The sequence below is a fragment of the Ptychodera flava genome, chromosome 7 (genome assembly GCF_041260155.1).
Source record: "Ptychodera flava strain L36383 chromosome 7, AS_Pfla_20210202, whole genome shotgun sequence".
Lineage (NCBI taxonomy): Eukaryota > Metazoa > Hemichordata > Enteropneusta > Ptychoderidae > Ptychodera > Ptychodera flava.
This window is the reverse complement of record NC_091934.1, coordinates 18509991-18578311: the sequence shown is the minus strand read 5'-3', so window position 1 is coordinate 18578311 and position 68321 is coordinate 18509991. Positions and strand designations below refer to the sequence as shown.

Below are 68321 nucleotides of genomic sequence, written 5' to 3'. Positions count from 1 at the left end.
TTTATCCCAGTGGAACATTTATGGAAGCTACGGATGGGTGCATGCGCCTGTGAGTATACAATGTACTCGTTTGTCGTTTGATGTCATCATGGTCATCACTTAAGTTATTCCCAAATAATGTTTCTCAGCAAATTTTACCATGGTGCCATTAAGATACACGTATGTTAGAAGTATAATATGCGTATTGGAAACTTGAATAAGTGAAGAGCAAATGGCATATGTTTATTTAGCCCTACGTACAGGTCTGTGTGTTCCCGGCGTTATACGGCCTCCACCACAGCCGTGCAACGGTCTATGTATATAACTGGGGGCTCTGCGGACCGGATCCAGACCGCAACGAAAAAAACGATACGTTCTTTTTGGCCGAAATTCTGCTCTATCGGGGCAAACTCCTTTCCCTGCCTACCTTTACCTCCTAACCGACCCAAGAAGAGATGCGATTAACTTCTCCTAACTTCCAAAACCGCTCGTTTTCTGAAACATAACGTACTCGACCGTTTTTTTTTTGTTGCGGTCCGACGTTCGGATCCGGACCGCAGAGACCGGTACCCCTTGCAACGGTCGACAATGGGTTTCCGGAAGAGCCTAAGCGAATTATGGCTGATTGTTCACCCTAATGCAGCGAAACTTGCCAGTGTTTTGCTATTTTACGTTTGAGAACGATAAAGCACAATTCACAGTGGCAAACACGAGAAAAAAATTAAAAACCTGCTTTGAATCGATCAGTCCCCGACCTTTTTAGCTTTAACTGTATCACAGAGACCCAGTTACATAAAGACCTCTTAGTCAACTATCATTTCATGCTCGTAAAATACTTGAATATCGTAAACAGGTTGCTTGTGTATGGAAATCACCATGTTCCGGTAAGTTCAGGCATGCATGCCGCCGGGCATTACATCATAAAACCTTGGTATCCTTTATGCAAGCCGTTGCGTTCACCATGAAAGAAAGAGCGCTCTTCTTTCACTTAAACAACCAATCTTACTTATTGCGATCGTTCGTCTGAGACTTACATTACACACACGTCAAGAAATCGTATAAACGGCTTGCCTGTTTTTAGATGCTATTTCCATCCCTCCTACAGAACGATTTCGTAACCGTGATTGGCCGAACCACTCATTTTGCGCTAAAGAGGAAAAAACCAAATAACTTTATCGTTTTAAGTGCCTCACTCTGTTTGTTTTAAATAAGTTTACGTTTCAAATTGTCTCCCCAGCTAAATTATGTTGACATGCAATGTCGTGGAAATTGCTAAACAATATCGGATCGCACATACGGCGTGCAATATTTTTTGGCAAATGAATGTGACTGGGATTTAAAAATCAATGATATTACATTATTACACGCGTACTTGGCTATGTTGAAGAAAATGAACATCGTGTATTTCTTCACGATTTTATGAATAGTCCAACTGAACAATAAATCGTACTTCATGAACAGAAAATCAGTAATTGAAAAAACCCCAGCAAGGGTTAATGTAACTTTAACGTGTTATTCTTCATAGAAATGACTCGGTAGGTAATGGTACACACGAATTGAAAACAAAAGACCCAGTCAGCGGCTCAGTAGCATTTTGAAACCTTTGCTCGTTATGTATCAGTGATTATAGACAAAGATGCGCATGCGATTTTTCACCTCGCAGCACTTCATGTCATCATGCCAATGATATCTGTTCTGACTCAATACCGCTTGAGGGCGCTCTTCAACCTCGTTCTTTGGTCTTATTACATGTTTCCACAATATTTTCACAGTCATTATTGTGCGGTTTGTTTGTTTGTTTCCACATTTCATTCCACCCAAGCACTGATGAAGCAGACAGCGCATCTTTGGTACATCGTGCTATATTATCACCCTATTATAATATTGCTTTCATCGAGCTACCACTCTCTTACATGTAGTTTATCTTACACTGAAGAGCATGAAGCTAAGGCTTAAAAAAACAGCAACAAAATAAAACAAAAAACAGGAGATTCTGAACACTACGACTTCCTTAGAGGCGAAAGTAGGGATGGCGATACTCAGTTTCGCCTCGCAACAATTGACACATTTGTTTCGCTTTTTTACATATGTCTTTCCATTCAGTCGCCTTTGAAATGTAAAGATCAAAGGTCACTGTGGACTATACATCTATCCTCCCTTTACCCAAATGTGGTTGATCACATATCCTATTTCAAGTGTCCTTACTCGAGGCACATTGTGTGATCGTGTCCCCGTTTTACGTCTTGCCCAGGTAGCTTGTCGACCGTACTCTATGGTTGCAACGTAGATGATATACAGCCTTTACAAAACAGACCTTAAGATTTACACCCAACATAAATTTGAATTCTGTTTACCCAACTTCTGTAACTTGGCTAAGATGGTTTGCCCTTTACGTGATCGTCCGGCAACACTTAAGTGAATTGTTTTCCGGAGGATTAAGTAGACGCGAAAAAAGTGTAACAGACTACATCGGTGTCCCGTCTGGGACCTCTAGCTGTGTTCTGCACCTGTAACCTTAAAGCGGTTAGGGGTTACCGAACTTCTCCCAATGACATTAGTGAGCAATGTGACCCGCAGCCCGGTGGTGACACTCTCAGAGAGCATGGGGCATCCATGCTCGTTCCACAAAATTTCAAGATACTCCTAATCTGGGATTTTTCAACAAAAAAGAAATATAGGAGAAAATACGATCAAAATATACCCAGGGCCCTAACTTACAAAATCCAGGAGAGGGAGACGTAATATTAGAGTCAGGTCAATGCTGAATTATGATATTGATTTCACATATATTAACACATCAGAGTCTAAAAGAAACTGTTAACTTTGGAACAGGAGTGTCAAACTCATAAAATTCATTAGATTTCGAATCACAGTTTTAAACCAGATAAAAGCATAGGGACGCACAATGAAACTTTTGGTGAAGTTTGAGTGTCTGATAGGTATTTCCTGGGATATTTCAAACCTTTCTTAGGCCAGGTTTTTGGAAAAGTACCCCTTTTTCTCGATTTCACGGACCCGTGATAGTGAATAAAAACACTCCCTTCTCCGTGATTTTGGGAACACGCATGGATATACCCATTTCCCCCGACAGTGACGCCACGGGACCCGCAGTCGATGTCAGACCACTAATCTTTGCTTTTTGGCCAACTTATCGTACCTTTGTAGGCGCCTCTTCTAAAGTGCCTGTCAATGCCTGTCAATGCGGTCTCATTAACGCCAACTCTTTTCCATTTTGATATTCAAAAGCTTTACCAAAGTTTTACGTGAGTCAGGCGCACCCGAAAAGATTCATTCTCACTCGAATTAAAAGTAGATGAATTCGTTTAGGCTTTGCGCCTTGTTCAGTTGCTGAATTGCTTCTTGGTAAACCTATATTTCCTGGTGCTAACAGTTGAATTCCCTCAAAAGAGGGATAAAACTGCAGGAACTTTGAGTACAGTATAGGTTGTCTCCGAAACGTCTGTGTGTGTTTTTATTCTCTGCGATTTGCAAGTGTTTTATTTCCCGCTGGTCGGTCAGAATTGTACTGTATTTGTTTTAACTAGTTGCAGTTTTTATGCTCTGCCTTTTAACAAGTATTTTATCTCCCGCTGGTCGCCCATGTTTTACCGAATTCCCCTTTTGTCGATTACTATTATGTCGACGAAGGCATTAGACGAATTGCAACATGGAAAACACACAGGGAGAAGATTGATCCTCTATCATCTATGATTCAACAAACGAAGGCAAAGAGTGATTTTAGGCAGATGATATCATTCTATGGCACTCACCGACCTACAAAGTCGTCTGATGGGCTGAGCGATGTAGGTCAGTGTTCAGGGTACACGCGGGGTCGTACCCTCATTAAGCCTTAATCAGCACTGGGCAAGGATCACCTTTTGATGACACTTAAACTGCAGGAGGTACGTTAAAATCGGAGCAAAGTACCGGTTGATGATGATCCAGCACCATCAAACATCGTTAAAATTTTCTTTCCTCATGTTTCACAGTGAATTTTGATTGTGCAGTACACCTCGCCTTGCATCATCCATATTTCTAGGTCTCCAAAATATGCCACTTTGAATTGCTAAGGACACAAATGCAACTCAATGCGTTCAGTGATGCAGGGGTCGCCAAGTGGTACAGGGAACGGGGGGGGTGGGGGTGGGGCGGATCTAAAACCATGCTTTAAACAATACCTGAACCTTATTTATATTAAAAGCTATTAAATAACGGGGTATTAATTTGGCAGCCATATTTAATTGATGTAAATTGTCAAAGTGCCTTTCAAAATAACAAACAGCCAAAAGTATTTCTTCATTCCCAAGAAATATATTAAAACTTTAAACTCACCGTAATAGCTTATTTATTACGTGGTATATGGCCGAAAATATATTTTGTATTAATGTTGGCCGCCATATTGAACTTATGTAAATTAACAAAGTGCTTGTGTAAAACACTGTACCTCCAAAGTTTCTGTCGATGCCAAGAAATTTTCTTTGAACTTTAAAATCTCTGAAATACTTTGTTTAATAAATGGTATATGACGGAAAATGGATTTTTAGGAATGTTAGCTGCCATGTTGGAAATATGCAAATTAACGTACTGCCTTTACACAACATTATATCTCCAACATTATCCCCCGTGCAAAATATGTAGTGTCAGACCTTGAAGTCACTGAAATAGCTTGTTTAGACATATTTCCCCAAGGTAGATTCGAGTAAACTTTTGATATGTTGTTCTGGGTACCTCTCCAAAATGCATTCTGAAGAAAAAAATTCTGTTGCAATTTGTGGTGGGTCTATCCCTATTTTGACTGGACTATAAGACAAGAAATAAAGACATACACTTTTATCAGAGCATAGAGTACTGACTTCAGAGAATGAAAACGCACGTATAATCACCTTTATTTCCCAATAATATTTTGTTCACTGAAACACGACTTTCTGACAGGTCGGAAATTTTGGAAGATCAAAGACCTCTGTGCTGTGTATAAAAACGCACAACCTCTTTGCAATTTTCCAATATAAGTTGACTTTCCTGGATTTTGCCCCCCCCCCCCCCCAGCCATAACTACAATTGAATGCTCCCTAAAACCAATGTACCATACCATCAAAGGTGATGGACTGTCAGACATCTATCATTAACATTAAGTGTTTCATTGAATTTTATGAAGTAGCATGATTTTGATATCTTTTAATATTTCAATTCCTGAATTTGGATCTTGTTACGGAGCTGATCGAGTCATTCTTCCGAGATCTTCTCAATATCTCACAAAAGGGTTCATACGCCTAGCGGTCATTGGGACTGGAAAAGCCAAATGCTTTATATCGTTTCAATCACTGCCATCGCAATTACGCATTCCTCTGCCGTCTAGACAAGACACACACACCTGATCGACGGCGACATTAAGTCTACAGTATAATAGGATTTTTATCTGAGTTATCATCTATTGATTTCTGGTCGTCTTTTGAAAATCAGCTTGGCTTTGCCGTGGTGCATGTACAGTGGATCTTCTCGCAGCATATAACAAGGACACAGGCTTCAAAGCGTTTTCGATTTCAATTTCAGTGAATTCTACCGCAGCTATGCTTATGACCCTATATGTAGGATATTGAGAAAGTACTGGAAGAACGGTTTGCCTCCATAACTATCTCTCTGTCAGATCTGGTATGAATGGTGGACAGAAATATAATTTTTTCGAAGGTGTGTGCTAGTTTCTGTTGAAAGTGTTTACTGTCAGAAGGGCAATTGCATACGTCATGAATCTTTTGCTTCAACGATGAGCATCAAAATATAGAATGTATGAAAGTGGCCAGTGTCATTGCGTCAAAGCGCCTAACAATAGACCCCAATCTATTGCCTTACGCAGTACAAAACTGGCCTTGTGGTGCGCTTACAGCAAAGCCTTCCTCTGCAACTTCACGAACACTATCTTAATCACCGCTCATCTGAAATCGCGCAGCGAGCAGTTATCTTCAAAACATGCAAATTATTCACATTATTATCATGGGCTGCTATTCTTAAAAAAAATTACCACATAAAAACTTGTTTGTAGCATTTCTTGAAGATAACTTCTCTACTAGAAATACATTGGCATCGATATACTTTTAACATGATGGTGATGATGATGATGATGATGATGATGATGATGATGATGATGATGCCACTACTTTTAAGTATTAATGATAAAACGGATTAGAAGATAAAGTAGTAGATGGAAACGGTCAAAAAAGAAGAGCTGTCTATTAACATACAAAAGTTCGACTCCCTGGATTTTGTAAACTTTGAGTAGAGAACAATAGGTCAATGAACCTTTACGGAGACCTTTTCATGGATTGGAAAATATATATTTTGTTTAACGTCCAAGTTTGGAACGTGAAAAACAGGCTCTATTCACAATTTCAGCTAAAGAAAACCGTTTTTGCTGGCTGTTGCATACGTTTATAGAACCTTTGACCGCCCAAACCACTTTGGTCTAAAATGGAACGAAATCACGATCAGCTTGTGCCAAATGTGGACATTATACGTCAAATGTGTTATTTATTTCTCGGTCGATGGTGGTAAATTTGAACGTGTGCACGGTCCCAGGGGCGAAACCATGAACTATACCATGGTCGACCTATATTACCGCAAAAACCGAGCCCGTGAACTATGGCTGTAATTAACCCAGAAGCCACCGCTTCGACATGACGATGGAAGGATGATTGGGCAGGCTTCACAGCTTCTGTGCGGTGTGCTGTGAGCGACCATATTACACTTCGGCAAACCATTTGAAGCGAGTTATAACCGCTCGATACGCCCACGTGCCAGTTTCCTGTCCAAATACCGAATCGACCACGAGGTCACCAACTTTGCCCGACACCCTTGTTTTCCTTGTTTACTTACGTCGCCCTTCAGGCCCTTGCTAAGGCGGTTTTTCTGTGATTTGATTTGTGGTTGTGCTTTTTTGTCTGTATAGCGTAGTATGAGGTTATCGCATTCACGTGAAGGCGATTGAACGGCGTGTTTTAGCTCGTCCGCAGCGTTCAGAGTACGGGAACATAAAATTTATCAAGTCGATTTATTAAGCATCTTCTGATCAGTGAGCCCCAGGTAAGGTACAGTTGTTGTTTGCGATGACTAACTAAGCGGACAGCTTTCAGTTCATTCTCTCGAGTCACAGCTATAAGGTAGAATATGCTTCGGGAACAAATATTTGGACCCTTAAAGTTTTACAGCACTTTTCTTGAAGTGAGTGAAGTTTTAACCGAGTTCATTTTGTGAAAATTGAAATTCAATTTTTCTCCATAGAATTAACACAAGGTGGTGGTTATTTTGAATTTGAAATATCGTTAAATGTTAGGTCGTTTGTTTGTCTAGTATCAAACCTCAAACTACGACCCCTTATTTTGACAGTATTCTTTATTTTGTAAAAGTATGATTCCTCAAGGAAAGGCTTTGGCTTAGTGGCGTGTATGCTTCGCAAACATCTAGCCTCGAGCTTTTGCTGCTTTCCGACTTCTAGTTTTTGCGGCCACGATGCGCTCCCCAGATGAAAATGTAAACCTAATCTAGAAAAAACTGCATTTTTTGCAAGCTTCGACAATAATATGGTAAAAAAAGAAAAGAAAAAAACTCGGGAAGCTTCTTCTAATCGCTACGGTTTTTAACTTATTCGGACTCTAAAAATGTCACAATCTTCTTTTTGTCTAGCTCTTGTGAGAGCTCATTTGAAGCTTATGGAGCGTAAAGTTTTCACTGGCTCACAATCTTGAATTTTATTTTCTTCCATTGAGATAACAGACGAATGGCGGTCATTTTAAATTTCAAATATCGGTAAAATTGGGTAATTTGTTTCTCTAGTACCGACATTTGCACGGCGACCGCCGATTTTTGTTCTCGATTTTGAAAGTGAATAATTGAAAGTTTGCTTGAGGAAAGCTTGAGCAAAAGTTTAAGTATTTCATTTTCGAGGTTGGAGCTACTTTAACGGGTCTATCTTTCAATACAGTGGCTGCCTCGACACTTCTCAGCTTGTATTTCTTACCGGGGCACCACTGATAAAACCAACAGATCTACCGATGACGAAACATCATTGCGCATTATGTCTTCGGACCTGTGCAAAGAGAATAAAGAAAGACCTTCCCAAAGTCTGCTACCACTCAAACATATAAGGCATTTCAACAACGGTATTATTTTTGAAAAAAATAGCCAAACGGCATTAGCTGACCCAAAAAATAGGTCAAATGAGTAGTATGGTTAGAAATCAGGTCACAATGAGATGATAAAATGCTACAAAAAGTTTATGCCGAGCCTTCCTATTGACACGTTTTTAAACATTTTAAAGGCTTTTTTGACTCATTTTGCCCTGTTATGAAGAAGACCCGCTCCGAAAAGCTGCCGCTGGATTTCTCGCTATAGCATGATAAATTTCAATATATGTCAAGCTTCACAAATAGTTTTGCTGTGCACAGACGTAGAGGGGTGATCTGTCTGTCTGTCTCTATGCATGCATGTATGTCAAAGTATGTATGTATGTATGTATGGTGTGTGTAAGGTGTAATTTTTATTTCAGTATAGAAGGGCATAGGCCCTTAGATACATCAAAGTAAGTACAATACTCGCCATGCTTGGTTGCAAAAACAGACAAGCAAAAAGTTATTTATGCACTCAAGAGTTTTTCTCTTTTGTGAAAAGCAAAATAAATGAATCTACTGAGTTGATTTAACAAATATTCCTGTTTTGAATTCATAAGAATGTAAAACTTATATCTAACAGGCGGGTCAAAAAATATTTTGGAATAAACTTTTTTCTCAGCTCATTGTATACTGGACATTCTAAACACAAATGATACTCATCTTCCACCAGGCCAGAATTACATACAAGGCAAGTTCTCTCAGATCTCGATGGTTTTGTTCTATCCCATCTACATTTTTCTATGTGGAGGGAATGGCTTGACAGTTTAAAGCGACACATTGCAACTCTGAATATCTTTCCCTTCATCACATGCAAGTAGTCTTCAACGTTGACAGTACACTTAAAATTACAAAATGTATCTAATTTACTCAATAAGCCAACGCCAGCCATTAAAGATTGCAAATTAACATCTCGACTTCTTTGTTTGAAAATACGCATAAAAGCATTTACATTTTGAACTCCTTGGTTGATCCAGACGTCAGCAAAACCAAGTTTACAGAGCATTTGTTTCACTTCCAAGGCCCAACATGAAACATTTTTTTCAGCTCTTATATCATACTGAGTTTTATAACAAACCCCAAAATACTATCAGTTTCCATGTATAAAAGCTTAAACCAGTATTTAATAATCTTAATCTGTATGTATGTATGTATGTATGTATGTATGTATGTATGTATGTATGTATGTATGTATGTATGTATGTATGTATGTATGTATGTATGCATGCATGCATGCATGCATGCATGCATGCATGCATGCATGCATGCATGCATGTATGTATGTATGTATGTATGTATGTATGTATGTATGTATGTATGTATGTATGTATATGTGTGCGTGTATGTGTGTGTATGTCTGTCTGTAAATATGTATGTATGTATGTATGTATGTATGTATGTATGTATGTATGTATGTATGTATGTATGTATGCATGCATGCATGCATGCATGCATGCATGCATGCATGCATGCATGTATGTATGTATGTATGTATGTATGTATGTATGTATGTATGTATGTATGTATGTATGTATGTATGTATGTATGTATGTATATGTGTGTGTGTATGTGTGTATGTATGTATGTATGTCTGTATGTATGTATGTATGTATGTATGTATGTATGTATGTATGTATGTATGTATGTATGTATGTATGTATGTATGTGTGTATGTGTGTGTATGTCTGTATGTATGTCTGTCTGTCTGTCTGTCTGTCTGTCTGTCTGTCTGTATGTATGTATGTATGTATGTATGTATGTATGTATGTATGTATGTATGTATGTATGTATGTATGTATGTATGTATGTATGTATGTATGCATGCATGTATGTTTGTATGTATGTATGTATGTATGTATGTATGTATGTATGTATGTATGTATGTATGTATGTATGTATGTATGTATGTATGTATGTATGTATGTATGTATGTATGTATGTATGTATGTATGCATGCATGAATGAATGCTTACATAATTAAATTCACTGATTATTAAAAATACAGCTGACAGCGCGGGGTATACCAGTTTGTTATAATTCTCATGACAAGCTTTATTCTGACCAAGATCGAATTTAACTTGACCTTCTGAGTCACTGTTTGCGCAAAAACATTGCAAAATATATCACATTGCAAATAACAAAATATATTCTTCGCATACAGTTGTTTGTAAACTGTACCATGTCAGAGAGCGCGCGTTATGAACTGTTAAACCACATTAGGGCTGAGGGACTGGTTAGACGATACTGATCCAATGATTGGCATTTATTCTAGCCTCCATGGCTGGCAACGCTTCCCGTTTGAACTCTCGTCAGAAGTGAGGTTGGAACTAAGATTTCAGAGGAAATTCATAATCTCTCTCTCTCTCTCTCTCTCTCTCTCCATCTCTCTCTCTCTCTCTCTTCTCCTCTCTCTCTTCTCTCTCTCTCTCTCTCTCCTCTCATATTATACAGATGTCCTCGTGGGAAATTATAGTACCCAATGCTGAAAGCAGAGCGTTATAAACACAAACACAAAATGCACAAAACTTTGCCATTGAAGTAATTGATGTTATTGTATTATCACAAACAATGGCAATGCGACAAAAGAGATACTGCTGCAGCTTGCAAATCTTATTTGACAGTCCTTATCGCAGACTATATAAAGTTATATAAACAAAGTATGTCGCACGTTCCGGGGAAAGGCCTGCCTGCATACATTTATTTTACATGGCATATTTACGTCAAACTATTCTTAGAAATCTGTCACCTGTCCTGGAGATAACGACCCTTAAACTGGATCGGAGACACCGATCACTACTTTGGAGAGAAGAAACGAAGAGAAGAAACGATAGTCAAATTTGTCAAGATGTCCTTTCTTGTTTTCTTTCTCTTCGCGCATATATAGGACATGTGAATTAAGCTTAATTCGAAGAATTTAAATCATAATTCACGTAAAGTATTGACCCTGACATGCAGTGTCGTGTCTCTTGCATGATTTTGGAATTCAACGAGAAAATATATTTCGCGCCCACAATAAAAATCTTCCAAACACATGGAAATGGCTGCTGAGGCTTTAATATGTACAGTTGTCGTCTTATAAAGTTCCAGCTTGTTAGGAAATTACATCTATCCGACACTTGAACATCAAAAATGGCTACCACCCCTGTGTTAACTTAGGGGAGAAAGTACGTTTTCGATTTTCCCAAAGATAAGCCGACGAAACTATAATTTCTTCAGGAGCTTTAAAATGATCCCCCTCCCCGAAATCAGTGGAACAAAAATCGTTGTAAATGTTAAAGAGGTCGAATATCTGTCTCCGAGGCCTTAGTGTGCAATATTCACACAAAGAATCAATCGGCTCAGCGTGACTCAGCTACCAGACGAGTGAGTGTTCGCACTTGAATAACTAACCTGTCACAAAGATCATGGCACAGGACACGCAAGTATACTCTGCTTCAACCTTTAACTGTCATACTATTTCTTTAATAATTAGTGAATGTTGAAAATTATCTTCGGCGTCATCAGCAATGTGAAAGACCTCAAGGGCGGTTTTGGCCGATGTTTGACAACAATATTATCGACACATCTTGAAAACTCATGAAGCTGTAGACGGCAATACCCGAAAGATTATGTCTCCATGGGTATCGACACACACATGCGTATGTATATATTTTGACATACTTTTTCTGTGTAGCTGAGCACAACTTTTCAAGGATTACACACTTATTTCTATTTTCAGATATGTGTGTATTTCTTAAACAGCAGCAAAGATCTAAATTTTTCACCTTTTTAGCACAAATTCACAAATTTTGCTCTCAATGTCTGTCTTTCCATTTTGAAAATCCTTCCCCATTCACATATTCGCCAATATAACCGAGTATTTGGCCAATTGGACAGCAACCGCATCTCGTTCAAGGTAAATCATGTGTGCTGAAACCCGTATGACGTCATCAATGATTAATTCTGTTGTCAACTGTTGGACTGATACCATATAGAGCCCGTTTGAAGCTTCAGTAGTTGAAACTTCTGTTTTCTGTCAAGAATCTTGTTCTGTCACAATTTGCAAAATACAGTGCGTGTCCAAAAGGCAATAATTCAACTTGGCGGCATTTGAATTCTGTTGAAGATTGCGATCCATTTATCATCAATAGAATTAAACGTACACATAAAAGGACTGTTTTAGTGGTTGTGGTCATTGAAGGTCATACCGGATGACATACCAGTGTGCGTATAAGAAGATCAATGTAAGGTCGACTCGGATGATCAGAATCAGGACCAACAAGTTCAATGCATGTCGACTAGTCTGACATGCCGCGGGACAAAGTCTCTCTTTCAGGGATAGTTACTTGTCGATGTGGGTTTTTTTTTTACTTTTTAAGAGGTCACTTTTGCAAATTGGTGTCTTCGCACGCACTGAGAGTGCGCACTTTCACGGCAATAATGCAGTTATCATTCTTAAAATCAAAGAACTGTGACACTCACTGACATGGAGCAAAGTATTGGTCTGAAAACAAACAAACAAACAGCATTTGTCAAGTCATAAAACATATTCATATTTCATTGCATTATTCGAAATAATATTGTCTCAGCCCAGAAAAAACATTGTTCCCCTGATTTTGACAGTATGACAACACAGGTGCATGGCTAGCGCTTTTTAAGCTGCAGTAAAAATTCGAGATAATCAAATGCTTTGAAAGTCTGCCTACTGCTGCTACATATTACTAGTGTAAGAATTTAACACTAAATATTCTCTATGAAACCCGAAATCCCATGACAAGGAAGGTGTAACAAAATATTGTTTACCATTTTTGTTCTACAGAAAGATAAATTGCCTCATTCTTCTCCCGGACGATTTTGGAAATGCAAAGTATTAATCTTCCGAACGCAGTGCATTATGGGTACGATGTTAGTGTTGTTACGTGCAGAGAAAACGAACAAAAGGGTGAACTCAGCAGTTAACGTTTAAACAAAATTTATTACGAAAATAAAACTAATTGCTAAGTTAGGGATAGGATACAAGCTTTAAAGTGTACAGACTACTTATCTCAGCTGGGACGGCAAAGCTCCAGTCTCAGAGTTGTAACAGTCAGTCGGATGAATGAACAGTCCTTTGGCTTGCAGGCTTGAATTTGCACAAAGTCCACAGTATAAATCCAGCGTTGGCAGTGAAGGTCTTGAAAAGTCTTGAGAATGACTACTGCTGGAGTTTAGTAACACACAAGAGACACGATCCAAAAGTCTGACTGGAAGCTGAGCACGTCCCTTTTATAAAGGCATATAAGAACAATCTAGAACTTTTATTGACATGCTAATTACTGTTCTAAAATTATCTCTCTTACACAACTAATCAACTTTCCAGAACATTCCAAACATGACTAATTGAATTCAAGGTTGTGAGGTCATCAAGGGCAGTGACCTTGGGAATGTTCTAGACTAATTGAACTCAGGTCATGATGAGTGTGGGGGAAATGACCTACATAACACACCCCCTCTTCAAAAAAAAAATTTTTCAAAGAAAAATCTTTCTTTTACAAATGTAATCTTGAAAAGGATTTAAGTACTCAAAATTTTTTTTTTACTCTAAAGTAAAATTTCTTGAAAGTGAACAACAATAAACTCTAAATACGAGAGAGACAGTCTGCAATTAAATTGTCTCTGCCTTTGATATGTCTAATGTCAAGATTAAACTCCTGTAACATTAAACTCCATCTTAGCAATCTCTGATTTTTGCCTTTAAATTTCTGCAGAAAAACAAGAGGGTTGTGATCAATATAAACCACTATTGGCTGATTTGAAGAAGTAACATAAACTTCAAAATGCTGTAAAGCTAATATCAAAGATAAACACTCTTTTTCAATTGTAGAGTAGTTCTCTGGGATTTGTTAAATTTGCGTGAAAAATAGCAAACAGGATGATCTATACCATGACTATCCTCTTGCAATAAACAGCACCAGCAGCCGTATCACTAGCGTCCACAGCTAATTTGAATGGCAAAGTGAAATCTGGTGCAGACAACACTGGAGCACTTTGCAGTATGGCTTTAAGTGTATCAAATGCCTGTTGGCATTGCTCTGACCAAACGAACTTTACTTTCTTTTTAAGTAAGTTAGTCAAAGGCTCAGTAATTGTGGAGAAATTTGGACAGAATTTTCTGTAGTAACCAGCCATACCGAGAAAGCGCATCAGTTGTCGTTTGCAGTTTGGTATGGGAAAACTTGAAATGGCACTGATTTTGGCATCAACAGGTTTTACCTCACCCTGTCCTACAGTATGTCCGAGGTAAGTTACCCTCGCCCAACCAAACTCAGATTTGGCAAGGTTGACAGTCAACATTGCTTTGCTCAGTCTCTCAAAGAACTTCCGCATGAGCTTGATGTGTTCCTCCCAGGTGTCACTATACAGGACGACGTCGTCAACGTAAGCTGCACATCCGTCTAGCCCGGATATGACGTCGTTGATCATCCGTTGGAACGTTGCCGGAGAGTTCTTCATTCCGAATGGCATCACCTTGTACTGGAACAATCCGTCTGGTGTAACAAAGGCGGATATTTCACGAGCACGATCCGTCAGAGGGACTTGCCAAAATCCCTTCAGTAGGTCAAATTTTGTCACATACTTGGCTTTTCCCACTCGGTCGATGCAGTCATCAATCCTCGGGATTGGGAAAGTGTCTGTCTTTGTTAAAGTGTTGACCTTCCTAAAGTCGTGCACATACGATAACTGTGATCTGATTTGGGAACAAGTATGCACGGCGAACTCCAGTTACTTTTACTGGGTTCAATAAAGTCATTGTCCAGCAGGTATTTGACTTCTTCCTGGAGATATTTCGCTTTTGTTGGATTCAGTCTGTATGGATGTTGTTTTACAGGCTTACTGTCCCCAACATCAACGTCGTGATAGATGACGTTTGTCCTCGTTGGAACATCTTGAAATACGTGTTTATATTCGTGGAGCAGTTCTTTCACCTGTTGTTGTTGTTCTGGCTGGAGGTGTGCCAACTTTGTAGACTCCAGCTTCTCCAGGATTTCTGAGTTCTGAAGCTTGACCGAGCCCAGCTTTGAGTTTAGAGTATTTTCACTCAAGTCAGTTTCAGTATCACTATCTTCATAATGGTTTGAACTGACTGCACTGACAGGCTGAGTATAGTAGGATTATCCCTATCCAAATATGGCTTAAGCATATTTATGTGACATAGCTGTTTTTGTTTTCGCCTGTCAGGTGTTATTATGATGTAATTTAAATCACTCAATTTCTTATCAATTAGGTATGGCCCAAAGTAACGAGCATGGAGTGGTTTGCCAGGAACTGGAAGTAGAACAAGAACTTTTTGACCTGGTTCAAACTTCCGTTTTGAGGTGTTTTTATCATATTTGGTTTTCATTGACTGCTGAGATGACTCAAGATTTTCTCTGGCTAATTCACATGCTTTAGAGAGTTTTGTACGAAAATCTGAGACATATTGCAAAATATTCAGACAATCATCATCGTCTGATAGGAATTTCTCTTTAACGAGCTTAAGTGGGCCACGGACTGTATGTCCAAATACAAGCTCAAATGGGCTAAAACCAAGAGACTCCTGAATTGACTCTCTAACAGCAAAGAGCAAAAATGAATTCCTTCATCCCACTGCTTCTCTGTGTCAAAACAGTAGGTCCTAATCATGTTTTTCAAAGTTTGATGAAATCGCTCAAGAGCACCCTGACTTTCTGGATGATAGGCGGATGACCTGTACTGTTTAATGCCTAGCTGATCCATTACTTGTTGAAAAATACCAGACATAAAGTTGGAGCCTTGATCGGACTGGACACATTTAGGGAGGCCAAATAAAGTGAAAAATTTGACTAAAGCTTTCACTATAGTCTTTGTCTTTATATTTCTCAGTGGTATGGCTTCTGGGAACCGAGTTGATGTACACATTATTGTCAGCATGTACTCATTTCCTGATCTTGTTTTTGGTAGGGGCCCAACACAGTCTATTAGTATCCTACTAAATGGTTCTTGAAATGCAGGAATTGGCTGTAAAGGGGCCTTTGGAATGGTCTGATTTTGCTTTCCTACCATTTGACACGTGTGACAAGTTTTACAGAAATGTGCTACATCCTGCCTGAGATTAGGCCAATAAAAGTGACTGAGAATTTTATGATAAGTTTTCCTGACTCCTAAATGACCAGCCCAGGGAGTTTCATGGGCCAGGCGCAATATTTCAGCACGGTAGGGCTTTGGAACCACAATTTGATGTTTTATAGCCCAATCGTCATCAACCAAAACATCTGGAGGTCTCCATTTACGCATGAGAATACCAGATTTTGTATAATAGGAAACAGAGCTATCTGAAGTTTTACCTTCATCATCTACCCTGTCAAACAAAGACAAAATATCTGGGTCTTTGTGTTGTTCTGCAATGAGATTTGATCTAGAAAATGTCTGACTTTGGTCAGCAGTTTTACTGGAAGTTGCAAATCCACGAGGGATAACGGAATGATCCGTGTCAAACACCTGACTGAGAAAGGTGTCATTTAAGTCAACATCTGTGACATTATTTTTGAGAGTATTTTGATTCTCGGAAGTTTTCTTTGACATGGCTCGAGTAATAGCACATGAAGGAAATAAATCGGGTATCTCTTGTTCAATTGGCTCTGGATCCTGATCTAAAGTAGGATTATCAGTCACAAGTGGATTAGTAATGACCTTGTCCCCAGCAAGGTCGTTTCCAAGAAGAAGGTGAATCCCTTCAAAAGGCAAAAAAGGCCTAATACCTAAAGCCACAGGTCCAGAAACAAAGTCCGAAGACAAATAGACATTATGGAGAGGAACAGGAATGTAGTCATTACAATCTACCCCCTTAATAAGAACTTTAGAACCTGAAAATGACTTTTCAGAAAACGGCAGGGTATCTGCCAACAAAAGAGACTGGGAAGCCCCGGTATCTCTTAAATTTTGACAGGGGTAGCGGAAGAGAAATCACTAGAAAGTGATATAAAACCATTATGAATAAATGGCTCGAAAATACCCATAATGCTATCTTGAGAAGAATTGACCTTGACCTCATTAATTGGGGATGAGAGGGATTTAACCTCAGAAAATGTGTTGCACACATTATTAGACTCTAATTGAGTTGATGAAGAAATAAAGCCGGTTGGCTTAGATCCACTTTGACCACTTTGACCTTCACGTTTTCTTTTCAATTTGAAACACTCTGACATTAAATGGCCGTCTTTCTTACAATAATTACAAGAAAGTGTACCAAACTGTTTGTCAGAAGGAGATTGAGACTTGGGATCTGATGATGTGGGAGTGTTACTTGAACTCTGTGAACTGTTGTCATTTGATTTTCTACTCTCCTTTGAAAAATTCTTGGATGAAAAGGAGGAGTTAAATTTACCTGCATTGTTTCTGTATGAAAAGGACTGGGATGGTTTGCTGAGAAAGGAAGATTTGTGGGTCAATGAATAATCATCGGCCAAACGTGCAGCAACCTCCAATGTATCTGCCTTTTGTTCATTGATAAACGTCTTGATGTCACTCCGGATGCACCTTTTAAATTCCTCAATCAAAACAAGTTGTCGTAATTTGTCATAATTCTGACTGACCTTTTCAGAAGAACACCAGCGATCAAACAGTTGTTCTTTGTTCGAGCAAATTCAACATAAGTTTGGTCTTTCGCCTTCTCACAATCCCTAAATTTCTGACGGTACGCTTCAGGCACCAACTCATAACCCTTGAGAATTAATTCCTTCACAGAATCATAATTTGAAGCCTGCTCTACTGACAACTGAATGTAAATTTCTCTGGCTTTACCCACCAAAGCACTCTGCAAAAGCATAGACCAGGACTCCTTAGGCCAATTCAGACTCTGAGCAATTTTCTCAAAATGGAGAAAATATTTGTCAACATCCTTTTCTTGGAAAGGGGGAACTAACCTGAAATGCTTAGTGATGTCAAACTTGTCCGAAGGGAAGAATTTTCCTGACTGTCCAAGCTCTAAACGTTTTATTTCTACCTGTAATCGCTGTTCTTCTAATCGCAATTCTTTTTCTCTCTGTCTTTCTTCCATTTCTAATCTTTCCTGCCTTTCTTTTTCTTTCTGTCTTTCTTCATTTGCAATTCTTTTTCTTTCATTTCCTTTTCTAATTCCAATTTCTTAAGCTCCAAATCTGCCTGTCTCTCTTTTTCCATTTGTAATTCTTTTTCTCTCATTTGTAATTCTAGTTTCTTGATCTCCAAATTTGTCTGCATTTCTAATTCTAATTTTCTGAGTTCAGAGGTGGACTTGGGCTCATAATCTTTCAGGGTGGATTCCTCAAATTGGCCTAAATCAACTAGATGTTTGGCAATACGGTACTGTATTTCCCTCTTGCGCATAGATCTTTTAACTTCTACTTTAAGGAAATTTGCCAGTGCTATGAGGTTGTCTTTTCTGAGGGAATTAAATGTGTCCTGATCAAGGTCATCCATAAATTCGTCTGGTTTAAATTCCGCCATGATTGGATTTGGCTGAGTTCACAGTGTACAGTAGTTTTGAAAAGGCTGGCAAAATGTTGTCAAACGGCTCAAATATTCGTATCCCGGACAAGCCCCCAATTTGTTACGTGCAGAGAAACGAACAAAAGGGTGAACTCAGCAGTTAACGTTTAAACAAATTTATTACGAAAATAAAACTAATTGCTAAGTTAGGGATAGATACAAGCTTTAAAGTGTACAGACTACTTATCTCAGCTGGGACGGCAAAGCTCCAGTCTCAGAGTTGTAACAGTCGTCGGATGAATGAACAGTCCTTTGGCTTGCAGGCTTGAATTTGCACAAAGTCCACAGTATAAATCCAGCGTTGGCAGTGAAGGTCTTGAAAGTCTTGAGAATGACTACTGCTGGAGTTTAGTAACACACAAGAGACACGATCCCAAAAGTCTGACTGGAAGCTGAGCACGTCCCTTTTATAAAGGCATATAAGAACAATCTAGAACTTTTATTGACATGCTAATTACTGTTCTAAAATTATCTCTCTTACACAACTAATCAACTTTCCAGAACATTCCAAACATGACTAATTGAATTCAAGGTTGTGAGGTCATCAAGGGCAGTGACCTTGGGAATGTTCTAGACTAATTGAACTCAGGTCATGATGAGTGTGGGGGAAATGACCTACATAACAGTGTTTACAATGAATTCTGTTCAGTGATTTAATTTAGTTCAAGTTGTGAACAATGACAATAACAATAACGTTATGCACCACTGATGCAGGCTCTGTTGCACCATGCGTTCCAAAATGATTTGGGGAGTAAAATAGAAAATTGTACTCTGCATTGCAAAACAAACCAACGGAGATACTGCTGAAATCAGATGCAGCTAACGGAGGGAAATTTCGCAACGCCAATGCATTGACGATAGATATTCAAAGTTGCGATGAAGGAAAAAGGGAAACTAGAGAATAGTAGGGGCGATAGTTTCGAGGGATGATGCTACGTCTGCCTGGCTTTAACTTACAGCGCTCAGTGCGGCACAGTGGCAGAAGCTGGGCCTTCGCCAACAACAAGCGCACTCCTTATGCCGGTCTGTGCACGTGCCGCCGAGTGATAAGACTGCTAGACCAAAATGTAATGACCCTGCACTGGAGAGAGGTCAGTGTCACCAATGGCCAGATAAAAACATTTGCTAACACGGTCTTTCGACTAAAAATATAACAACTTAACACCCGCGTGAGACATTTGGGAGACCTGTCGATTGCCGCCTTTGCACACACGATTTAGAAAATACACAAAAAAGGCCAAAGTTTTTCTTTCATATGTATTCATATGCGTTGCAATACGTAACATTACGCCTGTACAGACAATCGATTTGCGTCAGTGTCTGTAGTGCAAATATTTCAGTTCAAAGAGATATGAAAATGTCCTCGTATGAGTATATTTCACGATGTGACCATTATTTTTATCCTTTGCGCTGCACAAAATCGCCTTCTAATTTTTTTCGCTTTGTTGGCCACTTGACATTTACCAACTGTCGATTTTCGGACTGGACGTCTGACAAGAGTGTACTTAGCAGCACATTACAAACATCAAATTCCTATGAACTTGCCCGTTACCGTGCATTTGAGTTAACGGTCGATGTCGATAAGTACTTCCCAGATGTTGCCGATCGAGTTAGCTTTGATTGGAAAAGGATTTATCGCGCCTGAGTCACAACAGCTTGTCGTTCTTGTTGGCAAAAGGTCGAGGCAGGTCGCCAAGGGTGTGTGCGGTGTGTCAGGGACACAGAAATTACCAACAAATACAGCTTGCTGCGTTAAATATGCTCACGTGCGGAACATCCGTCACAGCTTCACCAAAAAGATGTTGTGTGATCAAATCTTAGCTCAATATATTCAGACCCTGGTCAAAAAAATAAAAAAACCTTCGTGAAGTTAATGTACGTAAGAATAATATACCTTCGGCACTCAGTCAGTCATGATTGTAAACAGTGTACATGCTTTATCGACAGTGTGGGGACAATTTCTCTAGAGGGTTGCTGACGAATATATTCAAAATTCGATAATCTAAATCGAAAGTCTTTAAAACGGGTTCTCTAAAGCTCGTTGATGTATCGCTCTTGACGGATGAGCTACCGTTTCCAATGTACAACTGGAGTCGTGCTTTAAAACTTGCCTACGATGCATGCAATACACTAATCGCGTGATGTCGCTGCACCTTTCTCGTAGTCACGTGGGACAACACAAAAAATCACCCGACGTTCTGCTTCCGAAGCTATGGTTGTGACCGGTCTATCAAAAAGGGGCACGGCTCCCGTGTGTCAATGCGAGGGCAAAATATGCAAAGACGAGATAAAGTAGGCGAAGGCGATATCTACTTTGTCAGTTGGGACATTGCTCTGCCCGCAAGCACACCTTGCCAACGACATCTCAGCGTCTTCCGTGGGACACCAGACAGCGCCAAGCCAAGATGAAAGGTAAGTGACAACGGCGCGGTCAAGGTGAAGGAAAAGCTATCGCTGGGACCCTTTAAAGCTGGAAAAGTGCTACAACTGTGTGTTTATCCCATTGATCACATGAAAAACCAATTTTGTCGAAAACGTTAGAGAGAGAACGCTTTTGCATTCGTTATAGGACAAATTGTAAGTCGATCAGTTGTCATCGTCGCAGTGCAGGTTGTTTTAGCTCGTCCTTAACGTCGCCAAAATGCTGTTTTACTGCCTCAATGTGTGGAAAACAACATTCACCAGTAGAGTTAAAACAAACATGAATAGGAGTTATCTTTGGACACTTTATGCTCGATGTAAAAAGCAACTTGCTAGCTGTATTGTTGTTCTCGCAACGATAAAAGAGATTTATAGGAAAAGTCATGTTAAGTAATTACTGCTAATATCCATCGATCCCAATGCAAACAGGTTCTATTGTGCGCTGAACACAGCTGGCATAAACGAAGTTATAAAGTGTAAAGAACGAAAACATCGCAAGTACAATAAAATCAACAACAGATGCCAATGTACAGTATAAGCAGGCAAACGCAACAGAAGAACGTATTTAAATGCGTGCCTACGTGTCTAACTTAAGTTTCGGAGTCGCCATGCAATTCGTATTACCTGGACAAATGCCACACAAAAATTCAAGAGGGTAGCGTACAAGTAATTTATAACGTAGAGAAGTGCACCGTACCTAGAATGACAAAGCGTTAAAGTGGTCTTGTTGACCGTAATGCCACTCTTTACGAACACGCTACTAATCATTACGTCAGCACGAATCCTTCAAATTATAAGTACTGGCGTACCGGCACAGTTATCAGCAGAACTTGAAACAAATTCAAGTTACTTTCAACACATATAGTGTACTTAGCGTAGCAATACCGACGCGGTGATACAGTTCTCAACAAAAATGATGCCAGTTGCAATCATAACTTAGGACACACAGACGGACCTTGGTCACCGAGTAGCTCGCTTGTCTGATACCGCTACTGTTAATATTTCAGACGGGATGAAAATCCTGGATATGTCTGGACGATGTCGAGACTCGGTTTAAGTAGGATCAAAGAGAGAAACCCATTAAATAAAACTTCAACCAAAGACCCCGTTACTTTTCATCCGGTCAGGTTGCTCGTGCATATCTTTCCCCATGGCCACTGTGAGGGCGTGCTACATGATGAGCCACAGCTCCCGTAAGTGAGGATAGGCGAAAAGTTCAGGAACTGTTTATTTAAATCGGTCGGAAAGTGGCAGTCGTTTTTTCTTGTTTGATTGAATTTCTCAAACTGTCCCAAGTTGTGAACAACGGACATGCAAAAATGTAGTCCCCCATGACGGAAACGAGCATTTTTACGCGTACCTGCGCCGTCTAAAATTATCTTTTGAAGGCGCCGTGCATCTTCAATTACCTTGATATGCGCACCACAATAGTTCAAGAAGCTGGCAAACACTTAATTTACGGCACAGAAGTGCTGACCAATGTACTTCCAGAGACAATTGATTAAAACTACTCTTTACGAGCTTGTAAATTATCTTTCATGTTGGCAGTTTAACAACTTGGTCGTACTAGAACTGGCACAGGTATCAACACAACTTGCAAAACACTCACGTTCTAGAAACCCTGAAGACGCCCACATGTATGTTATGCATGTCAAGTCAATGGAAGAGTTGAAATGGCGGAAACATCTCAACACAACTGATAAAAATCCCTGGTTTAACCATAGCTTAGGATGTACAAGGGTACCGGACATACCAAACATTGTCGGCTTTATACTGTCATAGTGCCAGACGGAACACGAGGAAAATTGTTGTTCTACAATTGGCTCGGGCCAGACATGGTTACGTTTTAAAGACCAAGGCACTTTAATGACCCTGGTTACATTGTTCACATGTCAGGTGTCTTTTACTATTCAGAAGCCATAAAAACTGGAAATTTTTAAACAATGGTCAGACACAGTCTGAGTTTCAAAATACGGTTAGAATAGCCATACTTTTACCGAAAACCCATTAACATTTCATCCGGTCAGCGGTGGCACGTCTTTACCGTAGCAAAAATGAGGGCGTGCTTCAGTTGAAGTAAATGCTGTCGGATAAGAATAGTTTAGACCCTTTATTCAACCCAACTTAGAGTAGTAATTTTTTTCTTTGATCAAGTTTCTTAAATTATCCCTCCCCCTCCGTTCTCAAAGTTCATGCAAAAGTGAATCCAGTGACAAGGAGAGCATTCGCGAATGTTTTTACAGCTTTTTCCCTTTTCATGGCGTACTTGCACCCACTTTATCTTTTGAAGACGCTGTGCATTTTCAATGACTACTACCTGGATAACTGCAACACAATACAGTTCAAGAGGCTGACGAACTCGTAATTTACAGTATAGTCTGGAGTTAGTTGACACCGTAGCACCATAGATTATCAATTAGTACGGGACACCGTAGCACCATAGATTATCAATTAGTACGGGACACCGTAGCACCATAGATTATCAATTATACGGGACACCGTAGCACCATAGATTATCAATTAGTACGGTCTCTGTTAGCGCGTACCTTGCAAGTTAACAACACTGGCGTACTGGCACAGTTTAGATTCCTTAAAATTTAATCAAAGACTTCAAAAAATTCATCCGGTTAGCAGTCTTTCGCATGGCTAATGTGAGGGCGTGCTATGAAAAGAGTATAATTTGATGGGGGCCGGCTATCATAATCGAAGTCGGATGTGTCTTTTTACGGTTTTGTATTCGAGTTTCTGAAACGGGTCCCTCCCAAGTTTGCTACACCGAAGCGAAAGTGACCAAATCCCCGGTGGTATCAGCATTCGAAAGACGATCCCAAAATATCAGTACAAAGACAGAGGCAGCAAAAATGAACAGACATCTATAGCTATGACATGCATAAGCTTAGCTATGTGAATATCTGTAACCATTCAGTCAGATTCAGCCTAATGTGGCTATATTCGTCATCCACATTGGCCAATTTCAATTCAACAAAAACGGTTTGACTGTCATTATTGTTCTCACAACCATTGTTCCAGCCACGCAAAAAGACGATTAATCGTAGAAACCTGTGGAGCATCCCTTCTTCAGAGTCAATTTGCTGCTCCAGGCGTTGTGTTATGTGTGCTCCAATTGTGTTGCAACTTGCGCTTTTTCCCTTTTGAAATTACAAATCGATTTCGTATTCCTGAAAATATTTGTCCAGCTCAAATATGCGTACTGGCGTAAATGTTTGCTCTGTTTTAAGAGATCACGCCTATCTTAGGAATGTGATTTTTGCGTGCTGGCATGCCCCCTCAGTTCCAGTCAGCACTTCTCTCTTTGTTTGTTTGTTTGTTTGTTTGTTTGTTTTTTGCTTCATCAAGACGGATCATTTTCGTGTACCCTACCACCGCTATGCCTGAAGGCTGACACGTACTGACAGCCCTTGTGACAGTGTGACAGCAAACCGCGACTATAGTCCTTAAGACGGAGTCTTTCTTTCAAGCGAACTTGTATCATGTGTATGCTGTCAGCTCTCAGGGTCAGAGTCTGGTGTCATCGACGTGATCTGGACGCTCCCGTGCTTCTGGTGAATGTGATCAGGTCTATTGGCGACGGGAACTGTGATTTCAGTTTCTCTTTTGACACACGTATGATAGTTGTCCGCGTACAATAAACGCAAAAAATCAGGGGTTTATTAAAACAAATGCACTTTCCATGTTCTGCTGTATACTATGTGTCAGAATACATGGACCCACTGGCAGGCACAACAGCGGGCAAACAGTGCTCATATTGAGTAAGAAAGCGCGTGTTAAAAAACTCGATGAGGCTAGTACACAGGGTTAGATATTAAATGACCAGAAGAGTCTAGTTGGCACACTGTACGTAGACTGAAGTCTTTGTGAGAGACAAGAAAAACTCTCAAGCCACCTATAGGTTCATAGTACCCTACGTAAAATGCACAGTTGGATTCTACACTGTAAAGTTAAGTGTTAAAGGATAGAACACCAAAATTGAACGCCTTTTTGTAACACTTTTTGAACGCGTCTAGACGTTCAGAAATTTAACACTATGTATTCAACCAATGTTCAATTTTTAACACACGTGTGCAGATTTTGAACACTTCGTGTTCATCAGGCATTATATTGAACACCATGTGTTCCATATCTGAACATACGTTGCACATGAAATGCGTTCAAAAAATTGAACGCATTTACGCGTTCAAAGGGCTGTAACACTTTTTGAACGCATGGACGCCGTTCAACGATAAGTGTGTTAAAGGTTAGAACACATGATATGCACTTGTTGAACACCTTTAATTTTGCGCGTTCATGGGGTGTTCAAGCCTGGAAATAACAAAACAGACCACTTATATTCAGTAAAATTATTTTATTTAAAAATACACAAAAATTCCTTTAGTAAAATACAATTATTTAGTGTCAATTGGGCACATAAACACCGTTGGTGTTTTCCTCTGACAAACTTTACAAAGTGGCCACTTTGTAAAGTTTGTCAGAGGAAAACACCAACGCTAATTAACACCTTCCTATCAAAACATAAACAAAAGAAAATCCCCATAAACACTGTAGATCGTTTTCAAACAATATGAACAAAGTAGTGACAAAACAGGTTTTATTTATTGTGGATTACGTTATATGTTCATACTTGCAAAAACGTACGAAAACATCTGTTTGAAAAAGCTAAAAATTTGGCTTACTTGAATATATCACATTTTGATAATTCCTTATGTCTTAAAAATGTCTGAAATGTCTTTAATGTCTCAAAAATACAATTTTGTGTATTTCATCATAACTTGTAGATATATGATTAGGAAATCCCCGGAAACCTGTACTCCAAATATTAAATGAATCGTACTGGCCGTTTTGAAGAAAACGCTTGGGATGTAAACATTTGAGGATGATGCCACACATTCACCTATGATATTAGGTCTACGTCCTTAACAGCAAAGCTAAAATCAGTAACAAACCGTTAACAAAAGATTTCTTGATCTAAAATGTAAAATAATCAAAGATTTGGTAGCAGGCTATGATCAACTAAATGTTACTGGCATAAGCCTTCAAAGACGTGAAGTCTCCTTCATCAGATGCCAGGGTGCAATGAAGATTTGAAGCAGAAAGCGACAGAAAATTCAGAGTGGAAATTTCAGAAAATTCCGAAATTTAGAGTGTACATTTTTCACTGTGAATTTTCTGTGGCTTTCTGCTTTAATTCTTCATTCCACCATTGCATCTGATAAGGGCGACTACAAGTATTTGAAAGCTTATTCTCCAGTAACATTTAGTTAATCATAGCGTTCTGGACATAGCTCAGATAAATTCAGAACAAAAATACAGAAACTTATCAATTCAGTTACTAACCCTCGAAAGTTCAAATCTACATCAGAGATGAACTGAGGTTCTAAAGCTTGTTTCCAGACAGCTATCTGTACACTCATATTCTTCAATTTCTGTACCAATAGCTTCTGTAATAACTCTTGGATTTCACTCATGGATTTCACTTTTCACATCCTGAAAATAATGCAACAATAGATAATATGGCGACATGAGACTTCAAATGAAAGACAATTTGGCCTTAGTAGGTTAAGGAAAGAGGGTGACTTTTTTATACAGTGCCTCTTTTCGTCAATGTTACAAAATATTGGCTTCTTCGTGTCATCAACTGATGAAAAGTAAAAGCAAAGCCAACTCTCATATGCTAAAACAATATTCTTCCATGTTTAACTAAAAATTTACATGCGACTGTGGTTACTAAAAGACATGTGTTAGCTGTGATTACGCAGCGGTAATGTGGCATATCGATCGCGCTCGGGTCAAGGGTCATCGCTCCAGTGATGACCCTTGACCCGAGTGCGATCGATACCCCATGGCCCAAAACACTGCTGCGTATTCACAGCTAGTGTATGGTCCACCAGCCACTGAAAGAAATAAAGGTTTCTTCACGTAGTTAAGCTTTTTCAAAGTACAATACAATTAATTTCGAAGGATAATAATACAGATGCTTCAAAATCCAATACCTTTTAATATTTTGGAGAGAAAACTTACCCTTTCTGGTCTTGCTTTCGCACGATCATGACTTCAGCGTGCGCTTACAAGAAACATGTCGCAACTTCCGTTTTGATGCATCATGGGATAAGAAAAGGCACCAAACTTGAACACCAAGTGTAAGAAGTAGAACGCCTCTTGCACGCCGACGTTAAAATTAAAGCGTCCATGGTGGTTTTTTGATTTTCTTTCAAAATTTCAAAATTTCAATCCATAATAAACGTGTAAAATTATTTTTTATACTTCCTTTTTTAGAAAAAAACATGCTTTCAGCAATTGTAGACCGGAAATATTTTCCACTTATTGTGAAATTCGTTACACCGAAATCCGTGTACGTATGCCGGACAGCGAGGCAGTAGTAAAGTTAATATAGCCATTGTAAAGTAAAAAACACAAAAGATTGTTAATTGTTTCACAGTATTGTAAAATTTCTGTGATGCTGAGTTTTTGAACACTTGAAGGAGATAGTTGCTAACACTACGTGTTCAGGTTTAGAACATCATTGTTAATAATATGAACACTAGTGTTAACAATATGAACACTAGCCGTTCAAATTTGAACACCGACATGTACATTTTGAACGCGTAAAGACGCGTCTAGCGTCCGCTATTTTTACAGTGTAGGCAATAAAGTAATACTCTTTGAACAAACAAACAAACAAACAAACAAACAAATAACAGACAGACAGGCAGGCAGAAGACAAACAAACAAACAAACAAAACAAACAAAAAAGAGGATTAGAGTTCTCGTGATCGGCCTTGGTTGTAACACAGTCCCTCAGTGGGTGTAAACTATGGAAATCCGAATAATGGCCGACCGTGGATTAACATTTGAAGAGCTGAGAGAGGAAGCATACAATTATCAGGTTTTATTTTTCACTCTTTTTTCTTTCAGAACACTATGAATTTATCATCGTGGGCGCCGGCCCTTCTGGCTTACAGATGGCCTACCAAATGGAAAAAGACAAGCGAGATTATTTGGTGGTGGACGCGGCCGACAGAGCCGGCTCCTTCTTCCGCACGCAGCCCCGCCACCGCACCCTGATCTCCATCAACAAGCGCTTCAATCCTTTCCCCGAGTTCGAGTACAACATGAGGCACGACTGGAACTCGCTGCTGTGCGACGACCCGACTCTGCTCTTCAAGTACTATTCGAAGGAGCTCTTCCCGCCCGCCGACGCCCTGGTCCGCTACCTGGAGGACTTCGTCACCAGATACGAACTCAACATCTCGTTCAACACCAGGATCCTGAACATCGACAGGGAGCCGAATAACGGGAAGTTCAAGCTGACGGCCAAGGACGGCAGGGTTTTCACGTGTAAGGTACTCATAATCGGCACTGGAGCTTTGGGTGACAAACTTCCAACGGACATTAAGGGAGTCGAACTCTGTGACACCTACAGTCAGCATAATATCGACCAAGAAGCATACGCTGGCAAATTAGTGTGTATTCTTGGGCGGGGAAATAGTGCCTTTGAGGTCGCCGACCACCTTGCCGGGCATGCTGCTCTTATTCACATCTTTGGAGAGAAGAAAATCAAATATGCATGGGACACACACTTCGTTGGTAAGTAAAATGCAAGAGAAAAAAGAAAACACCAGATGAGATCACAGGCGCTATGAACTTCGGCTCCCATGCTCTATCGCACACTCAACAAAGCATGAGAGCCAGGGGGTGTACTCCCAATATTTTCATACGGGGGATGTGTCGCCCAAATTGAAAACATCTACCAACATATTCCAAAAATATGACCAATTGTTATTGCAAATAGAGAGATTTACATCTTTATTCTATTTCATGAGAAGGTTTTTTTTAAAGCATGGGACATTCGCTTTCTTATCGACTCATGCGTAGGGTTTTTTCCGGATGAAAAATCGACCCCTTCGGCCAACACATCCCCGTAAAAAATTTTCTATAGGAGTACACCCCCGGGTATGTGAGTCGAAGCCCAAAATGAGTGCCTTTGGATGAGACAATCATAAACGCATTGCGTTCCTTGAAAGTGATGGACAGTAGCGCACAGAATTTATATTAGCGGCCCTCTATGCTGGCGTACGGTAGTTACAAGCCATGTAGTGTTTCTATAGGTACTACCCTATAACGTCTGTATAATCATGTTACTTGTGAACAATATACTAATTTAATTTACATGACTTTCCTGTAAGTATGTAATGCATCATGCCTTCCTAATTATTAGTGAACTGAATCACATGTTGTAGCTTTCTTCTATCATGACGATCATGGCAGGTAACTTCCTGACCTTGAGCATGACCTACAACGAATTAACCATAGATTGCTGTACTCACTGTGATTAAGACAGCGACGACAATCCAAAAGGAGAAAAATTGTTGCGGAGATTGGATAATGAGTGTAGTACGCACGTGTGTACCATCAGATGTCTCATTCGAAATGACATGTGCAAACGTTCTGTAATTAGATCATTAAGTTTGATCTTCGCCCAAACAAACCGATTCGCGTTCAAGTGAATATTTTACAAAGGAATGAATACTCCCTCCAGCGATAACTTGACCAGCGACATGACTTCGGTTTTGACCACCCCCCTTCATTTACAGGTGATCTACGGGCCGTCAACAACAACGTGCTCGACATGTACCAACTGAAGTCGTTGCATGCCTACCAGGCCTTCAAGATCAAGTCCGTTAGCAAGGCTGAGAACGGCAAACTGGCCGTCGAGATCGAAGATTTGGTGGCCCACTGGAACCCGCCAGGTCGTATCAGGCTGACTGCCTATTACGATAACGTCATCATCTGCACCGGCTTCCGCTATGTCGACCTGAGTTTGTATGCTGACAAAATTAAACCAGGTAGACACATTTGTTTTCGTTTTATTGCTGTCCATGATCTGTGTAGGCAATTCTTGCTTCATTTTTTGGCTGTCAGTATTACTGCTTAGCCTTCGTTCACACGACTATCCCACATCTGTTTCCAACTGTAGGCTGTTTTTCTTTGTTTCCATGAACATGCGTGACACATCGACACTCACTAATTGTCTGTCACTATCTGTTCCTGGATACCTGGGTGTTAAAACCTGTCTGTCTGTCTGTCTGTCTGTCTGTCTGTCTGTCTGTCTGTCTGTCTGACAGTCTACCCGCTCCCACGCTTTATCACTATTTGCCAAATACTGAAAACGAGTATAACTTTCAATTCCACACAGACACAGTGAAACACGGCAAGTTCCCAGCCCTGACCACTGAGTGGGAGACTTCTGTACCTGACATGTACTTCATCGGTACACCAATGCAGAGCATCGACAGACAGGCCGCATCCGGGTTCATCCATGGATTCCGTTACAACGTGCGGACTCTGTACCACCTTCTGCAAGAGAAATACAACAAAGTGCCGTATCCGAGAATCCAAGTTGACCATGACCTAACCAGTATGGCGAATGCAATTATTGGTAAGTTCAAGTACACAGGCTAAAAGTATGTTACATATCTAAAAGCTGAAGATGTGAAAACGAAAAGATTAAATAAAAAGCACTTTTATTTGAACTTCGCGCAAATCTATGGAAGTCAAATGTGTACGTGTATGTGCTCGATCCTCAGACTCAGAGTTTCTGCTTTAAAGTTATCAGCGTGCAGAAATAGGCTTCTTTCGCATTCTAGGATTCTTACAAAAATGATGCAGTGACGCCGGTTTTTTATTTCATTTGCGTTTGACATAAAAATCGAAAATACGAGTCTCAGTTTACATGCCGTCTTAACATTTACCATTTAATCATAGATGCTAAGACATGTCTTTTCATTAAAGGGCCCTGCTGAATGCAAGGGGTATGTTACGAAAGAAAGTTTGTGTCATCAGTAATGTTATGTGACGTTTCAATTCTTGTGTTCTGTCTAAACCAATCAGAGCGCGTGAGCACTGCTGCCAGTATTTACCAGATGAACAACTTCCTGTGCGACATCTTGGTTGTTCCCGACGACAAGAAAAGCAAAGCCGAGTATTTAAATGACCTACCCAAGCAACAGGTGATCGACAGTGACCGTCTCAAGAAAGAGAAACACGTCTTCCTAGTGGTGTTGCAGTATGGATTCAGCAGGTAATTACGTTACGTACAGATTCTGGCGGGAATATTGATTCGGGCCAAATAAAATCGCGCGCGCGCATGTGTGTGTCAACTGTATTCCACTTTTTGCCAGCTGTCACAGTATAAATGCAAAACTCACTAAATGTGCTCGTTATTTTTAATAAAAGCACAAAATGTCAGAGATTAGCAGGTTAAACTTGGGTAGATCATGAAGTCATCGGGAACACGCATTAATTTATTAGCCCCAGCACCCACCGACTCATTGGTGTTCCAAATATAAAACCAATATATCACTGAATTTTCCAGGAAACGTACATTGTTGTTGGATTAAATCAAGCTTGTCTGCTTTTGTACCGGTCAACAATTTTGCTTCTCGTGCAGTGTAATGAGAGACTAGAAGGTCAAAAACTGTCCTTGTTCATATATTTGTTCGTCACTGTGTTACCTCGCTTGACTAAATTGCATAGATTTTGAAGATATATAGCTGACATGTAATTTCGGGGGGGGGGGGGACCGAGTATGTTACCTTGACAGAACTTTGAACAAATATATCTTAGGCATACCTACAATTTGATATTTGTGAACAAAGAGAGGTTCAGCGCGGACTGTCCCTTTCACGGAAAGACAAGTAAACTGTCCCTTGGTTGACCATACCATAAACACGATTATGAAAAGACAATTTTTGCGTCGATAGCACCTGATTCAACAACTTGAAATTTGCCATTTTTTGCATTCTCGCAGATTTGGTGACATAGGCAACCACCCTAATGATTTCGTGCACATTCCGGACTTCGAACGTCCGTACTGCGGTCCCTTCCTGCATCCAACCGTGTATTACTACCAGTACGGCAAGCTTGTGGACGAGGCAGACCTGCTGGAATCGCTCCTCCTTCGGTTTGACGGCGCCGAGTTCAAGGAGGACAACCCTCACAAACAGAGAAACCGTGTCAAGAATATCTTGAACAAACACGTAAGTGATATATAACATAAGGAATTGTTGAAATGTAACGCTTACAGCTCAAGAAACTGTCACTTCTGATTGGTTTTCTAATGTTTCTGTTCTGTCGTAAAATACGATAAATCTTGTCCAGATGCCCAGGTTCACTATCAACGTATGGAATACCCAATGCTGTTATTGAAAACTGAATTTAAGTCCGGACCAGAATTTATTCATCAGCAATGACATCGGATATTGTGTACGATTCATTGTGTTGGCGACGCTAACAGGTTGTACTTCTACACAATTCAGGGAAAAGAATGCGCAAAAGTGTTTTGATTCAGAAAACAAAACCAACAAAAGATAGACCTCTACGACTATGAAGAAGTTGAAAATTAAAGTTAAGAGAAGGCACCCTCTTTTCACTTTGTTAACTCTTTTGTTTTCACTTTTCTCAGCTGAAACTGTCAGAGGAAACGTTCAACGAACAGTTCATCGCTTCGCCAGAGGTGTTCAAAAGCATCTTCACACCACTCTCGCCTGAGGAGACCAAGCTACTGGGAGACGGTAGCGAGTACGACGGTCACTGTAAACCGATGACCATCGATATGATGGGAATGATGAAAGAGATGTGAATGACAAACCTTGAAACCGCATCGCTCAGATCACTGAGCCTGTAACTTCTTTGCATAAACTCTTGTATGTTTGTTTGTGTATACTCAACGACCTCAGCTTGGAAGTTCTATGAGAACTTTTAGTAACGTTCAAAGAATCTGATGACAAGCATTAAGTAGTATCTCGTGTCTTATTGAATTTCAACCGATATTGGCAAAACAGTATTAACGTTTTCAACAAAACACAAATTGTGTTTTTATTTTAAATACCCTCAACACTCACAGCACGATCTTTTTGTCTGGGAATGTAACCTTTTGTAGGTAAAAATATAGATCATCAAGGGTCTATCGTAAAACTTCCAAAACCATTATTAGTTCGTATTACAACACGAAACACACCAAACTGAATTACATTTAAACGGTGAAGGTTGCGCAAAACCAATGTTTTGAACTCCAACATATATGCTATATATTCGTGTCTTCATTTCGTTTATAATCTATTATATTGTAAAACAAGCTACATTACCCAAGATCTGTCAATTACTTTGATTTCTCAAGGAACCGATGTACATCTTACATTATCTTACGAAACAATATGCTTTTGAAGTTATGAGTTCGTTTGGTTTTTTACAATTTCTGGTTTTTGAGGGTGACACAGATGATGATGTGTATAAGCAGTTCATATGTATATTCTTTACAACAATTAAATAGAAACAATATATGAAATTTTGGAGAGGGTCTTCATTATTACTGTTCAATTAACAGAAGTCTAGTCTACCGGTACTCTGAGCATTGAAGAATTTTGAAAGACAAAGTGTTAGCCTCTCAAATACGATGCAGTGTGTACAATACGTAATACCATTGTTGACAGTCGTTAATATATTATCGTATGATATTGCATACATAAGGGATATCTTATCAAGCTCAACACTGACTCCTTCGACATGACTTCATGAGAGGGCAAGCTAGACTTTGCCTTTTACTGATAGAACAAAAATAATGAAATTACATCAAAATTATAGCTTATGGAGCTTTCCACCTAATATATTTCTGTTTTTATGTGTGAATTTAATCGCTAAAATAAACTTCAGAATTTACAAGGGACATTTTGTAGCAACAGGAGGCTCACGTGATTCAGAATTCACTGTATGAAAATAACTAACCAAACAATAAACATATTGATTGATTCCTAGATTGGTTGTCAATTTGCCCGTTTGTTTTGCTTTGCTTAATATTTCTCTGAGTACAAATACATTATACGTTGTTGCATTCTGGCCTATCATCGTAGCTCAAAATATTTCAGGCAAGAAAAAGGACCCCCCTCCCGTGCGCGCGCGTGTATGTGTGTGTGTGTGTGTGTGTGCCATTTTAAAAGAAACAAAGTTGCCACATTGAATACTTTCGCAATAACAAATTGATATGCATTATGCCAGTCCAAATGAAAACGGCATAGGTGTGTCAAAACTGATGCGTTGGAGCGTTGGTGGAAAAACCACCTGCCTCCTTCGACTTATCCCCTGCATGTGCTGTGCTTTCGAGGACTGAAATATGTATAGAGTGAATCGTGCTGTAGGCGCTGGCGCAGACTTATTAACGGATACGAGGGGACTGTTTCTAATCGACACGAACTGACATCATATTGACTTCAGCCGTATTATACACATTACTGAACTGTGACGACGAATTGAACCCGAAGTCAGCAGTAATTATTGTAATAATTGGCCTATTAACCATTTTAAATTCCGAATATCTATTAGACATATTTTGAATTTTCAAGTTGAATAAGGTATTACAATTGTTAGCTCCCTTAAAAGTTCCTTAAATTGCTGCAGCTTACGATTTTAATCCTTGTCCTTTCATCTGTCCTTGACGATGGCTATGTCTATTCAAAGCTGGGGAGAATATCCTACAGAGAAACTGTTTCAAATACTACCCTCGACTTGGAGAGTGCAGTCAGGGCAGGTACACTTGTACAGTAGTACAAGGTAAAGCTGAACAACTCCTTCCAACACTTTTATACAATAAAGATCCAAATTACATTGCACGTTTAATTAATACACTTGCATAAAAAGGTGCGTGCATGTCTGTGATGAATACATCATCCCTAAGTATTGCTCACTCAGACCGTAGTCATCGGAGCCGGCCACGTTAAGCTTGGTGGAATATCGCCACAATGTGATCAGACAGCCATGTCTCCGATGACGTCACACTAATTCGGAACACTGGGATATATATATATATATATATATATATATATATATATATATATATATATATATATATATATATATATATATATATATATACATTTCCCAGTATTCCGAATTAGTGTGACGTCATCGGAGACACGGCTGTCTGATCACATGGTAGCGGTATTCCACCAAGCTTAACGTGGCCGGCTCTGATGACTACGGTCTGAGTGAGCAATACCTAGGGATGATGTATTCATCACAGACATACACGCACCTTTTTATGAAAGTGTATTAATTTATCGTGCAATGTAATTTGGATCTTTATTGTATAAAAGTGTTGGAAGGAGTTGTTCAGCTTTACCTTTATATAAAAAGCACACACACACACACACACACACACACACACACACACACACACACATATATATATATATATATATATATATATATATATATATATATATATATATATATATATAATATACAGCAATCTTCCGCATTCCCCAAGAACAGCATTAGAATTAACATTGCTGTTAACACTTAGTAAATATCTGCAAAATTTCAGTTGAATACGCTCTATCTCATCAAAGTAGTCATAACCCCATATTTCACTTCAAAATCTATATAACAGATATAGCAGGCACAATTACAGAATGAAGCAATTTAAAAGCATCGGAAATAGATAGCCCGCCCAGTTTCTTGATAACAGATGGAATTAAAAAGAGGCCCTTCAAACCTTTGAGTGCCAGATTTTTCTTTGCGGGCCCGGAAACCACGACAAACGTGAAGAGAATAAATGACCGAGGTTGTTGTAGTGTTTAACCGTTTCCAATCTCTTTCCTCCAAACACCCGCTAATCATAACTTCTTAGATATCCCCGTTACAAAAACGATTATGTTAAACTTTGAAATTTAAGATTCATTTCCATGGCTCATTGATGACAAAATGGTTAATACAAAACAATAACTTAAAAAGCATATGTCTATAATGTTACATCATCCAGCTTAGATATTCTTTCGATATTCCTTACTTTCTGATTCATGCACGTTTGTCTTAAATGTAAGCTCATGCAAATTCCCAGAACACATGTACCAAATGGCTATAACTAGCATTTGGCGTGAGCCAAACCACGGTAGTGGAATAATTATCTTATTTTTCAGCATTTTTAGTTTCCCGCAGAGTCTGACAAGTTGTGTTGGAGCTATATGTTTCGTCACAGCGCCACCACAGCTCGAAATGTTGTGTAAAAGGGGCCGCAAAGCTTGTCACATTCAAACCTTTGTCTAGCTTTCCAGCAATAATCAAATATAAAAGGGCAACAAGATTCCGGATTATCTCTGGGGCAGATATTCGGATTCTTTAAGTTTCACAATTCTTTTCTGATGTACCACTTGTGGGGGCTCATTTTGAAGCCCTTGGTGTAAGAAAACTTTCAATGTCTTAGTTTTTTTAACACAGAGATTGTGGCAATTTTAAAATTCGAAATATCGATAATCTCGGTTAATTTGTTTTTCTAGTACCAAAATTTGTAAGATTACCCCTGATTATTATTCGTGATTTTGAAAGTGAAGGTTGAAAGATTCCTTGGGGAAAATTTGAGCAAAAGTTTAAGGCTTTTGTTTTCGAGGCCAGAAGCATTCCATTTTGCATGGACCAGTTTTACAACAAGACTAATTCGCAGTCTTTTTTGTCGGTGACGGTTAGCTTGGTAAAATTTTGCGGTAATTCTTCATGAACTGACAAATTAAGTCCAATCATTGATATTTCCATATCTCTCGATTCTACCTATACTTAATTGTAGTGTTAGGGACTGGATAGAAATTACAGGGGAGGGCCGGTGTTTTCCAGAATGACGCTACGCGAAAAATAGTGACCCTTTAAAATTGTTTGCGAGAAAAAGAATGACCCTCCCAAATTTTAATGCGCAAAAACAGTGACTCTCCCCCTGCGTGTCACAGTCCATATCAATAATATCTTACTTGACATATACTTTCTCATTTGACCTTTGAACTTTCTCAAATTTCTCAATAATCGCTCTGATGAAATTCCAGTGTCACGTTTGCTGCTCAGATCTGCTTTTTCAAACACCCCATTCTCATCAGGTACATTTATATCAAGTGTCAAACATTTATAAAAGCACAGAATTAGCCAGGTTTGTATTGTAAAAAAGTATTCATGGTTTCCTCAAAGACTACAATGTATAGTGAATCAACATTTCGGTCAAATCCGAAATCAAATTCTTGCACACACTTGCACTTGTAACCACCCTGGTTTAATTAATTTCTGGCTCACACATGCACTTGTAACCACCCTGGTCTAATCAAGTACGTTCAATATAATATCAATTATCAAGTGCCTATAAATACACAGATTTAGTTAGTTTGTATTGGAAAAATATTCATAGTTTCCTCATAGATTAAAATGTACATCAATCAACATTTCGGTGAAATTCCAATATCAAATTTCTTGCACACATATGCACTTGTAACCACCCTAGCCTAATCAAGAACATTAATACTAATTATCAAAACGTCCATAAATGCACAAATATTGCTAGTTTTGTATTAAAAAATTATTCACAGTTTTCTCACAGTCTTTCAGTATAGTGTATCAACATTTTTGGTGAAATTCCAAATTCCAATTTCTTGTACCCATACATACTTGTAACCATCCTGTTCTTACCAAGTGCATTTTTATCAATTATCTATAAATATGGATATATATTTATCTATAAATGCACAGATATTGCTTGTTTTATAGTAGGAAAAACTTTTCATAGTTTTCTCATATTTTACTGTGTATAGTGAATCAACATTTTTGATAGAATTCAAAAATCAAATTTCTTGTACACACATATACTTTTTATTTCAAGCTAAGTACATTTACATAAATTATCAAACATATATAAATGTATAGATGTAGCTTGTTTTGCGGGGAAAATTGTTTACAGTTTGCCCAATAGATTCCACTGTATAATGATTTGATACTTTCTGGAGAAGCACAGCATTGGCCACATCTTATCTTCTTATAGTTGCGATAGTTGCGCAAAAGAAGAGGACCCTCGGAGGCATGAATGAAATGTCATGACCCTTTAAACATGCTTGCGCGAAAACATATAATTTCTGACCAGTCCCTTAGAAGAGGTTCCATTTCTTCTCTGTGTTCGCCAAGAACCATTCAGGCCAACAGACAAAATGTATTGGTGCTTCATAATTATCGACGGTACACTTCAGTATCTTTGGGTAAGTTTCAGAAAGCGCCGCCGCAGTGCTCTTATACTACGTTACTTCTCTCACGAAGCAATCCTTAAACGAGCACTGAAGCAGTACAGTCCATTTAAATGTTGGCAAGCAACATTCATGTGAACACCAATGAAGGACTTAATTAATTGAATTTCTCATCTGGTATCCACGTGTTTGTCTCCTACACGGCCCGTTGTCAGCTTACATTTAAGATAGAATACACTCCCCTCTGGGATAGATATGGGGACTTATATTTTGACAATACTTTCCAGCTCTTTGTTTCTCTTCGGATACTTGATTTAGTAAGTGTATGGTTGAAATTATTCTTGACGAAAGTTTTAGAAAAATGTTTTATATCTTTCAGTTTCGGGGCGAATACTATCTTAAGGCATGAAACTCAATGAAAACGTGTATACTAGTGTATTACTTGCGCATTACAATTAGGTAGTATGCACCTCGAACGTTCCTCAATGAGAGCTTCAAACTTTCTATGACAAAATCAATAACATAAAGTAGGGGTCACCATGTTTGGTGAGAAACAAGTTACCTAACACTCACCAACAATTGAAATTCAAAAATGGCTGCCATCCCTGTGTTAACTCTATGAGGAATAATAAATTGTTCGAAAAATTAAGATGATGAAAATTTTTCTTACTTCAAGGACAACATTTCTCACCAAGCTCAACCTTGATTAGATTTGCTATAAATGGTGCCCCGCCATGTTGGACGACACTCAAGTGCAGGGTTTCACAACACTGCCCTCACTCTGCGCAGATAAGGCTACATTGTCAACTGTCAGTGTACTTTCTTTTAATCCCTTCAAAACGTTATGAATTCATATTTTGATTACAGCACCCTTATGACAGCAAAATGATGCAAATCAAACATAGAACGGTAGACGATAGGAGAAACTATGGCTCGATGATAGGGTTGCTACACTGGCATATAAGTAAACTATTGCTAATAAGTCTCTTCCTTCGTCTGTGCTCATTTCATGCTATAAAACACAACTAGTAATTGCTGACTCATTGGGTTTGACAAAGAATATCAGGGCAGAGATATCACCGCCTTTCAACACGGCATATCTACATCCGCTCAATATCACGCGATCGATGTCAGGCATAAAGAACGTACCTTGCGGACTAGAGTGCCCTTCAACTGGCTCGTTTTGAGTAAATATTCCCACTTTAATGCGATAACAGTAGCTGCATAGTTAATTATTATCAAAGCCGGCTTCAGCTTCAGCTTCAAATACATTGGAGACTCTGTGAAGACGCTAGTCTTGAGATGGACATACCGCACAGTTTATAATCTTAACGGCTAAGTGTTGAGGTATTATGGGTGGACAGCCACCGCAAGAGTAAGGAAGGGCGACATTTTTCGAGCTTATGTGTAAACACATTCCTGGCTAAATGTTACGCACCGTCGGCGTACCTTTGAACCGACCTCGTTTGAGTATATGACCTAATGTGATCGCCTTTTACAGTATCTTGTCATTCATATCAATATTGGTGATGTGAGATAAGAGTCGAAGTTCATCCATCAAGTAAGTATGATTCTGTTTTTGATTATCAGGTTTTGCGAAGTTGACCTGTTTACGTTGATTGCTCTTCAGTATGTCTACGATGATTTTGATTCTGTAACGTAGATTATTTCTCTCAGCATAGATAGGTAGAACTAGCGTGACAAGATAAACTGCACCACGACACACTGTCTTTAGGCCGCAGACCTGAGCCGGAGACTCGAGCTGTCGACTAGAAAATAAATTCCTGACATTACTCCTGGCGCCGTGTTTTAAAACATCCCGATATCTAAGGTAGAATGCGCCTCGAACTTGAAAGACTTAAACTGTTTGTTCAAACTTTCCTCAAGGAATCTTTTGCCAATTCTCTTCAAAGTCAAGAATAAAAATCTGGGGTCACCATGCAAATTTTGGTACTGGAGAAACAATTTATAGACGATTTACCGATATTTGACATTGAAAATGGCCACCATCCCCGTGTTGACTTTAGGAGGAAATTAATGTTACTTTTGACGGGAATTTTTTTATCATACCAACAGCTTTAAAATGAACCCCCACAAGGGGTAGATCAGAAGAGAATTAGAAAAGTTGGAGGGTCCAAATATCTATTCCCAAGGCGCATGTATACCTTAACGATCAAAGTAACTACAACTGCGGCAAGTACAACTATTCAGTAATGAGAGACATTATATGGAATCTTGACCCCTTCCTGCTCCCTTATTCAAGGATTATTTCTACAATCTTTCTGTATATTTCATTGAATTATGGCATGGGCAAATTACGACGTTGATATGACATACCATGCTAAGTAGTTGGACATGTCTAGGTAATAATAAAGAATATTTATAATGCGCCTAATCTCAAAATGAGCTCGAGGCGCAGGACAAAATACACTACTCCCTGAAAAGTATATGTCTTGAGGGCATGGGGAATGAAATATTTGAATCCATATGGCGTATGTAGACAGGCAGACTTTTCAAAATTTTCGATCCTGAGTGGGAAAAAGGCCTTTCACCAAAGGACACGCGGCATTCTAAAAAGACGTGTGTCAGATGAAGAACGTAGGTGTCTTGAGGGAGTATACATTTGCAAAAGGTCAGAGAGATATTGTGGTCCAGTCCCTGAAACCAAGTCGAAAAAACTGTAGGATGTTTGTACTGTGTACGACTAGCAACGGGCAACCAGTGTAGCGATTTCAAAATAGGTAGTATGTGGTGTGATTTTTTTGCATTATACATAAGACTAGTAGATGCATTTTGAACACGTTGCAATTTGTCAATGAGGTGTTTTGGGCAGCCAGAAAGAAGACTGTTGCAGTAGTCTAAACGAGATAGGACAAAAGCAATAACAAGAGTCTCAGTGGCTTGAACAGTGAGCAGATGACGAATATAACTCATCTGCCTCAGCTGAACATAGGCAGCTCTGCATACATTATGTACGTGCTCTGACATGGTTAAATGGCTATCTAAAGTGACACCAAGATTTTTCACAGATGAGGAAAACTTAATAACTGCATCACCAACTAACATTGAGTCGGGAAGGGACAATCTGCCTTGCAGTCTGGGTGATACGACAAGCATGGCTTTACTTTACTGTCGTTTAACTTGAGTTTGTTGTACTTCATCCATGTTTTGACCTCATTAATGCAATCTCGTATGGAACCTATGGCGGAGTGGATCTCATCAATTTTGGTTGCTTTGTAGAGTTGATTGTCATCTTCAAATGCATGGTGACTCACAGAATGTGACTTAACGATATTAAAAAGGGGTTCCGTGTACAATACAAACAAAAAGGGTCCTAAAACAGAGCCCAGTGGGACACCAAAGCAAAGAGGTGACACATGTGACTTACGGCCATCAATTTAAACAATCTGTGATCTATGGGACAGATAGGATTTGAACCAGGAGAGCGCACAATCAGTTATTCCAAAGAGTGTTCAAGTCGATGAAGGAGAATTTCGTGATCTAAAGTGTCGAACGCAGCAGAGAGGTCTAACAAAGTCAAAATGCTAATTTCACCCCTGTCTAGTGCAGTGAGGAGATCGTTAACTCGTTTCTGTGCTATGATGTGGTCTATAGGCTGACTGAAGTGGATTCAACAATTTGTTTGAAATAAGATGGTCATTTAACTGCATAAGAATAATTCGTTCTATGATTTTCGAAAGGAAGGGCAAATTTGAGATGGGTCGATAATTCTTTAAATCATCTGGATCAAGAGATGGTTTCTTAAGCGAGGGCTTTAAAAGAGCAGTTTTATAGACGTCTGGAAAAATACCTGAAGTGAGAGAATTGTTAATGACTTTGGTGATGGTGGGTAATAAGATGTCTAAGTATTCAACTAAGAGACTGGTGGGCATAACATCAAGGTCACAACTTTTGGCAGGAGACCTTAGTATGATGCGTTTCACTACGTCATCAGAAACTGGTTTGAAATGACTGAGATTTTCTCCATGAAAGCAAGGTTCAGTACACATGGGAGGGGGAGAATCGTTACGATCAAGGTTTGCTCTGATGGTATTTGCTATACCTCTTTCCTGACTGGACAGATATTGAAAAGTGATGTTCTCTGGCAGGATAAGGGTTAAATATGTGCCTTTCGACATATACCTGTACATTTATGATTGCAAATACTGAATCTATACCATATAGATCTCGCCCAGTATCCTTTAGAATTCAACAAAGAGTTAAGAGTTATTTTTCAGCATAAAAATATTAGGGGTACTTTGAAGCCAGACGTGATGTTTGTAGTCACTGCGGTTTTAGATAGCGGTATGCATGTGAGATGGCCGGGCAGGTGAAAAACAGCAAAATTGATAATGTAATGATGATTGATGTAATTTAGTAAATTCTCGATGGGATTCGAACTCACAACACAAGGCACCTGGTCACCGGAGGAGGGATCACAGTCATACTCGCTTGCCCGAATCCCAAAGAAATGTCTTGGTCTTTACAAAATATCCTCACTACCTTCAGAATAACAGCTGAATATAGAGGCATCATGGACCAGTGGCTAGAGTAGTGGACGCACGATCACAGGATGGTGGGTTCGAGCCCAAATATTGCTATGGTGTTGTGTCCTTCAATTGAGCAAGGCACTTTATTCGTTATTGCTTCTCCCCATTCCAGGAGTGATGGGTACCTGGTAGGACAGTGGTTGTAATGTGCCCGTTTAGCTCTGCTGCGCTGATTGCTGCACATGTGAGCTGTTGTTTGCTCCCCAGGGAGTTTAGTGATAACAAATAAGGTCCAGCGACCAAGGATAATGATGATTGTAAAGCGCCCTGAGCACAAGTACTTGTGGATATGTGCGCCATATAAGAACCCATTATTATTATTATTATTATTATTATTATTATTATTATTATTCATTGACATGTTCAAAAGAGAGATTTGGATGTTAACAAATGATGGTTGGCCTTGGACTTGCTAAAACAATGAAACAAAAGCAGCAAAAGTTTCCGTAATGGTTGTTCAGGATAACGTCGTCAAAAGTGTGCATGCGTTAAATTGCTTTTTGTCCAGAACTTTTACACATTACGCTGGTGTTTCTAGACAAGAAATAAAGGCTTTCCAGGTAGCTTTTATCTTGTTACAATCAACAAATGTCAAAGTACGGCCATCTGTAAAGTAGTTCACACAACCTCGGTCACTGAATGTAAGCCAACTATGCCACTATTTCGTGAAAAAGCACGTGATTCAATCTGCAATTTAGCCCGGTAATGCTTGTTTATCTTATGTATTCAGTGACTTTGGTATTGTATAAGAGAATATTTCTCTCAGCACAGATAAGTAGAATTAGCGTGACAAGATAGACTGCAGCATGACACACTGTCTTCAGGCCGCAGGGCTGAGCCTGAGACTGGTGCTGTCGACTAGAAAATAAAGTCATGACACTGTAACTGTGTACATATCGTACCCCCGGCGCCGTTCTTCAAAGACATCTCAGTATTTAAGGTAGAATGCGCCTTTCCTGATTGGGCAGATATTGGAAAGTGATACTGTCTGGCAGGATAAGGGTTATACCTGTACATTTAGATCACAAACACTGAACCTGTACCATATGGACCTCGGCCAGTATCTTCTAGAATTCAACAAAGATAAGCGTTTTTCTGTAAGAAAATACTAGAGGCACTTTCAAGCCAGATGCAGTGTTTGTAGTCATTGCGTTATGAGATAGCGGTATGCGGGATTTATAGCCAGTCAAATGAAAAGCAGCAAATAATGTAATGATGATTGATGTAATTCAGTAAATGGGATTCGAACTAACAACGCACGGCACTCGGTCGCATAGAGGAGACATCACAGTCAAAACCGCTCTGCTGAATCCCCAACAAATGTCATGGTGTGTACAAAATATCCTCACACCTTCAGAATTACAGCTATGTATATATCCGTGGAAATGTTCATGAAGATAGATTGGGGTGTTAACATATGGTGATCGGCCTTTGACTTGAGAATACAAAGAAAACAAAAGCAGTAAAAGTTCACTTAAGGGGTGTTCAGGAAAACGTCGTCAAAAGCGTGCAAGAGTGTTTGCTTTTTGTCTGGAACTTTAAAACTAACGCTGGTGCTTCTAGATGAGAAATGAAGACATTCTAGGTAGCTTTTATCTTGTTACCATCAATGAATGTTAAAGTACGGCCACCTGTAAAGTAATTAACACAACCTTGGTCACTGACCGTGACAAAAGTATGCTACTGTTTCATAAGAAAGCACGTGACTGATTCTGCAAATTAGCCCGATAATTCTGGTATGCTGATTAATTAATATTGACTTTTTGATCCGTACTAAAATTCATATGTAAACAATAATAATGCATTTTACAAGTATAGACGCTGTGTCGAAAAGCTTAATGGTTGGTTTGTCATCATGGTTTGAGGAGTAGCTCGACAACTTACACTAAAAAGTGGTGCGAAAAACCTGAAAAGTTGAAGCTACTGTTTCTGTAAAAATCATAACCACTTATGATTAGAGGGTTCGCTAAATAGTAAGCAAATTTTGATTAAAATAATTATCCTTTTTTTAGAAACACAGCCTCTTTATTAGCAGTACACACTTAAAAGTGTGTCTCAGCTGCCTTTTTACGCACTTTGAGCTTGTTTACTTATTTGTGATGCACAAGTCTGCACAAATACGGCCCGTTGATTGGTTAATCAGTCTTCAGCTTCTTCCAACAAACGCGGTATACCTGCTAGGTATATATACAGGCTTAGGTGGTCTTCTTGTAGAATAAAGCTTCCTCATCCACTGCTGCCACAACAACAATGTATCGATCAAAGGAAGATGCATGACAGATAACGGCTACAGCAAATGTCGATTTAAAGGTATGTGTCCATGTTGTTGCACACTTGCAATAATTCGTGTATTTAGTATTGTGTTGTCAGCTCGTTAACTATAAGGAAAAGCACTGTTTAAATTTCGCGGACCAATATTTTGCGGATATCGATGCAATTCGAAGACAATTAGTTTCGTAAGACGTCGGACAACTAACATAGTCGTTAAATATCTACCAAAGATGATTACATTTTGTGTAAACCTAGTTGCACATATTTACAATGTTTTCACTGGATGCGTTTAATCCACGGTTTACTTTGTTGTATACTGATGTACAGTCTTAAGTACTGGTCGAACTACTTTATATCCCGAGGTGGGGGGCGGCTTTGAAGGTTGATAAAGGAGAATTAATTTTCTTGACCATTCTGACAACTTGTTTTTTATTTTCTCTCTCAGAGGAGGTTTTTTTTACCACGATCTTTTACTTCACTGCAGATATTGCCTTCCCTTCTTGTTGAAATGCTTTTTTTACATAAATTTGGAAAGATATGATGAGCTACATTAAGGTGACATCTAACAGTAGGCATAGAGTATCTGCCCGTAAAAAGACCATAAAACATTTAGTGCAGAAATTAAGATTACTGATGGACGACATGGTCTATCACTTTCCCGTGTTTAAGTTTGTTCTAGTTGGTAAGAGCATTCATGATGAATTGACTGATGTTTTGAAAGAATCTGCACGGAAAGGATAGGAATTATGTGCTCACTAGAATTTGATACGGAAAATTTTCAACATTACAAGCTAAGGAGTCATTTGTTGTCAATTTAGGGTGTTTCAAACATGTAGTTTTCATGAAGACTCAAAATTACATAGGACACAAAATGATTCCCCAGCATCACCTTGATAACAGAGACTACTGAGAGCATTCCGATTTGAAAATGGTCTAATAGAGGCCACAGCTCAAATCAGGACACTTTTCGGCGTTCCTTTACTGATGCCTGTACATCCTAATGCAGCTTCGGTATATGTGTATACGCAACTGGATTGTCTGGGTTTGTAAAATAAGAGTTGAGATAGCATTTCACTAAGCCAATATACATTTGTTGTCGAAGCGACAATGTCTTATTAAAATGACACGAAAACCTCCTCATACTACATTGGTAAAAAGCAGAAATTTTAAAGTTTATTATAGAAGCAATAGTTGACTCGAAGGATGAAGGGTACATATTTTGGATACTTTTTTATTAGAAATCTTTCAATTTTGATATACATGATAACCATTAATTAAAGTAAAATCTTCATTCTGATCTATGAAATTTAACATCTGGGGTCATAGGAAAAAGACAATTTTGTTCTGCATTATCTATTCTTATTCTTAGATAGCAGGGGTTGAAAGACTGAAGTTGAAAAGGTGAATCACGATCAGAAATGACTCTTATTTGAGTCGACCCATTTTTGAAGTGGCCTGTCTCAAGGACAATCTCATAAATCTCATTTCATGACTGTTGGAAACTTTGTCGAAGATAGCAGCATTAGATGGTTGACAGACAAACAAGTTTGTGTAAATTATGCCGAGGCGACCTCGCTTATCAGATACCGATCATCCGACGGCGGGCGATTCCACTTATTTAGACAAAAGTCGATGTCCATGTATTCTCGTGATGTGGCATGAGGTCGAATTGCTCACGGCGCAGCAAGCGTACACCCAGCATGTGTATGTCCAGTGCATAGGTTGTTGACAACATTCAAGTCTACGAGAACAGTAATCCAATAGACAGAGTCTGAAGTACACAACTGTCAAACGCCAGGACTTCTGAGTATAGTAGTATTAAATAAATATGTAAACGGGGAAAAAGATTAAGGGAGAATGCACTTCGGATTCTCATACTTTTATTTGTTCTACCACCCGTTGTGTTCATTTTGGGGCTCATAGAGCACGGTTAGAGAAACCGTGGATTGAGTGAATAAAATTTCTGCAGTCATATTTTTGTCAAATTGAAAATTCTATTTTTCCCAAGCCCTGCCTTTTGAACATGAAATATCACTTTGATGGTGCAAATACTGCGATCTGATTGGTCGAGACGCGAAAAGAATCGTGGTGTATTGACGATATACCACGGCTGGCATACGCGTGCTCTCAGCTTGAGCAAAATCCGATTATGACGTTCAACGCTAGAATTCCAATATACTGTTATGATATAGTAGCAATAAATCACACCCAGCGACGGTATACCACTCGATTTCAACCAGTTCACTTCATATATGCACTCGCTATCGCTCTTGCATATATGTCGTGAACTGGTCAAAATATCGTGGTATACCGTCGCTGGGTGTGCTTCTTTGCTTAAATATATTTAGGCATTAGTTTCCGTAGCTCCAAGGTTTGCAAGGTGACCCCCGAGTACATCAAAGGATGAATCGCGATGAAAGTTCTTTTTTGTCTTTAACTCATTTCTAGGCCGGTTTGAAAACTATTTACGGCAGAGGGAACAGAATGATGATCGTTCATGTACAATCTAGAGGAATTCCTAGCGCGTAGTTTTCAATAGAAAGACAGCAAATCACACATCCATAAGGGAGCATTCGCATTTTACAGGGAGGGAGGGGTCCGGGTCGGTGGAAATGGGGGAGGTTTGACTTCAAGAAACCGTTGTTAGGGGGGGGGGGGGATCAAATTTTTCAAAAGGTTGTATGGAGTTATAGAAAAAAATTGACTTTGGAATTTCACCAAAATGTTGTTTGATCGTCCATACATAATCTATGAGTAGTCTATGAGGATACTATGAATAATTTCTTTTAAATATAAAACTAGCTAAATCTATGTATTTATGTACGATTGATTATTGATATTAATGTACTTGATTAGACTTGGGTGGTTACAAGTGGAAGTTTTGTGCAAGAAATTGGATTTAGGAATTTCATCGAGATGTTGATTCACTATACATGTTGGTCTATGAGGAAACTATGAATTTTTTTCCAATACAAAACTAGCTAAATCTGTGTATTTATGTACTCTTGATAATTGATATCAATGTACTTGATCAGAATAGTGTAGTTCCGGTGCCTGTGAGAGCAAGAAAGTTGATTTTGGAAATTCACCGAAATGTTGATTCGCTATCTTGTCTGTGAGGAAACTATGAATATTTTTTTTTCGAATACAAAACTAGCTAAATCTGTGTACTTATGTACGATTGATTATTGATATTAATGTACTTGATTAGACTAGGGTGGTTACAAGTGGATGTTTGCGCAAGAAATTGGATTTAGGAATTTCATCGAGATGTTGATTCACTATACATGTTGGTCTATGAGGAAACTATGAATAATTTTTTTCCAATACAAAACTAGGTAAATCTGTGTATTTATGTACTCTTGATTATCGATATTAGTGTACTTGATTAGACTAGGGCAGTTACAAGTTCATGTGTGTACAAGAAATTTGATTTTAGAATTTCACCAAAAATGTTGATTCTCTATACATTGTGGTCTGTGAGGAAACTTTGAATATTTTTTACAATACAAGACTAGCTATTAAAATCTGTGCTTTTAAAAAGTTTGACAATTGATATAAATTTACGTGAAGAGAATATTATATTTGTAAGAGCAGATCTGAAAAACCAATATGATATTGAAATTTCACCCAGTGATTATTTGTAAAGTTCACAAAGGAATCTTTGAAAGTTCAAAGGTCAAATGAGAAATTATAAGTCAATTAAGATATTATTGATACGGACTGTGACATCTGGGGGAGGGTTGCTGTTTTTTTGGTGAAAACTGGGGTGGGTAACTCTTTTTCTTGCAAACACTTTTGAAGGGCCTAATTTTTCAGCCCAGGGCTATAAGGTGCAAAGGTTTGATAAATCAAATCTGATGATTTTTTTTTTTTTTTGGGGGGGGGGGGTTCAGTCAGAATTTACAATTGATTAATTTTGGTGGGGTCACACTTTAGAAATTTGATTTGGAGGGGGGTCGCTTTTTACATTTCATTTATCGCTCAAGTTCTACCGACCCCCTACCCGTAAAAGCGAATGCTCCCTATTCCAAGGGACTGGTCAGTTTGTTCGGCCTGGCGGGCCGGTGGATTCATGGGGGTCACCCTGTTTTTGACTTTGGTGATAAGGGTAGGGGGTCACCATGTTTTTGAAATGCCCAATGGGTGACCATACAGTGATCCTAATGATATACTGCCTTCATTAATAAACAACATGAAGATTTTTGCACAAATTCAGAGCAAAGTATAATACGTCTCGAGATACTTTATCATAGACTGCATTGAGGACCTGAGGGAAGATGGCATGGACGGATATTGGTATTGGCCGTTTATCGTTGCTCGTCGGTACAGATCATATGACCAGGGATCCCTTATCGTGTTTATCTATAACATGATTGATGGATCAGAATACGAGTCCAGTCTAAGAAATTTTATTCAGGCTGGAGTCACTCACGTCGATCGACCTAGGGTCAACGCTATGTGAGGCTGATCAAAGTTTACTTAATGGAGCAGTCAATTGTACTTTACCTTTTCACCGACATAATTGTGGCCTGCGTTACCTTGTTGGGGGCTTGACTTGGGCTGGAAGGTGGCGACTCCTAATTCTCATAATAGCGTACACTGCTTTCAGTCGGTATGGCCGCAAAAAGACGATTTTGATTGGATAGGTTTCATTTGTATTGAAAGCTGCGGAACAAAATAGATTTCAAAATGTTATTCTTTAAAAATTGGAAATCAAATGTATTTACCCCTTAGCACAAAGACTGACACAATTAATTTTTCAAATATCAGGAAATTTGAGAATTCCGAGAACCTGCGTGTTGTCTAAGATATTTATTTCTGATTACGAAAACAACTAGGGTTGATACGCAAAGGAATAAAGTTTTTTTAAAGTTTTGACTATCAATTTTCGAGAAACGTTAACTGGTGGCAAACTCTGCCAAAATGGTGCTCACATGTAAAGATGGTGGGTGAAGACATGCTTGCACTTTACGGTGCGTCTAACCAATGTTCCCACAAATACCCCATAGATTAAACTGTCGACCCAACCCTTAAAGGCTTTACGACGAAATGTTCTGTATTTGTGACTTAATCAGAGTAAAATATGTAAAAAATGTTTCATGTCACTGCATTGATGAAGAACAAGGAACTTGTTGTATAAATTGTGTGTCTACATGAAATATTTTTGACCAAAAACGTGTGGCTTTTATTTTATTTTGGAAATAGAGAAATGTAAACTTACGCATCTCGTTTTATACAAGCAGTCTGTTTGACCGAAGGCTTCGATTTCCATCCGATTTACTCAAATAGTGGGCACCCGTAAATTATGTGCGTCATATAATAGACCCAGGGAAAGCCAATCAGTCATCGTTGACTGTTTCAGAAATATGATCAATTTGATTGTAGGGTGTTGAAGCGCAATTTGTTTCGCCTTTCAAATTTTGACAGATTATATTTCTTTCGGATTTTGCACGGTATGCAAACTCATTTCCCAAATTAACTTTCTCTTTAACTGGCGGAGCTTTATAATCATGATTATTTTCAAAAATCAGCATGGTTTCAAAAACCTTTTGCCTTTGAGATTTTCTTTTTAAAAAGTTTCTGTTTGCCTTTTGTTGTAGATGTATGCAATGGAGAAGGAGACATTAGCAGCAAGGGAACTGAAGAGGGCACTGTTCCAAAAGGTACGTGGCATTTTAGGGCGCGGCACTGACCAACCATCCTAGATAACCTTAATTCGGACATGTTTGAATGAGACAAACCAATTGTAAATGGTTTCTAGGGTTTGAAAAAGCAAGTTATAACTTTAGGAGGGATGATTCTTTTGCATGTTAAATGTTGAAAATCATTGCCCATGACAGTCAAGTTGTAGTTTGGGCCGAATATGTAATTATTTAACTAATTTTACCGGACATTTGAAACATTGGATTTTTCTGTGGCCTTATAAACATGCATGATTGGATGTTTCTTATTCATCGAACTTCAAAATAATTTTACATCATTTTACACAATTTATCATGTGTAACTTTAGTGCCAGTCTGTTTGCCGTGGTTTTTTTTTTTAAAGATTTGGCACTTTACGCTTCAACTTTAATTATGAATTTTGTAAACTGTATTTATAGGTTATTGAATTTTTCTGACTCTCTGTTGAATTTTTACAAGTCATATATGGTAAGATACACAGGCAAAGTATTTTTAAATAGAGTTGTAAATAGATAATAAGTGAGAATGGATGTTACCATATGCTATTGCCATCATCTTTCTATCCTAAGCATTCCTGTCTACGTTTAAATGTCCGCCACGATATTTTACCGTAAACGTAGAGATATGCATGATAAACGTCACGAGTTTTCATTTTCCCGATCTACATTTGCAAGTTCATAGTACACAAAGTAAAACATACAAAGTGGCTGCCGCTCTCCCCCTGCGATGTGATGTTGCTGAGTCTATATAAAAAATTGAAGGGCTTTGAGGAAGAAGGACACTTCGGGCAGCCAAATACGGGAAAAATGTGTTGAACCTTGTGATGGTTAATCCATTAGAATTCTAATTATTTTGGTCAAGCTATAAGCAAACATTCTACCGTTCGCATGGCTCGGCACCTTCGACCAGGCAGTGACGTAACGCGATGCTGCGTGCGTGACACCTGTTGACATGACAATACAAAGTGTAAAGAAACAAAATGGCCGCCCCTCTCCACTGCGTACGACGCTCAGTAAGTGAGGCTACCCACAATTCCCCTCGATTTGTTCACTCAGACAGTTTTTGCTAAAGGCTTTTTCAATTTTATCAGTTTTTAACAATTTTTAACTTACAATTTAAGTTCAGGATTATTTGTTAAAACTATGTTCCAAAATTATTGATTATGCTTAAAATTCAAGAGTAAATTGAATGAGAAGTCGATGTTTGGAGGTGCTAAAATTTGCACACTTGTCAAGATAAAGTTATCAGCAACTAGGATGTTCTCATCCTTTGTTACGAACATTGAAAAAAATCAATACCCTTTCTTTTGCCAACACAGATACAACTTATTCCCTTAGTTTCCTTGAAAATATTGTGTATGGCTGTCAAAAATCTATGTCGACAAAATTACAAAATTGCTATCTCCTCCGCGGAAAAGGGGTTGATCTTCTCATTATTCACAGTGAGAATCAGAAAATTATAATGATCAGAACTATGTTGCCAGAATTTTGAAATATGGACCGAGTTTTTCTCCGTACAGAAGAAATTTGTTTCAGCTCAGTGAGTGATCTCCGTGTGTACAGATCATGGAGAATTGTGGGTAGTCTCACTTACTGTGCGACGGTCGAGCGTGATCGGAATCGGGAGAGATTTAAAGCAGCCGAAAGTTTTTGATGGGTATAATTCTTCCCACGCGATTATATTTGATGGTGTTCATTGAAATGTGGATTTGTAATGCGTGGTGTTCACTTCTGCTCTAACCAGGTTATATAGATTTCTGAATGGAGCCCGTTTACACAAATATTTCGCTTGTTATAGACAAGGCCGAATAAAATAAAAGATTAAATATTGAAGTTTTTTCCTATCATTTGTCAGATGCTGTTGATAAGTATGACAAATATCTCCAGTTCATTGCGTCGAATCAGCATGAGTGTCATTTGTGCTGTATCCGACACTCGACTTCGTCTTGTGTCTGATGCAGCATAAATGACAATTATGCTGATACTGGGTAATAACCTCTTAATGTCTAACTATTCTTGAAAATCCTCAGAACTATTTTCATAGCTGTTTTTCATCCTACTTTTTGTGTAGTAATAACTGTTAAATAGCACGTTTTTATGCAATTGCAGTGTCATGGATTTTCCCTTTTGACGGGATGCAGCATCTTCATTCGCATCATCGATGCTGAAGACGGAACCCAGTTTTACGGAACCACGGACCAACTTAGAAAATACATATCAAGCGAACTAACTTACCAAAAGGATGACCAAGAAGTGTCTGGTGAAACTGGTCTTCTAAAATCGGAAGAGAGAAATGATGGGTGGTTTGGCCATTGCACACACTCTGAGGACTCACGGTGTTTGGAAGAGGGTGAAAATAACACTACGTACAATGTAACTAGCTCAGATTCTGGCCATTCTAGCCAATGTGAGGTGATATCCATAAGCGATGAAAGCAATTCAGAAACAGAGTATGGTGATTTGACACGTCATGTCAATTTGACAGAAGTCAGCCAGAAAGAGTTTGAAGATATTTCTGAACAAGTTGCAGAAACTTACACTAATCAAGCAGCAAGTGGTAAGGACAGATCTCGACACATCCCGCAAAGGCGTCTGCAGATGCATGATGTGATCAAAGCCATTACCAAGAGATATGAATGTAAGCCAGATAATAGTAACGTATATACAGAAACAAATGAAAGAATGGTTTTTCCCCGAGAAAAACTCACAGACGTCATGATCAGAAGAGCGCTTATAGAGCAAATAAATGGAGAGGAAAGGTGTACAGGACAGACTGCAACCAAATCAAATCTTGAAATGGGGAGCTTGCAAAGTGCTGGAGATGTTCCATGCCAGGAATCTGTGAAAAACATGGAGGCAAGCAGAGAGAACTTTCCAAATCTTGAGAAGAATGAAAATGACCACCATTTCGGGTTTCAGCAGAACAAGACCTCTTGTACACAGACTAGTGAAAACATTGAAGATATCTCTGAACTGACCAGGTCCCAGCATGCCAAGTCAGAAGGGGAAGAGACTTTATTACATGCTACCGCGGATGAGCCATGCCATAGGAATGATACACCTGTCCAATCTCTGTCTCCGAGACATGAAGTCACAGATCAACTCCATCAAAGTCATGGAGAACAGCATGCAAAAGACGATGAAGAACTGTGGAAACCTCTTGACCTTTCGAGGAGAAAACCAGCAGAAAGAGTTCCCCGTGGAGCAAAATATGCAAAAACCACTATGGCTGTTTATACAGTGCAGCATCATGATCCTGAAGACAATGCAGAAAAAAGTAATGGGTCTTCAAATGATGAAGCATCACCAAACAGCGAGGCATCGTCAGAGTTCCAGTTTTACGACGTATCTACACAAGCCAAAAGGCGCTATCAGTGTAGGCTGTGTGGTAAAGCCTTTACCCAGCTCTCATTGCTTAAGGAGCATGTTAAAACCCACACAAGAGGGAAGCCATACACCTGTAAAATCTGTGGCAAAGCGTTCAGCCATTCCAGCAACTTCAAGCGCCATGAACGGTTAGTGCACACTGGTCCACATGACGGAGGGCGCCATCGGTGCCCAGTGTGTTTCAAAGCTTTTCCACTGTCTCATCACCTAAAGGAACATCTTCGAATGCACAATGGTGATCGACCGTACCAAAGCAAGACCTCTCGACAAAGGTTCAAACAGTTATCCACATTAAAAACACAGCAAAAGCAACATAATAGTAGCTCACCAACCCATAACAGCAGCCAACAGGTATCACCAAAGTTAACTGCACCACATACCCAAACTCTCTCCCCAAATCCCAAAGCTAGATCTTCAGACTCTAAAGAGGGTAGACTGGTAGCCCATACGTACCAATCTTCATCCCCAACTATGAACCATCGAAATTTGCCTAAAGAAAGCAACAACTCTGCTAGACCTATGCAAAGGCTTTCTTGTATGGAAACATTGCAGTCAGTGCTGTTACACAGGGTTTGCCGTGTGCCAGACACAGAATTGGTGCAGAGAGTTTTTCAAGGCAGCTCCCCCAATCTGGATCAGCCTCCCTCTCATATGTCACATTGGTACAGGACAACATCACAGCATCAGTCATTCATCCAAACAGAGGGGCCAACAAATGGCCAGAACTCGGACTGTGAAAATGGATCTGTACAGGAAGGTTTGTCGCCAACTGATGGAAGCAGCCCCCTGATGGGCACACTAGTCCAAAGGAAAAGACCATGTACTCACTTCCACTGATTCATGTACCGTCAAGATATAACAGGGGGAAAATGCATACTGCCACCGAATAAATGCCTTGAATCCAGTGCTAACATATCTGAGACAAAGGAAAGCACCACCCAAAGCATGACGCTGAGACCATCGAAACACAACGCATCCCTCCCTGTTCATCACCAATGCATAATTCCCATAATTAATTACTAAGTTCGCATTTAAACAACACCAATGGTGTTAAGGACATCTTTTCCAAGCCTGACATGAGCTACCAGAACACAAATCTACTGTAGAATGCCAATCAACCGCGGATATCGTTATGGGAGCACATCAAATCGAAATTGGAACCACATAAAAATAATTTTGTGCCCAATGAGGGTACTCGGGAATCAGTTGTATGGGACAAATGGCCAGCGAGGACTGAAAATGATGATAGTGATGTGGACAAGGCTGACTACAGTGACAGTGAAATCTGTTATCTCAACGAGAATACTATGTTTAGTGCCACCGATGATTATAATGGCGTGGATAGAGATGATGTGGCAAAAAGTGACAACAGTAGTATTGTCAAAATGTCCAGAATCAACAATGATATTGACGATGGCAGTAACAAACTTTCACCCCACAATGGGACGATCTCAAACAATCTGAAACGATTTCCAGACACTTGACCAGGCGTCGCAAGACAGGATTACAGAGATACATCCTGACAAGGATATTATAAAACGCTTTGTTTTTTCAGTCTGCAACAAAGGCTTATCGTGTGCAGGCACTCTGCGAGAACATCTGAGAGTCAGTTGTGACTGAGGTTGCAAACGTCACCAAAACTAAGGCTGCGTACAAAAAACTGGTTGGGCTGGACGAATTCAGGGGATTTGAAAAGGCTGGGGGTAGTAGATGGGGACTTGAAACTTTTGCTTTGCCTATGAGCGGGAACCTGAAAATATTTTGGTTTCCAAAATGTTAATGTCATCCAATGGTTCTAATGTTAGTGATTAAACAAAATCAAGAACCATATTGTCGCATTTCACGACGTTTATCTAAAAATCATCTAAAAATTATGAACGCCATTGATTTTCGTTAAAAAGAAACAAGTAGGTCTCGTATCGGGGCTAAAGATGCAACTGTTGATAATTTCTTTCAATACGTCCATGTAATATATCAAACTCAGTTTCTTGCTGTCTCCCTACAGCAAGCCGAAACACAACATTCAGTTTGTCGACAAAACATGTAACTCTCTATAAATATTTGGTGATAATTGAAGTGCATATGACGCTTATGGCATTTAAACATTCTTGTGCTTAAAATCAGGCCAGAGAGCATCACATAGAAGACCAGGAGGATACACAGTTGTCAGGGATTTTTGAATTCTGGCATGTTAGAATAATCAAATATTTAAAAAAGATAAGGGCAAAATGCTTAATTTTCGACAAGGTGTACAATGAAAGTTCATTGTTTTTCACGAAAATTTCTTAATATATAAAACCATTCATTTCAAGTTCATGCAATGATCGAAATTTGCCCATTCTCATCGTAAAATAACATTAAAGGAAAATTTGCTAATTAAAGAATCTAATTGAAATGAAAACATAAATGATTAAATGGAATTTGTTACCAAATTTGCCATGATTACATCCAAAATGTCTTAGATTAAAATGAGATTTAATTGATGGAACATCTTAAACTTCCAATATTGTCTTTTTGTAAAACATTTTAAGGTAGCATCTAAGTCATATATGTCGTGTAATTTCGAAAACAAATTTTTATTTTCGTAGGCTACTGTGCCTAGTTGTCAAAATTGGCAATATTTGGTCAAGAATTCCCGATTTGCACACTCTCTCATGATCGTTATTTTGTGTAGTCTTCAACTGCAGCAGGTGTCATTGACTTGGCCAGAATTGCATTAACTCAAGTCGACTTAGACTACTGATGCCGTAAAAATGAACCAATTTAAGAATATGGCTCTACAAACTGCTGATGACAGGTAGTGTCGAACATCTGCAAGCAGAATTGCGCAATACGTGTTTATTCTTTCTGTGCGTACATACCTAATAATCTGGGGCTATATAATAATTTTGGGGGACTTGAAAAATTTTGATCATATAGACAGGGGAGGGGGACTAGAGTTTTTTGAGGGTATCGAGGGGGATCTGAAAAAAAGAGATTTCAATCGCGAATCGTCTAGTCCCCCGTCATTGTTTGTGAATGCAGCCTTATGCGCAATGATTTAAAAGTCAGGCGCACCAGTGTCAAGTATGTATTTAAGCATTTCACCCGCGGCATCACCTAAAGGGACAGTAACGCTTACATAGCGATGAATGCATACACAAGTGTTATATTATTGTACTTGGGCCTCAGCCCAAGTACATTTGTTTTCATTCCGTGGGAAAAAACTCTGTAAGGTATAACCATTCCTGGCTGAGACCAGGGAGGGCAAAATGTCTTGGCTTCATCTTTCTTGGCATAATAAATGGCGTAATGATGTTAACTGAATGGAAGTGCTGCTCTCAGCCAGTCTTGAATAAGTGAGATGTGAATATTAATGCTTCTCTATCTGAGTTTTTGCCACAAAATCTTCTGAATATAATCAAAATGTGCATCGAAATGCAACAATTAATGCACCCTCCGTTTCCTAGGCGATGGCACGACCCTTGCTACACCCACTGGACGAGCCAAAGTGGGAGGGGTAATTTCAGTTTGGTCGAACAAGAGGGCTCGAGACCAGAATTTAACATTTAAACTTGAAACATGTTTAATCGCTGACAAGATGTGGACTAGTGTTAACCGAAGTAAAATTGTGAAAAGGAAAGGTTTTGTATCCCGGACACAATGAAAAACATTACGACTGGAAACTGTACCCCCAGTTGAGAATAGTAATGCCCACAGCGATGGAGAACACTTATCCTTGAGCTGAGAAAACCAGACCATCATTTCGAAATAGAGCTGCAGATTCGAGAAGCTCGTTCAAAATAGCTAGGTACACCCCAAAGGGGTGGTTTCGAGTTTTGAGGGCAAATTTCGCTCCTTCATATAAAAATCGTACGTTTGTTTTCCAGGAGAACACACCATTTGACACAAAATTTGCATGTAAAGGGGTCGCCAGTAAGCACGTGGTCAAATCTGGCATAAGAAACAATATGAAATGTTGGGTAAGCCAGTCCAAAATAAACTGATTTGAACTTTTGTGTTTTGTAATTTATACCACTGCAGTAACATTACCTTTTTTTGACAACATCACACAATGTAATACGTTTTGAAACTGAATACTCCGACGTATTCTGTGTCTCCTTTGCTAAAAAATACGGTATGCCGATTACCATGTAAGGAGATGATGACGTCAAGACAGATTTGTAGTGTGTTTGGTCCTGGATGGTGCACGAAGTTTTGTCAAGGTAGCTTGTGTATTTATTTCCTAAATGGGAGAGATTAGGGTCGATCTAAACGAAGGCGAAGAATGTTATGATCCTCTAAGCGAGCTGAACTTTAACGCGAATGGTTGGATAATTTGGAGGATGTCTAGAATGATTAGTCTCATTAAGATTATTTGGCGGTCAGTATTGAATTTCAACTGCGTCACAAGTTTGCGAAATGAGTATTCCGTCGAACGGTCAACGAACGATATTTTAGAAATCTGGAGACATGGCACATCGCATTTTTATATTAATATTTTATATTTACAAAATATGTAAGAAGCAATGATTTTGTCGAAAATTCTGAAAAAAATATAGGAAGATTTGATCGCGAACACATTTTCACTTGGGTCAACTAGCTCTGCGTACGATGCTGTGTGTTCCGCTACAGGTAATCGCCCCGCTCACCACAGCCCTGCAAAGACCCGTACGCGTACGTAGGGTCGGTGACTTCAAATCCATTTTGGGACTTGACGTAAAAAGCCAAATTACTGCCGAAATTCAGCGTTCTTGGGCCCAAGTCGTATCCCAGCCTACCTCAGCTACTCGATCGCTTCCAAAAATGACAGTCTTTTATTCACTTCTCGTAAATAACCGTCGATGTCGGCAACTCTCTGGCTAGCCCTGCGTACGATGCTGTGTGTTAGCTGTAGCACATAGCATCGTACGCAGGGCTAGGGGTCAACAGGTATCTGCTAAAGTGCGGGCTGCGGGTTGCGGGCTGCGGGCTTTTAGAATTATGGCTAGATTTCTAATATATGTAATATGGCATTTAGTATATACGAAATAAAACCTTTAGAAGGTGTCTATTATCAATAATCATGATCAGGTCTATCGTACAGTATCCCTTTTCCTGCCAAGTCCATATTTCACCATCAGGTCAAGATGATTAAATTAATGAAACACAACATATTCCATATGATGTTAACATAATACTGTACATTTGAAGGCTGTTGAAAACATAAATGCTGTAAACTTGATTTTTGGACTAAATATGCTATAACAGACCAAACCAAGTGGGTGAAAATACGTCAAGTTTCTGAAAAAAAAAATCAAAATCTGCTAAATTAAAAGCGGCGATTCCGAGGACCACTTTATATATTCCGAGCTGCCTGGCCATTACAAATAATTTCGGATCTGAATCACTTTTCTTTCTTGCCATGGATGTCAGTGAGAAATAATACCAGACTGACAAAAAAAAAATTCGCGCCTCGGAAATGTCGCCACTTATCGCGGAATGAAAATGTTACATTTCTAGTATCAGGCGATAGGAAGTAAATTCTTTGTAATGCATCCATTCACAATTCGGTTCCAGGGCAACACATACAGAAAATTAAACAATGCCTACTTAAATGCAATGTGTAAGTTATAGAAAGATTTGACTTCAAAAAGCGTAGAAGTGATGTGTATTTAAATGCCTTGTATTTTTCATGAAATCTTTAAAAAGAAAAAGACGTACAACAAAGGACTTAGTTTACTTTGCCGTTTCGGTTCAACCGAGGTCGCGACCGCAGAGAACGACATTCCGCTAACATTTTACGCGAGAATTTCAGCGGGAAAAACACACCGGTGCGTTGACTTATTTTCAGGAATCGATCTAATAGGAATATTTTTGAATGAGTTTGTGTTCTGTAGCTCTCAATAATTGTGTATCTCTTAATATCATGAACGTGGTATGACTTGCACCTGCAGTATGATAGTCGCTCCATGCATTTGATCTAGCGTGACTATGAAAAGTTTCCTAGGACTATTATCGTGTTCACCACAATAGAATAATTTTAAACGGCATTGAAACGATTTTGAATATTGTGCTTTTATCGGCGGTTGAACTAATCTGAAGTGTGAGAAGGGCATGGCATTCTATGAAAAAGTAACAAATTATTAGGCGTGTCCAGTTTCAACGAACTGAAGTTCATCTCCCAGTTCATCTGTGCTGTCAACGATCCGAAACTTACTTTTAAACTATCCATCCTAAGGGGTGGACCATTTGATATCCTGGGGGGGGGGGGGCTTGGAAGATTGGTGGAGAGCCATTATTTTTTTTCCCATGTGCTTCACCATGAATTATTTTTTTCTACAGGGCATATGCTGGCAACTTTTTTTTCACTTTCCTTCTTCGAGATTTTTTTTTTTACCAAATTTCGGTGCAATGTTTGTTTGCTTGGTTTTTCACACCCAGTAACAAGATGCTGTTCTATCGCACACAGACTATATTCAAGAAACTAAATAAAGATATGTAAATACATGTACATTTTTGATTAACTTTACAAAAACATATTTGTAAATCATGTATATTTATGGCATTTACTTGTCAGTGTTGTCCTTACATTGAAAGTAGCCGGGTAATTAAGAAAGTAGGCGGGTGGACCGCGAGGGAGCGAAGCGACTGAGCGGCGAGTGAGCGTAGCGAACGAGGGGGGAGAGCGCGAGAGGGGGGTGTCCCCCCTCTCGCAAGGCGAAAAATGAAATTTTGGAGTGGAAATGGTTTTCTCTGGTGGCATCTGAGGTGACATTTACAGACTGAAACAGTACTTTTGTTGTGTGTCTTAGACGTGGCTCACATACAACAAAACAAACAAACATGATTTTGTTTTGTTTGTATTATTTATGACACACTTATGGTTTTATTTGCAGTGAAGATGTAACATTTAATCTTAAATCACCCGCTGTCTGCTCATTTCATTGCCCATTTCCCATTCTTCATTACCACATAGTAGTTTCCCCAAAACCATCAAACTCATTTTTGTTAAGAAAAACATTGGTAAGATAATTCACTATAACAGTGTTCGCATTTACGAATAAAACATGAGTATATAGAAAACTCATAACAATGAAAAAATGTGTAGAGAGTCGATCCAATGCGTAATATATTACGCATTGGATTGAGTCTCTACGCATTTTTTCATTGTTATGAGTTTTCTATACGCAAACGATAATAGTAAAATGTTTGCAGGCTGTCTCTCTTCTTGTGGTATTTTGACAAAATCCATACATTCAGATTTACACATTTCTGGAAAACACTGGTGAGCAATTTCAATTTCAGCATACTTCCTCTAATCAGAAGGTCATGTATACTGTACAATTGTTCATATTCAGTTGTTCCTCAAGCTTGAAATGGTTTATGCTTTATAAAACTCCAGAGCTACTGCTTGATTTTTATTGATGCTGCAGTGTGCATCGAACAATTGCCAACATTTTTTTTTCCGAGTCGCAATGGTCATAATTGTTTTTCCATCAGCCACTTAAAGCCAGATTTTTTTTCCCGAGCAACTCCACCTGGCATCTTTTTTTTCCCCCAAATCTTCCAAGCCCCCCCCGGATATCAAATGGTCCACCCCTAATCATAACATAAAAAGTTAATATAGCGAGTTGTTGTGAAATCTGTCTTGTGCTCATTTGTTACTCATCCGTGTTCAGTCATATCATTTCGAAAGCTTCGATCGGCAGTGCGCTGTGCAACGGCGAATGTTGGATGGGAAATGGACTGTTCTGACGTTGGTGGCGCTTTACCAGATGTAAGCTGAAATAACGGCATTATTCAAGAAGTTCACGGCTTTTATTCCATAAACAAATACATCTAGATACTATTTTGGCATTTATTCTAACTACTAGCGAAAATGATACCGAAAATCACGCATTTTTTTATGCCCGCAGCCCGCAACCCGCAGCCCGCAAAATAGCGCATCCGGGGTCAACATGGGGTCGCAGCCATGTTGCCTCAAAACTTATTTCTGTCTGCACTCAAAACTCAAAAATGTCGGATATGAACCTGAAAAATCGATGCAATTTTGTCAAACTTCGGCGAAATTTCAGCATATAGACAAAATTTCATCTAGGTAACTAGGTAAATTTACTGAAATTTGATCGACAAATAATCCTGAGCTTGAACGTAACAGCTCGCCTTCTCCGGGAAGTCAAGCATCCAGCTGCTCACACACAGTTGCCCATATGGCCAGGTTTATGAGATTGTTTTCAAGCGACGGCGGCAGACCGTACGGGGCTCTGGATATGAACCTACCGCCGGTGTAGCTGTAATAACTGTTGCGTTGTTTTTAGTGCCCAAGGACGAAGTCCTGGGGGAGTTATAGGTTTGGTCATGTCAGTCCGTCCGTCCGTCCGTTCACGCAGATATCTCAGACATGCCCTGGTCAATTTCTTTCAAACTTTGCACAAGAATAGTACCCAACCCCATACAGATGCACGTCGATTTGTTTCACAATGCGATCGAATTTGGCCGTGTTAGAGGACTTTTTAGTTTACACCTCCATAGACTCCCATGTATAAGGCAGTTCTCCATAGACTTTCATTTATAAGGCCAAGAAAAATAAAAATTTAGTTTCTCATCGTATTCATATTGCCTAAAGGATGCAGTGACACAGTTTTTTGTCCCCACGGATAAAGTCCAGGGGGCTTATAGATTGGGTCATATCTGTCCGTGAGTCCATCAGTGAGTCCATCGGTTCACGCAGATATCTCAGACATTTTGACAAAATATCATGTGACCTTGGTGACCTTTGACCTCAAATATACATTATTGTCCATAACTCAGTAACCACAAGTGCTAAACCTTTCATATTTGGTATGATGGGACACCTTATGACGCCACATATTGTACCTCATTAATTATGCGCATATCTAATTTTGAGCGAGCCAATAGAGCTAGAGGTCTGATTTTTGGTATATAGGGATAAGTTAACAATATAATTTGTTTGACAAAACGTCACGTGACCTCAATGACCTTTGACATCAAATATACATATTTGTCCACAATCAGTAACACCAAGTGCTACACCCTTCATATTTGGTATGATAGGACACCTTATGACACCATATATTGTACCTCATTAATTATGCGCATATCTTATTTTGAGCGAGCCAATAGAGCTAGAGGTCTGATTTTTGGTATATAGGAATAACTTAGCAATACAATTATTATGACAAAATGTCACGTGACCTCAATGACCTTTGACATCAAATATATATATTTGTCCACAACTCAGTAACCACAAGTGCTACACCCTTCATATTTGGTATGATGGGACACCTTATGACACCACATATTTACCTCATTAATTATTCGCATATCTAATTCTGAGCAAGCCAATAGAGCTGGATGTCCGATTTTTGGTATATATGGATAACTATAGGGTAGAAATCTAAATATGCCCATCTAAATATTAGACATCTACCATCGAGAACAAAAGAAATTTGCTGTAATTTGAATATTTAAGGAGTTTAAGCAATTTCACTATAAATAAGAACCCCTGCCTCAAACTCCACAAAAGTTGCTAGACATATTTTGCCGTTGTCATGCCATTGCTTCATTTAATAACCAGTTAATCAAATGCCTAATTGACAGGAGGAAATTCAAGACCATATTTGAATAGTAGTACAGTCCTAAAAATTACTCTATCTCGGCCCAAGTACTCATTGCCTTCAGCAATACTGCTTGTTATTATTATTATTATTATTTAGTCTTCGACTCTGAAAAATCACAAGAACACTCATCCAATCGTGATGAGAGACTTTCAGTGTGATATCTGTGAGCTGAAGTGTGACAATTCCTTGGAGCTTGTTTATCAAAAAATGATACACATCATAATTCCTGCCAGTGCCCTGGCTGTGAAAAGAAATGTTATTCACTACATGAACAAGCTGTATAAACAGTGAAAGAGTACTGTCCAGCCGGACAAAGGACTAACCAAATCGGGGACCACACAGATGATACTGAGCAACAGATCAGAGTTTAACTCTATCATTCATTTCTCACGCGAATAATTGAACAATGACCAATTTCAAGTCTGTGTAAAAGAAATGTCTGGACTGCAGTTAAAACCAAAAGTGTCCTCACACTGACATAGAAATAGGCCAACGAGATTTTAAAAGGTTACTTTACCTTTACTGCAATACACTTTTCCTTCAAGTGACAAGCTGAGTAACAGTGACTGGGAATCAACCATTTTGTAATCTTTTATAAATAATGATACAATTTTCGTCAAGGTTGCAAGGAGACATTGATAAGAAACACAAATTTAATGAACAGAGATCAACATTTTATAATTCCACTTTTATAAGAATTCTTCATGTGGTTTTACCTTTTGAACATTAACTGCCCATGATAAAGATATCATTCCCGTTTAGATCCTGCTGTTCAGTTCCTCAGCTCTACTGTAAGCTAAGTGGAGCTTATCAGATAGGCTGATTACCTGTCGTTATTCATCGTCTGTCAACATTTGGCTTCTTGTCTGAAACTACTGGTCTGGCTGCTTTGAAATTTGGCATTCACATTCCTCGGGATAATCCTATTTAGATTACTTCAAATAGTATTGAAATTTGCCTGTTCATATTTTTGAGAATTTTTTTTCTGTTTTGGTGATAAAGTCTTGTTCTCTTAAACCGCTAGTCCAATTGTTCAACAATTTTTATATTCAGGTGTCCAGGGATGATTTCAGTCAGGTTTTTTCAAATTGTGGAGAAATTTGTCATCTTTGTACTGTTTGCAGCAATGTTCTTTGTTTCGAGCTGTTGCAAACTTAAAAGTAATGACCACGCCTTATCCATATTTTGTAGAATTATTTATATTTTCTATCCAAACAATTTTGTTTATTTTCTCATAAATTATTGTTCAGATATTGAACATTATATGCATCAAATAAAAATGTGGGGTCACAAGCCTATTTACAATGCTTCATCACCTAACATCACTCCCTCCCCATATGTGAACAGAAGAAAATTCACAATTTGATGAGGAATATGTCTTTTTCAAATTATTTTGTTTTGATTTTTAAATACTTTGTAAAATAAGCACATATTTAGTTAGTTTTGTACTGTAAAAAAGTTTTCATCGTTTGTTCGTAGACTACAACGCAATGCCTTGGGGGAGGGGTCCTCATCTTTCGCAACTATCGCAACTTCAAGAAGGCAAGATGTGGCCGATACAGTGCTTCTCCCAAAAATATCGAATCACAATACAGTGGAAGCTATTGAGCACACTGTTCACAATTTTCGCCTCAAAACAAGCTATATCTGTACATTTATATATGTTTGATAATTTATTTAAATGCTCTTTGCTTGAAGTGGAAGGTGAAAAGTACATGTGTATACAAAAGATGTGATTTTAGGATTCCATCAAAAATGTTGATTCGCAATACATAACAGAGTATGAGAAAACTATGAACATTTTTCTACTATAAAACTAGCAACATCTGTGCATTTATAAACGTTTGATAATCGATGTTAATGTACTTGGTAAGAACACGGTAGTTAAAAATACATATGGGCAAAAAAATGTCAATTTAGAATTCACCAAAAATGTTGATGCACTATACATGTAAGCCCTATGAGAAAACTGTGAATATTTTTCCGATACAAAATAAGCTAAATCTGATTGATAATTGATATCAATGTTCTTGATTAGACTAGGGTTGTCAAAAGGGCATATGTGTGCAAGAAATTTGATTTTAGAATTTCACCGAAATGTTGATTCACTATACATTGTATTCTACGAACAAACGATGAATACTTTTTTACAAACAAAACTAACTATGTGCTTTTATGAATTTTCGACAATTGATATAAATGTACGTGATGAGAATAGAGTGTTGAAAGAGCAGATATCAACAGCAAACATGATGTTGAAATTTCATCCGATGATTATTTGTAAAGATTAAATGTATTCTATGAAAATTCAAAATTCAAAGCACATGAACTGGCCCGTATCTCCACATGTGTGACGTACACCAGCACAGATAAGAGATCCATATTACCCCTGTTGTACGTCATAAACCGGACCTTTTTTCCTGCAATGGTACCGTCGTATGTACAAGTCACGACACAGACCGATTTGTTTTGATCGATGCCGTACTCTCATGGCATTTTGACAAAAAGGTGACCCGATAAGTCAAGATATGGAAACATAGAAGGCATGTCAAACGATATTTCGAGTCGCTAAAGCTTTAGCTATTCCCAAGAATCGAATAAGGATACCGTCGATCGTTTTAATGGCTCAGTAACGTCACGGCTCCAGTCGTCAGGCTCAATGTGGACGTCGTCGTACCTGGCGATCGCCACTCTGCAAGCTACGTCGTACCTGGCAATCCCGGTTGGCGATAAACCCGAAAGATACACCTCAACGAAAGTTCAATGAGTACCGTATAATCTTCCGGAAAGCGACATAGAAGGCACAAGCATAAAGTCATTCGACGAACAACGATAAATTTCCTTCATCACACAAATTATTCCGTTGTTTCTCGATCGGAATCAAACCTGCAGCGTAAGGCTGCAGTGAAGATATAAGCTGTCGACCTGTAGCCTTAACTCTGCAGTGCAGCGCTGTAGAATCCGATGTATTTCGAAAGTTGACTCGGACAACACTCACAACAGAACAGAATTCCCGCCAAGTAACAAAATTGGGATGTACCTACGGGCGATATATGTGTCACAGCAAACATCAAAGTCCGTAAGACGAAAAATTGACGACCGAGATGGCCACCTGCGGATACTAGCGTATAAACTTACACTCTGTGTGTCATTGATCTGAATCTTTCGGGCTCTCGTCAAGGTCGTAAACTTGTGATATTTTAAAGGTCGTAAACTTGTGATATTTTAAAAGCCACGGCATCTCTAAGAATGATAATTACTGTTTCGATCGTGTCATTGCATTAGCTTCAAAAATATAATTGTTAATATTGTAAATAACTCAAAATACTATGGTTATCCGTCGCTAGCGCGGTGAAAGCTGTGTCCGCCGATGGCAGACTTGCCTTGGCATCGGTCCAGCTCGAGACATTGATTGACACGCGCACGTGACCGAATCCGTATGTCTGATAGATGGATATACCATTTGGTGTAACAAACTTTAGGCTCAATCGGATTTATGAATGCAAGTTTACCTGTAAATATTTGCACATCTCCTGGGTGACGGGCCGCTTTACTCATGAAATAAAAGTAATCCGCGTAAATAAAACAAAATCGCGATAAAAATCATGCACTTTGTTACATTAATTTGATCCGTCCACATCATAGAAAATAAGAAGACTGTTCATGTGATTTGACGTCAATAGTGTTCTATTGTCACGCGCACTTAGACTCAATTGCGCATGCTCTGGGATTCGCTTCGCGTCTCTGAAGGGCGCGTGCGTGTTCCAACAGGGAAGAACGCAAATCGCAGGGTGTCTGCCGGACTACACTGGCAGGGCGAAACATGCAAAATGCAGAAAAATGTTTATTCTGCAATGCCAATCACGGAGAGAGAGAGGGCGATTGTTAATTTATATTCTTGGAAATCTTTTTCATAGTCGTGAGTTTTGATGGAAGAAAACTGAAAACAAAATTGAATTGAACCGATAAGTTCGCACAAAAGTTAAAAGTCTAGGCCTGCTGGTATCGCTTAAACTGCTTAGTGTCACTTTTCCGACAAGCATTACCCCTTGGCTTAATGATATCCCCCTCTCTCCGTACAGTATGATACATAATTCTGCGCTGCACGTACGACAATTAGAAGTCACCCCTATTGACAAAATTAAAATAAACAACACCTCTTTTTTAGAATTCCACGGTTTCAATGAAGTGTTATTCGATTTCTACATTATATTTATAGCCCCTAAACTTGTAACAATAATAATAATTAATATAAGTATTATATAGAAATAATAACGCGAATAATAATAGGTTCAATTTCCGTGAAATTTTCACCATTAGGGTATTTTGGGTCGAAAAGACCAAATATGATATCGATTTTACTGCCCCATGTTTCCATGGTAACCATTTTAGGGGTTGAAAATTTCAGTTTTTCTAATATCCCATGAAAAGTTACTTTGATTTTATATGAAAATTATCTAGTGGGGGAGTTCGGGTCAGAGAACACAAAAACCAGAATTATTTTAATGTTTCGAGTTGCCATGGTAACTATTTTGGGATTGAAAATGTTACTTTTTCCCTAATTCCTATTAAAGAACGATTGATTGATGTTAAAATTTGATCAATAAGGGTTTTTCTGGTTTGCACACCAATTGATATCACACTCATTTTAATGTGAGATGTTTCCATGGCAACCATTCAGGAGTAAAAATTACCAGTTTTTTAAGATTTCACCT

General features: G+C 39.0%; 2 protein-coding genes across 2 annotated transcripts; both read left to right on the top strand.

The window, feature by feature from the left end:
- The first annotated feature begins 20648 nt into the window (after positions 1-20648).
- LOC139136932 (FAD-dependent oxidoreductase domain-containing protein 2-like) lies at positions 20649-33888 on the top strand. The gene is made up of 7 exons (XM_070704794.1): positions 20649-21050; positions 27990-28661; positions 29669-29920; positions 30271-30513; positions 30966-31155; positions 31885-32113; positions 32539-33888. The coding sequence occupies exons 1-7, from the start codon at positions 21044-21046 to the stop codon at positions 32713-32715; spliced, it is 1770 nt and encodes a 589-aa protein (XP_070560895.1). The 5' UTR covers positions 20649-21043; the 3' UTR covers positions 32716-33888.
- An 11018-nt stretch (positions 33889-44906) lies between these two features.
- LOC139136931 (zinc finger protein 44-like) lies at positions 44907-56274 on the top strand. The gene is made up of 3 exons (XM_070704793.1): positions 44907-44973; positions 50538-50600; positions 52727-56274. Exons 2-3 carry the CDS (start codon positions 50538-50540, stop codon positions 54839-54841), a joined length of 2178 nt encoding a protein of 725 aa, XP_070560894.1. The 5' UTR covers positions 44907-44973; the 3' UTR covers positions 54842-56274.
- The last annotated feature ends 12047 nt before the right edge of the window (positions 56275-68321 follow it).

Bases quoted from the DNA above. Each gene is read 5' to 3' on its own strand.
- LOC139136932 (XM_070704794.1), top strand. The intron at 28,662-29,668 runs GTAAGTAAAATG...CTTCATTTACAG, and splicing joins ATGGGACACACACTTCGTTG to GTGATCTACGGGCCGTCAAC. The intron at 30,514-30,965 runs GTAAGTTCAAGT...TAAACCAATCAG, and splicing joins TATGGCGAATGCAATTATTG to AGCGCGTGAGCACTGCTGCC.
- LOC139136931 (XM_070704793.1), top strand. From the start codon at position 50,538: ATGTATGCAATGGAGAAGGAGACATTAGCAGCAAGGGAACTGAAGAGG. The intron at 50,601-52,726 runs GTACGTGGCATT...ATGCAATTGCAG, and splicing joins AGAGGGCACTGTTCCAAAAG to TGTCATGGATTTTCCCTTTT.